Source organism: Ostrinia nubilalis, chromosome 14, assembly GCF_963855985.1.
Source record: "Ostrinia nubilalis chromosome 14, ilOstNubi1.1, whole genome shotgun sequence".
Taxonomy (NCBI): domain Eukaryota; kingdom Metazoa; phylum Arthropoda; class Insecta; order Lepidoptera; family Crambidae; genus Ostrinia; species Ostrinia nubilalis.
In genome coordinates, this window is record NC_087101.1 from 2787645 (window position 1) to 2859733 (window position 72089).

Genomic DNA, 72089 nt, shown 5'->3' on the forward strand with positions numbered 1-72089 from the left:
AATACGACTGCTTTGCTTAGATTTATTTCAACAAACTTCTAACAAATGAGATGTAAAATATTAATTAAACAGTAATGTTACTCATATCGTTTGTAGAAAATATCAGTTTTACGTATTACTTTAGCTCGGTCTCGATATTTTTAGTCGGAACTCTCTTACAGCTTAATTAAAAGCATTGAATGATTTAAAAATAAAAACCTTTCTATATCAGAGTTATTAATAAGTAGGAAAAGGTGGAAAACAATGGTATCTTGCTCTTCGCGAAAGCGAAAGTTTGGATGTCTGGATGTTTGTTACTCTTTCACGCAAAAACTTCTGAACTGATTTTGACGAAACTTTACAGTATTATTGATTATAACCCAAAATAACATATAGGCTATAATTTATTACGATCTGTGACAAACTAAATTTCAATAAATAAATAAGACGTAAGAAAGATTTACAAAAAAGCGCCATCTATCCGTTGACGTTCGTAAATATTCGAGACGAAACGTCTAGATTGAAAGCACCCTAAACCTAAACTATACATATAAGAGGCTGTTGAATGAATACTCCTGCCCTGGTGATGTACAGTATTGTACAGCTCACATGGATTTCGTGAAATGTTACTAGTAGAAAATTCTCTGTTCCGCTGCACTTTAGTGGTCAGGGAGTTAGCGCGAAACCACACCAGAGTAGCAAGCGAAAATACTAGTAATTTGACTACATTTTGTCTTTGTTGGAAAGAATGGTGGCAGTCTACACTCGCGAGCAAAACTATGGAATCACTTACATGAAGTTGTTTCCACGCGATCTTGTGTACTAACGAATTTGTTAGTAACAAAAAAGTGGCACCATTTTAAAGATTAATTTTTTACCTTTTAATTGATATCAAATTCATTTAAATCACACCACTATTTAAAAAGATATCGCGGCTGATGTGAAGAAGTAAGGAAAAAGACATGTATCAACTGTTTGATACGTCGCGAGTTGCGGCCCATTTACCCCCTATAAAAGCACATGTTTTCGGATTTTTGCTTTCACACGTTGATCCATACACATCTCAGCTTCTTTTGACACTTTACCTGGGATTCTACACCTTCAGAAGCAGCACAAATCCTTGCACTATTGCAAGCAGGGCTCAGCCAGCGGGCTGTCGCATGTCAGCTCCACATAAGCCAGTCCTGAGTTTCGAAAGTTTTAAGACGCTTTCGGGAGACTAGTGGCTTTATCCCGAGACCAAGTTCTGAACAGCGCCAGTGCACATCGCAGAAGGATGACCGTTTTTTCATGTAAACCTCTCTATGAAATCGTCATTTGACTGGTATCGACGTCCATCAAGAGCTCAGAAATGTTCGTAGGATAGCTGTTAGCGTGTGGACAGTTCGTCTAAGATATAAGCAATAGAATTTGACTCCAAAAAGGCCTGCCACAGGCTCGAAACTGACGGCAGGTCACCGATAAGCACGCTTTCAATTTGCTCGTACACATCTCGATGGGAAGTCGAGCAAGCCACCCCCATAAGCCACTGTTTCAGCGAACCAGCACTGCACAAATCGCTGCCTATAGACCCGACCTCTTCATCTGCTGCACTGCAAACACAGTCTGCATTCATCGGAGAACAAAACTCGCCTCCATTACTCGCCTACCCATCAAAATAAGTGCGAGTTAATTGAAAGCGTGCTTGTCGGTGACCTGCCGTCAGTTTCGAGCCTGTGGCAGGCCTTTTTGGAGTCAAATTCTATTGCTTATATCTTAGACGATCTGTCCACACGCTAACAGCTATCCTACGAACATTTCTGAGCTCTTGCTGGACGTCGATACCACTCAAATGATGATTTCATAGAGAGGTTGACATGAAAAAACGGTCATCCCTCTGCGATATGCACCGGCGCTGTTCAGAACTTGGTCTCGGGATAAAGCCACCAGTCTCCTGAAAGCGTCTTAAAACTTTCGAAACCCAGGACTGGCTTATGTGGAGCTAACGTGCGACAGCCCGCTGGCTGAGCCCTTCTTGCAATAGTGCAACGATTTGTGCTGCTTCTTTAGGTGTAGAATCCCAGTTAAAGTGTCAAAAAAAGCGGAGATGTGTATGGATCAACATGTGAAAGCAAAAATCCTAAAACACGTGTTTTTATAGGGGGTAAGTAGGCCGCAACTCGCGACGTATCAAACAGTTGATACATGTCTTTTTCCTTACTTCTTCACATCAGCCGCGATATCTTTTTAAATACTGGTGTGATTTAAATGAATTTGGTATCAATTAAAAGGTAAAAGTTTAATCTTTAAAATGGTGCGACTTTTTTTGTTACTAACAAATTCGTTAGTACACAAGATCGCGTGGAAACAACTTCATGTAAGTGATTCCATAGTTTTGCTCGCGAGTGTAGTTAGAAAATCAGATGTTACTTGGTTTTTGTTTTTTTGTACGATGACGTGTTTATACGAATGTAGAAGTTAACTTATTCGTGATTTAGTTAGGGGCTGTCAACCTGAAGATTCTGGATCAGATCCTTAGATGGTAGGTATACACAAAAAATTGATGATTTTCGCCATGGAATGGTGACGCATCCGTTGGCTTTCGCAGAAGAATGATTTCGAAACTGATTTACAACTATTTACAGAAAAATTCTGTCCCACTCCAATCCTAAAGAGGTTGATTCTGATTTTAACTCTTACCTATTGAAGATGAAAGTAGAGTCCGGATTGGATGAAGTTTACACGCTTATTACCTGTAATAAAAATCATCATCTTATTTTTAAGTAGTTAAACATTACTAATGTGAATACACCTTTACCCGTCAATGAGATCGAGTACCGCGACCATTACTCGTGCAATCGGACGTAAGTTACCGTTGCAGTTAGCCGATAACTCTTTGATTTATATTAGAATTGCCTGAAACTTGTGACTGAGCTTTGGACGTAACTACGAGTACAATGGAAGCTTTAATCCATTATTAAGCATATGAGACATTTAAGGAACCCCTTCGTTTCAACTGAATGATACGTCCACTGCTAGACAAAGGCCTCCCCCAAGGATTTCCACAAAGACCGGTCCTGCGCCGCTCGCATCCAGGCACCTCCCGCGACCTTCACCAGATCGTCGGTCCACCTAGTGGGGGGCCTGCCTACGCTACGTCTTCCGGCTCGTGGTCGCCACTCAAGAACTTTCCTGCCCCAGTGGCTATCAGCTCTACGAGCTATATGCATCGCCCACTGCCACTTGATTTTAGCGATTAACTCGATTCTGCGGAACCCCTACTTTAAAAAAATCACAAGTGCAAAATCTTGGTCAAAATAATGAATCTCACCCAAACCAAGAAAATTAACAATAAATTATCTATTTACAATGGAATAAAATTTCTGTTTATAATAGGGATGGGTTGGGTACTGTGGGTAAATAAATACCTTACAAAAATAAGGTTAGGTAGGGAAGTAGGTAGGTATTCATATTTTTTTCATAGGAACGATAACACACTTCAGTAACAAGTTTTGTTTGATTTAGGACAAAATGATGCTATACAAAATCACGTAAAATATTTTTTTGTTTCATTTTACAAACTAGAATTATTTGTTACCTCTACAAACCCTAAAGTCAGCGAACGAAAAAGCACTGAACTTTCAACGATTCGTACGATCGCTTCCGGCAAGCTTTCACCTGAGCTTTAAACTATAGACGTGATATTTCAAACGCTTTGTTTCTCTTTGACTTCTCAAATCCCACAATATAGTGCAAAATGTTTTGTGAAACTGAAATATAGAAAATATATTTTGCTACCTTACAAAGACTTTGTAGAGCTCAGCTTACATTGAAGGTGATTGGTGATAGATATTAGCTTATTGTTATAAACGAGTGTGAATGTTCTATCTTTGTTTTTTTAAATCAAATGTTTTTATATTTTCGTCATACCTACCTACTCTAGGTAGGTACCTACGTCATTCTTTCATGTTAATTATCCTGTCACCATGCTCAGATACGAGTAGATGGAAGCCCATTTTCACCATCAATCTCCAATTTTAAAGTGACCTCTATGGTAACAAATAACAGGAATTTTGTTGTCGTAGGGTCACTTAAAAATTAGGCATTGGTGGTGAAAACGGGCAGGAATCTCTTACCACCAGTACTTATTAAGTTCAGTGATTCTCTCCTAATAATGTGAATCGGATTACAAATTAGGTACTAGATAAATATTAGCAGTAGTTTCTAAGAATCTATCTTCTAAATTAGATTGTCTTTTTTTTCCTCTACTCTGTTTTGTTTCTTAAATCTAATACGCATTTAATCTCATTAATTCCTTAGCTTATGTAGCCCTTTATAATAATACTAAAGCAAGTTAAAGCACTGTTCTTGTAGCGCTGACACATAACTTAGGTCTGATTGGTTGTTATGAGAGAATTTAATTAAGCTCTAGATACTGCAGTAGGTACTTAGTCAAGGGTAACTTAGGTGAGGGCTTAGTCCCAAAACTGAATTATTGTAATGTAGGCTACGCCAAGCTTATTACTATAATTAATAAAATAATATCTTCATATACTTTACTAGCGGCCGCCCGCGACTTCGTACGCGTGGATTCTGTTTTACCCCCTCGTAAAATCCTTTCTTAGCGGATGCCTACGTCCTAACATCTACCTGCATGCCAAATTTCAACTCGATCCGTCCAGTGGTTTGGACTGTGTGTTGATAGATCACTATGTCAGTCAGTCAGTCATTCAGTCAGTCAGTCAGTCACCTTTGAGTTATATATATTTAGATTAAGCTTCAATACTACACCTTTTGTGATACGACACAACAATGGTATTGATTATTGATAAAACGCTCGAAATAAGTAAAGAAAGAAAAATATTTAATTTCGTTATGATGTGGATTGAAATATAACTTGATTGGTTTGAATAGGTCATCATCACATTTGGTTTCAAACTCAAAGACTTTTGATACAACTTTCAATATTAAAATACTCAATAATTTATAGCATCCATAATGTTACAAAAGGTTTATCCCTTAAACTTGACAAAGGTATACCCCTCAATTATCGTAAAACTGTCACTTCTAATCATACATTACACATTCCGATTTATCAATTAATTACACCAAACGATCGACGATTACAGATGTCATCTGCTCATCACTTACAGAGAGCTGACCCGGTAGCCAATTACTGTCAATTCACTGCTTTAGGTCAAATATTAATCAGGTATCGGATGGCCGTCAATATTTTCATCAGTACATCAAACGAAATGTGTTTTTGGTAAGTACAATATAAGTACATTTATTCTGTCAAGTTTTAGCTAATCTGATTCTTCATCATCATCATCATCTCAGCCATAGGCCTCCCCAATGCTTTCCATGTTGCCCGACCGATGACGACATCATAAAAGTAGCAGGAAAGCGCTGGATGCAGGCCGCTACCAAACTGGTTCTTCCATAACAACAATATGAAAAATAGCACAGATGAATAGAATTAAATGCGGCAAGCAAATGCAGTTCATAGCTCATAGAACTGATGGTTCGTTAGGGCAAAAGTCTCCCAAGGTGACCACGGACCGGAAGATGTAGTGTAGGCAGTATCTTGATGGATCGACGATCCAGTAAAGGCTTTACTAGAAGGATCTGGGATGCAGACGGCGCAGGACTGGTCTTTATAGAAATCTTTGGGAGAGACTGAAAGTAACAAACGTAGCAAAAATCTATCAAACTCAACTCTCTACGTGATCCATAATGCATCGTGTGGCTCAACACTAGTGGTGGGAAATATATTCCCACCCAGACCCAGTGACAACACTAACAGTCCGTTGGCACGGTAATTAGTGCGTTCAATCTACCGTTACGTTTCGGGCGTGCGGGTGATGTGAATCGGAATATTAATATTGCTGTGAAATTGTGGATTTGGTCTGTTTACAAAAAATATTCAATTAGGGCATAATCGGGAAATTATTTATTCAGTCCAAAAATGCAAACTTGTGCTTTTATGCAGCCTTCTCTTTCTCTGTCTTTCAACCGAATTCTGTCCACTGCAGGACAAAGTATTCACTTCGATCTTGAGTTTGAATTGGAGAAGATAATAAGGTATTTTTTGATTGAAAGCGTTAATAGGTTTGAAGGCAATAATTACATTTTTATTTATTTTATTAATACCTACATATTACTTCATATTAGTATGTACCTAAGTAGTTAAAATTGAGTACGACATACTTATCTGGAATCCTATTCCTATTTTAATCGTATTAGCTACATTATCAAAAAATCCTCATCTGGATAATGCAGTTCAATTCACAAAAGATACGCGCGTATGAGACTGTCTATTTAACACCATGCAAATAATTCTATTTTATTCTAACAAAAAAGTAACCCTTAAAATTAAATCGCTCCCTTAATTTTTCAACCAGTTTTATCTCAAACTTTGCTGAGAACTTAAGTACTTATTTAGATTTAAACGTACCTTTTAAATATGAATACATTTTACTCAAGACACTTTGAAGTCGGTAAAAAAACCAATCTCGAAAGTTTCCAACATGGCGGCGAAGTTTAGCAATTATTGGTCAGGATTTGCATCGTTTAACTAGCAACGAAGTGCGAAGTCAGCGTATTAAATTGAATTAATTTTTGCATCGGGGCTTATCAAGGGATTTGGTGTGCTAAATTAAAACATTTAGGTTCCAATTCGTTTGAAACTTTGAGCTGCAGTGTGGAAAATGGTAGAATTATCTTACCTGTGCAGACTTCAGATTTTAAAAGTACTAGATCTGCTATCTAATTGTTCATTATCAGTTTAAGTATAAAAATGACACTGACTTAAATACCGTTTCTACTAAATAAAATATAGTCGTAGGAGTAGATAAGAGTAGGTACAATAAAAGCTTAATTTTATGTACCTCCTCGTGTTTATTTCTTTCTAAACAAGTATCGATATTAATGTGACATTACCTAACACACAAAATACTTAATACCATAACTTAATCAATTTATTTACGAATACTAATCTAAGTTCATTAAGCTATCCCCTGGATAGATATAGCACTTACTTAGAAATTAAAAATCTACACCCACAGCTCTGAAACTGGATATAAGTACTCACTTTACTCCATAACTAAAGTAATTAAGTAGGTATTTACCAAAGCATTATACTGGCCCAAGTTCTAAACTAGACGTTCCCAACATTTTATGTACTACCCCATTTACACGAAAGATACTTATTTATCCTACTTTTGATGTCATTAAAATGTCTGAACATTGAGGTATTTCACAATTTGTTTCGGTTTCAATATTAACTAAACTTATCTTTTCAGCCGATTTAAATGTAGAAAGTTAGTTATAATGACTTCTTTACTTTATTAGTCAGGAATGGCGAAGCACACAAATAAAAATCATAACGCCCCCTATTTGGCTTTGGACGCACTACCTCCTCTGAAAAGCGCCGTCGCCCACTCGGGGGCTGTCTTTTGGAAACCAATGTTCTAAAACTATTTGATCTACCACCTGTATCGAAATAACACGTACAAACAAACGACAGCACATTAGACTACCCATTACTGTTGAATAATCGCTCCTAATACAACTACACAAGATCCTACAGTGTTAAGCTTTATGTGCCTTTGTCAGTACCTCAGGTCAGTACATAGAGTTCACACCTGAACGCTCGTGCGACCTTTGAATACGCGGAATGTACGCGAGCCGACTTCAGTCAGACGAGAAATCAGTAAGAGATTAAATAGAACGGGCTTACTTGTAGAAGTCTTGCATTTATAAGGCAGTTCTGTGAAAAATAGATGTAGGTTCAGTTCATATAAAAAAGTCATTTATTTCCAAAAATACGTACTTTATACAAAGTTATTACCGAGTCTTCCCGGTAAGTTGTACTTTTGTATTGGGCATAATTCGCTGCTTCCCTGTTCAGCCCCTGCTGATGTGGGGTTAAAATATAACCTTGTACAGGGAACAATTGCCAAAGTCTACCCATACTTCAGTAAATGAGTAGTTCATTATCGCCATTATCATTTTAGTTTTAGTCAAAAGCAGGAGTAGAGGCCACGTTCCGGAAAGCGTAGCGTAGGACGTCCACCCACAAGGTGGACCGACGACCTTATAATGGTAGCGGGAAGGCGCTGGATGCAGGCCGCCACCAATTGGCCATTGTGGAAATCATTGGGGGAGGCCTATGTTCAGCAGTGGACGTCCTATGGCTGAAATGCTGATGATAATGATTCACAAACGATACTTGCTTAAGTGTAGCAGAAAATCGAACGCACAGCGTTAAATAGAGCTCTCTGATTGGTTCATGTGTCACCCTGTGCGTCCACGCGCTCTGTGAGACCTCATATTAATGTTTGTGAATATGGGCGTTAGACGGGTACTGAAATCCACGAAGATAGCCGAGCAATATCTTGTCAAATATTTAAGTGTTAATACACTCGACATCAAATAAATCGCACCTCCCGCGGCAAGCATTTTCAAACGTATGCATCCCCACTTCCCACCAATATTGGCACCATTGAAAAGCCTAGTTCTAAACTTCATTTCATTAAAGGAAAGGTTTTTACCCCAAAAATGTGTCTTTAGAAGGATCCAGAGTCACTTCTTCAAAAAAAAGGTAGTTACGCTTAAGCCAACTTTTATGGCTATAAAACTGTTAAGTTGGGATTAATCGCTATCTATCTGTTAAAGAGGACACGTGTGATCAATATTTGGTTTTATAACCATAAAAATTGGTCTAATTGATCCCAAAGGTGAGCCCAAAGTGAGGTCTTTTTTCAAGTCACATTTATGGTATATGTTAACCCATTAGAGGTCAAACACAAAGTACTAATATATTTTAAATTTTTTCTTTATTTTCATATTGAAATCAGAGCAAAAAAAAAAACAAAATACAAGAAAATCCTGAAAAAAAGTTGTTTTCATGAAATTACAGGGGTGTACTCAATTGGGTACAATGACCTCCTAGGTATGCAAATTTTCAAAATGCGCCTTTTCGTCAAAAATTGTTTTAAGGGACTTCTTACACTGCCAACGCACTGTTAAATGACAAAGAACATACCCCAGCTCTTTTTCAGTTTTGATGGTATATTTTCCAACTCCATTTTGAAGAAAAGCCATCAACCATTGGTACAGCCGGACGCATTTTCGTTGTTTATTTAGCATATCTCTTCATCTAGTGACCAGTAAAGTATAGTACATAGTCTCTCGAGGTAGCTTGTGGTACTCAGATAGTACCAAAATATATAGGGCTTTATAGGAATCCCAAGTATATTGTGTTGATTGGATACTGATATGATTATAGTCAATAGAAATATCATAATGATAATGAGAAGCATCGTAGTTATCTATTGGATATAATAATATTGTTATAATCAGCTTTTTTCAAATACTGTGCAAGTTTCAGGCCCTGCAGCTCTTCACAAAATATAGCAAACTTATCACCACAGACTTTGGAAGTATCTACAGCGATTGAAGAATTATGACTTTTGATTGGGTGCGGATTTGTGGGAACCTATCGGCTTATTTTTCACGCCAGTGGTTCATTATCACTGTCGTCCTATAAACTGCCTTTGCTGCCACTATCCCTTCTGTTCATAAATACCCTTACGGTATGAAAAACGTCGCCATATCCTCTTTTTCAGTCAACGCACTTGTATCAGGTGGTATAATTATTAGCCAAAATACGTTCATCGTCATAACTATCCTGTAAAACGGCTCCAATAACATCCTCAAGTCCCTTTTAGCTCTTTTGAGCTGTAAAATGTTACGAAAGAGCAAAAAATAAATATAGTTTTTTTACTTACGCATGTTGTCATTGTACCCAACCGAGTACAGTAACTTTTACATGACCCTAATTTCATTTGAGATGTAAATATTATATTATATTGTGCTTTATAACTTACTCTGGTATGTATTCAAAAGTAATTAAACAAAAAAATCGACTTATGAGCAGTAATTGTTATAAAAAAAATAAAAATTAAACACCTACCTCCACTACGTTTCAGTGACACAACTTCAACTGTTACTTTTTATCAAAAAAAGTCCCACTACCCGCGTAATTTTTGTCAATATACTTTAATAGTGTCATAATGACGTAAAATAACAAGTCAACCCATGTTAATTTTGTGAGATTTGCAATTGAAACGTAAAAATATAGCTGTACCCATTTGAGTACAGTGACCTCTAATGGGTTAATCATTTATTGAGCAATTAAATGTGTTTTTCTTAAAGGATATTTACTGGTCTTTCAAATAACACCAATATTGTCGGGGCACTATGATTGTGTCAGAAGAAAATCTTTAAAGTTCGCGTCGCGGAAGGTGCGGTTTATTTGATGTTGAGTGTAGTACCAGGAAATCTTAATATACCTCAAACATGCGATATTCAAAGCCCTCTTCGGAACTCCCACTTTGCCACAGTTCTTAGAACCAACTCACTCTGCCATTCTATACTCTGAAGATTCCAAAATCAACATGAGGAAGTATCTCTTGATATCAAGATTCCATGAATGGAACTACGTGGAGTTGTACAAGTTAAACACGTTAAGTATGTAAGCAGGACTCACTTGAGTAATCAATGAAGCTTAGCTACAAACTGGTAGTAAATTATTCATAGTGGTAATAATATTACGGCCATTTTAATAGTAATGTGAGGTTTTTACGGAATGAAGATGAAAAATTGACTTAGATTTGTGTAAAAAAAAAATGGTTTTAAAGAAAATAAGGTTAATAAAAACCTATGCAAATTATTTTTGTGTGAGTATTCAAATTCATATCAAATCAAATCATATCCTAACAGTTTTATTCCCGAATAATTTTTTCTTCTTTTAATACAAATACATTATTTCCCTGCAGTTCATGCATTACCTGTTGGGTCTTCAACGACTTAATAACCTACATAATATTTTGTATACCTACTACCAAGTAAAATGAAATTAATGCTGATAAGTTCTTCTCCTTGCCGCTCCAGGAGTTCCGAACAACTTTGATACTAGTTGCATTTCCTGGAACCGTTTACCTTGTTAATCGAGTCACTTGATACTCAAGAACGCGTACATTGTGCGGGGAACGGGATAACTTGCGAGAAATTAACATTTGGTGAGAATCTGTATCAAATTAATTCTCATTAAGTAACACGTTGTAGATTATAATGGTATTTTAAACAATTACGATTTGCTGTTATGCAGGAGAACCGGGATCAAACCACGTCATAGATTTTTCGGGTTACTTAATGCCAGGACTTTTTCCAAATTAGTGATTTATTTGCTCAGTGGGCCTTAGCTTATAATATAAGGCTCGTTTACACCAAGGCTGAGCGGAGCGGAGAAGAGAAGTGGAAATAATGAAATCTGATTGGTTATGAATAACCGCGGCGGTTGGGGCTACCACCTTTTGGAAACCTATTCGCTTTATCACCACCTTAATCGAAATTACCTACAAACGACAGCACATCAGACAACACATTATTGTTGCTTTGCTCTTAATACAAATACACAAAATCCCACAGTGTTAAGCTTGATATGCCTTTGTCTGATTGGTTATGAATAACCGCGCAACTCCACTCAGCGCCGTCTTGCCGCGACAGTCAAATTCTATAAAAAAAATCCGCCGACGCTTCTCCGCTCCACCTTGGTGGAAACCGAGCCTAAACTAAAAGCAAAGTGAAGCAAAAGTTCAAATAACAATCATAACCTTATTTCAAAACCAGAGAGTACAAATAACTTTTTTTAACACAATCGAAACGTCACCTTATGTCAGTCAAAATTTTGTCACTGCCTACAAATAAACAAACACAAAAGCTGAATGATAAAATTGCAAGTTTTTAATGTATTTTGATCTAGCAAGATGATGGTAGACACGGTTGTATGCACCAGGCCGTTGAGTGAGGAGGAATTAAATTTGAGAAAGAAGGCATTGAGGCATGCTGTGCTATGTATAGGATGGGTGAAAGTTGTAAGTATGTTTGTTACTGCTATAAAAAAACATTGTTACCAATTTAGATTAGTGTGTTAGTTAAAAGTAAGCAGAGCTGCTGAAAGCTATAGATAGCATAATCATCACAAAAAATGTCCCTGTTGAGGTTACAATCCACAACTATTGAAAGCATCAACATTATCATCTTGTGATGATATCTGGTAACACATATTTACCAAGGCTTTGTTCTAAATAAAGTGATGCACCTACAGGGTAGTTATTTTTTGAAAAATACGTCTCAAATATACCTTGCCCTACCCACCACTTCAGGACAACATAACGTCTTTTAAGTTGTTTTTGCCAACCAACCAGTGTTTTCATTGAGCAATTCATAATGATTTCAAGTTCATCTAATTTGTCTATGGGACATTAATAGCCTACTTATTTTCAGACCTCAGTAATATGCTACGCGATACTATATTTTCTCGTCCATGTCAACAGCAAAGGGCATATGTCAACCGTGCTGAAAATAATGCTACTGGTCATGATACCCGCTCAAGTTTTTCATGGACTCATTCTGTTCCTTGGCGCTGTTGATGTAAGTACGACATAATGTAAGTACTATTAGTAGGGAGTTACTGTAGTGTAAAGCCTGGTCCGTGAGCACGTAGAATCCCGTCCAATGACCCCAAGCTGCCCATCCTTGTCGCTCGCACGTAATTATGTTGCTGTCGCGCTCGCACACTCACTGCGGGCGTGCGTCGCACAGTCGCGACAGCAATATAATTACGCGCGAGCGATAAGGATGGGTAGCTTGGGGTCATTGGACGGGATTCTGCGTGCTCACGGACCAGGCTTTAGTAAATGAAGTGAAAATGTGCTACAGTGTCCATGCTGCATAGGCTATATGTAATGACTTTCGAATGAGATTGTAAACACTTCTGCACTGCTAAGTTTGCCAGTCAATGCTGACTGAATAGATGTTTCGGGAATGCGAACTAAGATCTTATTAGTAGTAACGTATTGACGTTGAATCCCAGGAGAACGCCAATACGAATTGGATTCTTTGATAATCACTAAACACTCCCGTATCTGGTGGCTAAGGTTCATTAGGAAAAATTAGATATGTCTAGAGGTCGTTTATTGCATCACTGCATCAGGCGCCAAATGTAACCTCTAGCCCACTCTTGGTCGCTACTCTCTAACAGAATTTTAGCACACCTGCCCATGCTTCATCGCTACTGGCCAAGAACGACTGTCAATAATATCATGCATGATCTTATACTGCTAGAAATTCTGTAACTGCAAATACGCATCTTAAACATGTTTTGTACAAACATAGGGTATTAATTTCACATAGGAAATACTAATGAAAGTGTTATTAACCATGTTGACCTATTTACCCGTTCATTGCAATAACTGTGCAATTGAATGTGTTATGTACGAATCATTAGCTTAGAAAATGCTATCGTTATTGCAGCCATTTAGCTGGAATCAACTTAATTGTCCAATGTAATTATGTATAAATTATAATAAATCTGTAGAGAGGTCAATTCTGTACATGAAATATATTTTCAAAATAACTATCAGGGGGTGATTAGTGATCGATACTGATGCCAAAAATGCAATCAGTAAAATTTTTGTCTGTCTGTCTGTCTGTCCGTCTGTATGTTCCTTATAGAAACAAAAACTACTCGACGGATTTTAACGAAAATTGGTACAATTATTCTTCATACTCCTGGGCAGGTTATAGTATACTTAGGAATTCCCACGGGAACAGGAGTTAGCGGGAAAATCCTTTTGTATGAAAAATCTAAACCGCTTAAGTTAGACGCTTGAAATTTGGCATGCATACTAAGGTACCTAGTAAACATAAAGCATAGTTACAACAGGATATTGCAAAATTCCCACGGGAAGTGGAGTTAGCGGGAAAAAAGATTTATATGAAAAAATCTAAACCGCGTAAGATAGATGAAGGGGGTAAAACGGGATCCACGCGTACGAAGTCGCGGGCGGCCGCTAGTTATGTATAAATTGGTCAAAAACTACTATTAGTTACCAAAATTAAGTCAAAATACTTGAATATTGTATCATGTTCAAGTTTAACCCTTCTAAGGCTGAACGTGGCCTGACTGTATGACATGAGGAATATAGTAAACACAGACAAGGTAGGCTCGCTTCTCACAAAACGTAATTATTTAGTACTGTACCAAGAAGAATTACTAACATTTGGGTAGAATTTGATTTATGTTATGGTCAATAAAAGAACCTTCTTTTGATATATAAAACTTGACGTCACATAGAAACCACAATTTTGACGTTTTGATACGGTGTTTAGAGTTAGAAGCTTGGCTCTACATGAGATATGATGACCTTTTGATAGTGCGAGCCATATGCTCTCGTCTTAGCAACAATGAAAATATTTTTGGTCAAATCATTCTTCCGCTTTTGAAGTAATATCAAATATCATCTCTTGTTCAGCCATCGTTATTAAACTGCCTACTGAACCAATCTCTATTGGGCTCCTAACATGCCAGAGGGCAAGGAGGACTTTCAAAGTAAAACATGCGCATACACTCCTTTGACTGGGCGCGCCTCCAGCTAGGATCTTGTTAGGGCAATCCAGCAATCGCTGCCATACCGGCAAAAATTTCAACTTTAAATCTGTATTTGTTTGGAAACGTCAGGATCTTTAGAGAAGTTATTTTACTGGAGTTCTGCGGTGCTCGTTTATTAAGTCGAGGTATGTAGTTTGTAAAGTGGAACGAAATATGCGCATTGTATTAATTTGACTTGTCCTTTGTTTCTGGCTTTACCCTTAAAGGAGGAGGGTAGCCCTCGTCAAAAATAGACGTGTATTAGAGTCTCCGTGATTTATTATTGCAAAATGTAGTAAAAAGTCTGAGTTACGCTTTAAATTATACACCATTAGAAACAGGAATAATCGTGCCTGCGAACTGTGAAATCGGCTCCAAGCTGTAGTGTGAATTGTGTGTAAAAATTGCAATCAAAACTTCCAACTCGTCGATTCAACGGACAGTGACTCATCTTGTAGTGACAGTGCAAAGCGAACTTGTTTACAAAAACTATACGGATAGCCTTCACTACTCGATAAGGTACAGACAATTCGTCACTCAAGTTACACGGCGCGTGGCTGATTGGATTTTTTGCCCGCACTATACGCAACGATTGCCGGTTCGAGCCTTGATGAACTTTATTTTTGTTTTTGCTTTTTTTTTTTTGATTATGTTTTTTAATTTTTTGTGATAATTAATAAGTACCTAAGGGAAACCAAACTAGTACCTACGTGAAGAAAGAAAAAAAAAAAATTTTTTTTTTTTTTTTCTTTGACAAGGAGGAAACGCCTGCAGCAGGATCCCACACAGTCACACGTCGAACCATTGCTCACGTTGTGGGTACAGAGAGATAAGATCAATACTTCTATCAATCTTTTTGTATTTTCACTGATTCATCATGAGTACTGCACAGAAAATATGTGGTGGGTGCAAGAACACGTTGCCCAGGAGAAACGTTATACAGTGCATGAGCTGCAGGTTGACGTACGACTTGGAGTGTGCTAATATCAGTCAGAAACTATTTGACCTAATGGAACGCAAGGATAGATGGAAGTGTCCTCTATGTATGAGTAAACAACCAAAGACTGGAAACACAAACACACCAATTCGAAACACAGAAAAGGAACAACAGGCATCTTCTTCCGCGATACCCTCCGGGAACACAAGGGGTCACATAACTCACATAGACAGTGATGCTAATAATGTGACTTTCCGTTCAAAAACAGCGCGCCTGCCTGCGGACCCTACAGAAGATCATCTGTATACAGATAATACTGAAACCCCAGTCGGTGACAACGCAATGCTTGAAGAACTGAAACGTTACATGAGCGAACTAATTTGTAGCCAGACAAAAAGCCTGCGCGAAGCTATCACTTCTCTAACAGACACCATCAAAGCACAAAACTCACGTATTGAACAGCTTGAAGGAAAGGTACTGGAGTTGGAGGGCAGGCCAGATGTAGGCATTCTGGAGGAAAAGATAGTTCACTTGCAAACCGAAATATCAATCCGCGACCAAGCTTTGCTATCAAATGATGTCGAGATAGCCGGCTGCCCAGAAACGGGTAACGAGAATTGTCTCGGTTTGGTATTGGCTATCGCGAAGAAAATAGGCGTAGGCCTCGATGAGAGAGACGTTGTAAGCGTAGAACGAGCTGGACCAATAAGATTAATGACTGACAGTTCACGACCTCGACCTTTGGCTGTTCGGCTGGTACACCGTGCAACGCGGGATTCCCTGCTGCATGCGGCCCGTGTGCGCCGTGATCTCAACACCGAAGGTCTGCAGCTGCCAAGTCCTGTGACACCTATTTATATTAATGAGCGACTAACTAAACACAATAGGGCACTATTTCAACGGACTCGTTCATTGGCGCGAGATGCAAATTTTAAATTTACTTGGACAAGAGATGGAAAGATATTTACTAGACAAGACCAAGGTAAAGCACGACATCTATTGCGCTCGGAATCGGATTTGTTAAAGGTTTTTGGTAAAGTTCATGTTTGATCTAGAAATATGCTATTTTTCAATGTATACATTTGGAACGCTTCTTTATCTGTACTTTGTAAAGAAATTTGATTACGGTACTCCTGCAGAAACACATATTACTGTATGTACGTTGACTTTCAAGCAAACTATACAACACATAACCAAACTTACACAAAACACACACATATACACACTACACAATTTTTACAATAAACTTCATTTTAATTCGAATGAAAATGTCTAACACTAAGCAACACAGTTTGCGACTTGGGTTGTGGAATGTTAGATCTCTAAATACAGGACAAGATAATTTTATGGTGGCTATTTTGAACCATCAACCTGATGTTCTAGCTCTCAACGAGACTTGGCTGAAGGAGGGAGATGAGTGTCTGGCACCATCACTACCGGGTTACAAATTTATGCACAGAGCGCGTCAGGGTAGGTCTGGTGGCGGTGTCGGTTTCTATGTTAAAAAAAATATTCATAGCAAAATGCGACAGCACCCACCCTCACTGCTTGAACAGATGTGGCTCGAAATCAGGTTGCCTGGAGCTTCTCTTGCAATTGGGACAGCCTACAGGCCAGAAAGTGTTCGAGTAGCTGATGCTCTCGACTCCCTTAGTGAATCCACTACAGCTATGGCACGATGTGACTACACATGTGTCTTGGGAGATCTGAATATTGACCTTAGCAATAGCTCCTCGCAAGCTAATGACCTCTCCGCTTTTTGCCGTCAGCATAATCTTACCCAACTAGTTAAAGAGCCCACAAGAGTAACAGAGTCTACGGAAACCATCTTAGATTTAGTTATGACCGATACTCCAGAACGATGTAAAGCTACTCAAGTAGTACACAGTACTGGGACTAGTGATCATGCAATGGTTTTAATAGATTTTAATATCAAAAAACCGAAACCTTTGAAGTTGGTAAGCAAAAGGAGATTGATCAGCAGTATAAACTGGGATCGATTCGAAGCGGATCTGCGAGTAGTCCCATGGGAGTCTATTCAAGATCTTGGCAATGTGGACGAAATGGTAAGTGCTTTCAATCACTATATACTAGCCTTATTTGATTTGCATGCGCCTAAAAAGAATATAATACTTAAAGAGAATCCAAAGCCGTGGATTACGGACACGGTCAAATTTATTATGAAGTTGAGGGATGCGGCTCTAGAAAAGGCTCTGAAAAATAAAACAGAATCGTCTAAGAACTACTATCGCGACCTTAGAAACTTCGCAACGGCAACCATTAAACGAGAAAAGAAAGCATACTTTAATCAGTTTATAAATAAAAATTCTAAAAAGCCGGAAATTCTATTTAGACACTTAAAAAAACACTGTCTTACAGGTAACGAGTGTTCTAAATTACTGCCTAGCCATTTAAATAATCCCGAAAAAATTAATGCCCACTTCTTGAACCTTCCTTCTTGTGGTAGTGCAGATACAGATCAGGAGAACTTGGAGGGCCGCCGATATCAAGGTCCTTTGTTTGAGCTGAAACCAACAACTGAGGCAGAAGTGCTAAAAATAATACACAAAATTAAAACAAAAGCCACTGGTTATGATGATCTAAATATAGAAATGATCAAGTCGACGTTACCGTGTACACTACCTATTATTACAGCAATAATTAATAGATCAATTGAAACAAGCACATTCCCATCTGATTGGAAAAGAGCCTTAGTAAGACCCATACCCAAAAAAAACTCTATTGAGGATCTGAAAGACTTGAGGCCAATTTCGATATTACCGGTTCTATCCAAGGTCGTGGAAGAGGTAGTTTTGAAGCAAGTGGTGAGCTTTATAGAAGGAAATAATATAATACCAAAATTCCAGTCCGGGTTCCGCAAGGGACATGGCACGGAAACAGCACTTCTGCATGTGACTGATGACATAACAGAAGCTTCCGATCTCGGACTGAGTACGATTATGGTTTTGCTCGACTACTCTCGAGCCTTCGACTGCTTGCACCCAGAACTCCTACTAAGGAAATTGGAGCTATATGGTTTTTCTAGAAATGCTTGCCAGTGGTTTAAAACTTTTCTGGTCGAGAGAGAACAGATTGTAATCACTGAATCAGATAACGGTGAGGAAAGACTATCATCACCTGGGAAGCTACAGCGTGGAGTCCCTCAGGGATCACGATTAAGCCCTTTTCTCTTTTCTTTGTTCACCTCAGATCTACCTGATAATATAAGAACCTGTAAATACCATCTTTACGCGGATGACACGCAGTTATATTACTCTTTCAAAGGCAGTGATGCCGCAGTTGCTATAGCTCGAATTAATGAAGATCTTCTCAACATTTACAACTGGTCACAAAAGAACTCACTAGTACTCAACGCAAGCAAATCGCAAGTGCTGGTCCTAGGTACTAAAAGACAGATGCAAACAGTACTTGACTGCAAAGATAAGGTTAAAATAAACGGTGTACCTCTGGAACGGGTTGATGCTGCAAGAAACCTGGGATTAATACTGGATGGCGAGCAAAAGTTTACAGAACATATAAATATAAAAATAAGAAATGCCTTTTACAAACTAAAGATACTATATAAAATTAGACCTTTTATTAAAGAAGAATTACGGATACTTCTCACAGACCTGTTGGTACTCTCCCCCTTTAACTACTGTAGTAATGTTTATGGTCCAAGACTGTGTAGTAGCCAGGAAAGAGCAATACAGCGAGTTCAAAACGCTTGTGTCAGATTCAGCCTTAACGTTCCAAGAAGGCAGTATATTACTCCATATATGAACCGACATAACATCCTCAACATGAAGGGCAGGAGAGAACTCCATTATGCATGTACCGTCCACAGAATAATATGGAATAAAAAACCAGAATACCTGTATGAGAAAATAAATTGGCGTACGAATGAAGCCTTCAAGCTGCTCCGTTCTACGGCGCAAAATCTACTCAGGGTTCCTAAACACAGGACTTCCCGATACAGGGGAAGTTTCAGGTTTTCCGCAACAAAAATATGGAACGACCTTCCTCCACCCCTGAGAAAAAAAACTAGCGGTCAATATTTTAAAAATATGTACAAAAAGGCTTTATCCCAGAAACAAAATGTCGCGGAAGACTTGAAGCACGCCTACTGGAAACATTTGTCTTTGAGGCAGTTTTTTTTTTTCCACTCATCCCAACCTAAATTCCTTTTATACGCAAATACACTAACAAACATACACCAACACACACAACACTCACGTCTCACATGTACACACACAATCAACTGACACTAACGAGTACCGTACATACATATTGTCTTTGTATTTATAGGGTTTTTGTTTTTGTATTTTAATTACCCCTGTTTAATCTTACCCTCCTCCCCTTTTTACTGGTTGTTTCCCACCTTCCAACTAAGGGAAAAGGAGGAGGCTGAAAATCAGCGCGGGGTAGGGTATGCTTGACCTCGCATATGCTGAGCCTCATCCTTTTGCCTCTTATGTTTTTTAATGTAATTTTTTTTGTTTATATTTCTATGTTTGTAAAGCATGTAAAAACGAGGCAATAAAGTATTATCTTATCTTATCTTATCTTATCTTTCTCTGAACAAATACTAATAATCTTTTGGATCCCCTTTTTGGATTGGTAAAGCGCACATTCCTACAATTCCTGTATTCATTTACATTCGTTTATTCTCTTAGTAGTTAAATAATAATATGTTTTCTCATTACGAGGGTATGGTCACTTCATTGAATGATAAACACACAACAACTTTCGCGGAAATTTTAATTCTGACTGTGAAATTGTAAACGGATTAATTTACTTTATAATCATTACTTAGTAATTCCAACTGCGAATCAACATTATCAAGAGAGGGTATTTTCGTCTGTATCGAATATAATATTATCAACCACCTCTGTGGTCTAATGGTAAGACCGCCTGCTTCAGACGCAGAGGTCCCGGGTTCGATTACCAATGGGGGCAGATTTTTCTGTTCGGTTTGGTTGGTAGTAGGGCTTGTTCTAAGTCCGCCTGGCTAGCTACTACCATCTTACCTAAGTCTGTCGCCATAACAACAATGTTAACAGCATTATTGTGTTCCCATAGATAGAGGTAAGACAGCCATGGTTGAGGATTCCGGGTGAAGCTCGTTCCACCTTCGACCTGATCACACTTACCATCAGGTGAGATACAGGCCATGAGCTTCCTCGTCGTGGATAATAAAAATAATTTGGAGAGTAATCTTTGATCGCCGCATTAAGTCGGATTTATATTCTATCAGAAAGGTTCTGATGCGCCACGACACAACATGTCAGGCAAATATAAATCCGAGTTTTAGACAGAGTACTCACTTAAGAGTCCTCCTACCTCCTTCGTTTTCAGTTTTAATAATAAATTAAGTAAGGAGACTCGTTTAGGCCTTCTCTACACGGGTAATGAAATTACTAAATGGAGTCAATCTTCTGTTCCAGGAAAAGCTATGTGTGCTAGAATTAGGACTATGGCTCTGCCTAATACTGGCTTCATACAACACAGTGCTGGGTGTAATAGGCGGCGTGTACTTCATAAGGAACGGACACATAACCATACACTTCTTCTTGGCAGTCTTCTTTGCGATCATGGCTATTTCTTTAATCAGTAAGTTCAAATAACTGTAATAGTTAATGAAAACTGTAAACATATGATGTAGACAACAGCAACACACCTTAACCTTTTCAGCGCCACGTCAAATACAAAAGCCATCACTCTGACGCCACGCTTGATAAATATGATATCAATATAATCGTGTATTCATCATTATTCAGTTTACATAATACTCAATTAGCCAATTACTGACATCATTTTTAAGACGGATTAATCCGTCGTTGGCGGTCAACCTGATGTAAGCATGTATCCGTCATTGGCGTTGAAAAGGATAATACGGTTCTGAAGTAGATAATAAAATAGATAAAATTATTTAGCTTAAGATTTCCACTTAGTGACGCCGGCATAAGTACCCAGTCCCACATTACCCGCGCTCACCGACTATGTTATAGTACAAGCAAATGCAAGAAGCACCGCCCGCTCTCTGAAGTACCAAACCAAGTTTTTATGCACCCAATATAAAAATTATAAAGAATCTAGAGTATTTAACAGACAGATGAATAAAAAAAACACCTGTAACAGAATCAAACCATATTTTATGTTTTGATAGGTTACATTTTTGATAGTTCGTTTCAGCCAAAAGACGTCCACTGCTTGGACAAAGGCTCCCCCCAAGGTTTTCCACAAAGACCGGTCCTGCGCCGCCCCCATCCAGGCACCTCCCGCGACCTTCACCTGATCGTCGGCACGGTAATAATATCATACAGTATTGTAACTTCATATAAACAGTCGAAACGAGAACTTTCTTTCGAAATTCAAATCTCGGTATGCGCTCGGTATGCAAAAGTCGGGGGTGTCGCGAATGTGCCGAATGGACGTCGGTGGCCAAGTGTTAAAAATGACAAAACTGATTGAATTGGACTGACCGTCATTTACGGTCAAATTGGTCAAAAACTAGTCAAATTGTCATTTTCAGTTAGTTTGCTTTAAAATGAAAATTATATAGTATTAAACCAGCTTTTGCCCACGACTTCGCCCGCCCGAAATTAACGTAACAGATCATTATGATTATTAAAGTTTAAAAATTATTTAAGTAGTTTTTACTAAATTAAATCTACTAATCACAAAACAATAAACATTTTTAACCTATTCCATTCACAAAGTATTTTGTCTGTCTAACTAAATAAAAAAATACAATCACAAAACTAGATAGAAATTCTAAGTAGGCAGCTTAGATTAATAAAGCAGATGTAATTAAACTGGGTACTGGTAGGTGGGCATCCCTATCGCATGTTGTCATACTGTGACGTACCGCGCGACTGTTGACATTTATTTCAAAAATATGGCCGAGTTGGAATACTGTATAGATAGTATTACCGTGTCGTCGGTCCACCTAGTGGGAGGCCTGCCCACACTACATACTACATTTTTTGAAAATGAAAATGAAAATGAAAATGAAATTTATTCGTCATTATCATAGGTACAAAGTTGTTAGGGGTTAGTAGGTTCCACTATGATCTGCCGTATAGGCATACGAATTCTTAATAAATTTGAATAATTATATAATCTAAATCAATTGGTATTACAAAATTATCTATGTCAATGCAGTCAGTCAATCTTTCTAATTATTAAATACATCAAAATAATAGCTAATGTCATAAAGTATACAATTTCAAATTATGTCAAAACTTAACCTAAAGAATCATTACAAAATTCATCAATGGTATAATACATTTTATTTAATAGTAGTAAGATCAGTTCCTTTTTAAACATTTTGTCATCACACTCTAGCAAGGCCTTAGGAAGCTTGTTAAACAGTTTTGGTGCCATATCTAAGAAACTCTTTTTCATTAATGCAGTCTTACACATATTTCTTTCTACCATAGGTTTCCTAGGTCGAAGACGATGAGCTATTGTCGACTCCACTCTTTTAAATTCATCTGGATGATATTTGACAAAAAGGCAGGCTTCTAAAATATACAGACACGGGAAGGTTAACAGTTTTAGCTTTTTAAATATAGGCTTACAACTGTCTGTTGATTTCAACCCATAGATTGCACGAACACATCTTTTTTGTGCTCTGAAAATAATTTCCCTGTAAGAGGAATTGCCCCAAAAAATCACCCCATATCGTAGAGTCGACATTACAAAGCCATGATATGCAGCCAGTACAGTAGGTTGATCAGCTATTTTTGCGAGTTTAGTCAGTGCAAAAGAGAATCTATAAAGTCTTTTGCATACTTCTATAGAATGCGATTCCCATGACATATTGCTATCTATGAGAACACCAAGAAACTTGATCGAATGTACATTTTCGATTGGAATAGAGTTATAATTTATGTTTAAATTAAATTTCGGTTTTCTTTGAGTGAATTGCATTATCTTTGTTTTATCTAAATTAATATTCAAGTTGTTATGATCCATCCAGGCAATTATGTCTTTTATGGTGTCGTTTATAGTGATTTCATATTGATCAGGTTGATTGGTTTCAATAATCACTGTGCTATCATCAGCAAATAAGACCATAGGGTAGTTAATAGACTTAGGCATGTCATTAATATACACCAAGAACAATAAAGGACCCAACACACTACCCTGGGGGACTCCAAATTTAATCACTCTACCTTCAGATCTATATTTATTACTGTTAGAAGATGATATGCGAGTTATTTCTGTGTATTGGATTCTTTTGTCTAAGTATGATCTTATTAGATTCAAAGCATTTTCTCTAATACCATAGCGATATAGTTTTTTTAAAAGTATAGTATGGTCTACGTGGTCAAAAGCTTTTGACATGTCCATAAAGACAGCACAAGTTGGTTTAGTTTTGTCTAAATTTAATGTTACACGTTTTACCAAGTCATAAATTGCAGAATTAATAGTCATGCCCTTGCGAAAACCTTTTTGTTCTTCTACCAATATTCGATTTTTTTCAAGAAATTTATATAATATATTGTAAATAATTTTTTCTATTACTTTTGAAAATATTGGTAGTAATGCTACTGGTCTGTAGTTGGATATATCCATTTTGTCACCTTTTTTATATAGAGGTGTTACAATAACTGACTTTAATCTATCTGGGTAAATTCCTGTATTAAAAATTAAGTTTATTATGTGGCTAAGCGGTAACGCAATTATTTCTCCAACATATTTCACAGCCAGAGTTGAGACTCCGTCGATACCCACACTACTTGTATTCTTTAAATTTTTTATTACTTTTATATTGTCGTATGCTGTTACTGGAGCTAAATATATGGAATTAGTATGATTTGGGACATTATTTTTTTTGTCTAAAGCTTTATTGTTGATTTTTATTTGATCAATGTAATAATTATTAAATGAAGTAGCTATTTTTAACGGGTCAACAATATTCTCCCCATTTATTTTAATTTTAGTTATGGGCTCGACAGGCATTATTGTCTTCGACTGGTTAATTATGCGCCAGGTGGCTTTAGTTTTATTTTTTGACATTGCAATTGTTCTATCATTTTGTTTTCTTTGAGTTAATTTTATGATATTTTTCAATATTTTGGAGTAGTTTTTGAATTTTGTTTGGTAACATTTATTCCTTTTATTAATTCTAGATAACCACAAAAGTTTTCTTTTATTTTTGCAACATAGTCTTATTCCTTGGGAAATCCATTTCGGCTTATTTTTTATATATCTTTTTATTGTTTTATAAGGGAAACATAAGTCATAAAAACATTTAAAATCATCATGAAAAAAATCAAATGCCTCATTCACCTCGACAGAGTTAAACGTGTCATAGAAACTTAGAGAACTCAAAGATTCCTTAAATTTTTCGAGGTGTTCCAGTGAATAATCCCGACGTTTAATAAACCAAAGGGGCAAGGAACAAGTTTTTTTTACTGGACAGCTCAATATTTGAGCAGTGTGATCCGATAGGGCGAGCTCAATCACTTTCACCTTTGGATCCCTTGAAATTTGTGGCAATGTTATCTAAGCATGTTCCACTCGAAAGTCTAGTTGGTTCACGAAATTGTAGTTTTAAATTGTAGCTAACCAAGTGACATTCAAAATCTCTACTCATTGATGACTTTTTAAGGATATCTATATTGAAGTCTCCGCATAGTAATATTTTTTTATTTTTATTTATACACGTCTTTTGTAAAATCAATTCGAGTTTTTCATAAAAAATATCTAGATTCGATCCAGGGATTCTATATACACAAATTATAATTATATTGTGGTCTAATAGTTCTAGAGCACAACATTCAATCACACATTTTACAGATATATTTTTTATGTCTTCTAGTTCTCTGCATGAAAGTCCAGTTCTAACCAGAATGCACGCTCCTCCTCTTCTTTTATCTCTGCAGAAACTTGTTTTCAAAAGAAAGTTTGGAATAGTGACATAATTTTTATTCTCTTCTGTCATATTGTGTTCACTTATGCATATCACGTCGATAGGTTTGGATTTTTGCAGTTCTATTAAATTTACGGCTAGTTCTTCGCTTTTATTTATGAGTCCTGATATATTCTGATGTAATATGTTTATCTTCTATCTATCTATCTATCTATCTATATTATATAAAGCTCGATTACCACTCACTCACTGACTGACTGACTGATCAGGGGTATTTTTGGGGTATTTAGAGGGGAGAGGGGTAAAATTGTAGGTGTTTATCTCAAACTAGATTTTTCGACTGCCAGCTTTAGTATATTTTTTGAACCAAAAAACAAAATGGCGGCATTTTTTGAGACACAAACTTTTTTGTCTCTGGTCCTGAATTTTTTCTTTTTTGAGTGTTAAGTGGGGTTGCCAAGGTGTGTTCAAAAATGTGAGAAAAAAACGGAAAAACAAAATGGCCGCGCCGCCATCTTGGATTGAAAATGCGATTTCGAGGTGTTTTTAGGGAGGTGTCACTCCGAGATGCGCAATTGTTTTTGAAAAATTCTTTTGAGTGTTTGTGACATGTATAGTCTGCTTCAGAGCCCCATTCACAGATTATCAAAAAACAAGATGGCGGCTGAGCCGTCGGCCATTTTGTTACGAGCATAAAATTCCCAAACTTTGGTAGCAATTTTCCGGCAGATGGCGACACCGGAGTGGGGTACAATGTTTCGGGCGATTGTTGGTCTGTTATTCGAGTGTTGCCATGGATCGGAAAAAACTACCATTTTGGAAGAAAATTTTCCACCACGGCCCCGGATAGTAGAAAATGGAAATTTCCAAAAATTCCAAAAACTTGGTATGCAGTTTGGTGACGTTTGGGGACCCGAATGACATTTCACCATTTTTATGAAAAAAGTCTGGCAACACTGAAAGTTACGGGGAAAACAAATTTTCGCGACATGGGTGTCTTTAAAGTTAGTGACAGACAGAAAGAATTATGAGAGAAAAAAAATAAAAATGACGTTTGGTTGGATATACGACCCAGACTATGGGAAAAATCCGAAATGTCAAAAAATCAAGATGGCGGCGGCGTGGGCGGCCATTTTGTAAAAAGTTGAAAATTTCGAAATTTTGGAATTCATTTTTCGAGTAGTTGGCAACATTTGGGAAAGTCGACTTGTATGAGGCGGTTGTGTGTCTTGTCAAGAGGTTTCGCTTGGGTGAAGAAATTTCTCCAGTGTTGCCATACTTTAGGAGATTTGGTCCAAAAATGTCGTAAGTAGAAATAACGACTTCCGCTCAGAAATTTAGATGACACCTCCTGCAAAGGGGTCGTGCAAATGACATTTGACCATTTCCGTATCGATCACCTGGCAACACTGGGAGCTACGGGGAAAAGTATTTTTTTCGACATGGGTGTCTTTAAAGTTAAGGACGGACAGAAGGAGATATGGCAGAAAAAATCCAAAAATGGAGTTTGGTCGGTTATACGACCCAGACTATGGGAAAAATCCGAAATGTCAGAAATTCAAGATGGCGGATGAGCGGGCGGCCATTTTGTAAAAAGTTTCAGTTTTCTGATTTTTCAAATGCGTTTCTCGGGTAGTTGACAACACCTGAGAAAGTCGGGTTGTATGGGGCGATTACGTAGTTTGTCAAGGAGTATCGTTTGGAAAAATAACAATTTCCAGTGTTGCCATACTTTGAGAGATTTGATCCAAAAATGAAAAAAATTGAAATAACGACTTTCGGTCAAAAATTTGGAAGACGCCTCCTGCAAATAGGTCAAACTAATGACATTTGACCATTTTCATCTCGATCACCTGGCAACACTGGGAGTTACGGAAACTCAAAATTTTGGGACATGGGTGGTTTTAAGGAATTGTTTTACGGGATTGGGTGAAGTTAGAAAAAAAGTTAAAATGGGGTTCGGCGCGGAAAATGGTCCAGATTAAGGCAAAAATGCAAAATTTTGGAAATCCAAGATGGCCGCCAAGCGTTCACCCGTTTTCCTAAAGGGACTAAATTCTCCATACAAATTGTATGCAGGGGGGCTCAGCTAACGTAGAAAAAGGCGAGGCCGAAGGCCGAGCGATAGTTTAAAGCCTGTGAGTCACCATAGATTTATTTTTAATGCGTCAAAAAAGGACTAGAGCCCAGTGACAGACAGAAAGGCGAGGCCGAAGGCCGAGCGATGGTTCGAATCCCGACAGTCGCCATAGATTTACTTGTGTTGCGTCAAAAAAGCACAAGAGCACAGTGACAAACGAGAACGCCCCCTGTAATTTTTGCGAGGCCGAAGGCCGAGCTCCGAATGCGAGGCCGCAGGCCGAGCGCCGCGTAGGGCGAAGCCCGGAGCGGCCAGCATCGCAGATCTAGCTTTTGTAGCCCGCGTAGCGGGCGACCAAAGCTAGTCTATATTATATAAAGCTCGATTACCACTCACTGACTGACTCACTGATCAGGGGTATTTTTAGGGTATTTAGAGGGGAGAGGGGTAAAATTGTTAGTGTTTGTTTTTAACTAGATTTTTTGACTGACAGCTTTACCATATTTTTTGAACCAAAAAACAAAATGGCGGCACTTTTTGAAACTCCAACTTTTTTGTTTTTCATCCTGAATTTTTTCCTTTTTGGGAGTTTATTAGGGTTGTCAAGGTGTGCTCAAAAATGTGAGAAAAAAATGAAAAAACAAAATGGCCGCGCCGCCATCTTGGAATGAAAATTCGATTTCGGGGTGTTTTTAGGGAGGTGTCATTCCGAGATGCGCAATTGTTTTTTTAAACTTCTTTTGAGTATTTGTGACTTGTATAGTCTTCTTTAGAGCCACATGCACAGATTATCAAAAAACAAGATGGCGGCTGAGCTGTCGGCCATTTTGTTGCGATCAAAAAATTCCCAAAGTTTGACACGAATTTTCCGGTAGATGGCGACATCGGAGTGGGGTACAATGTTCCGGGCGATTGTTGGTCTGTTATTCGAGTGTTGCCATGAATCGGAAAAAACTACCATTTTGGAAGAAAATTTTCCACCACGGCCCCGGATAGTAGAAAATGGAAAATTCCAGAAATTCCAAAAACTTGGTATGCAGTCTGGTGACATTTGGGGACCCGAATGACATTTCACCATTTTTATCAAAAAAGTCTGGCAACACTGAAAGTTATGGGGAAAAGTTTTTTTTACGACATGGGTGACTTTAAAGTTAGTGACAGACAGAAGGAGTCGTGGCAGAAAAAAAATAAAAATGACGTTTGGTTGGATATACGACCCAGATTATGGGAAAAATCCGAAATGTCAAAAAATCAAGATGGCGGAGGCGTGGGCGGCCATTTTGTAAAAAGTTGAAAATTTCGAAATTTTGGAATCCATTTTTCGAGAACTTGGCAACATTTTGGAAAGTCGAGTTGTATGAGGCGGTTGTGTGTCTTGTCAAGAGGTTTCGCTTGGGTGGAGAAATTTCTTCAGTGTTGCCATACTTTGGGAGATTTGGTCCAAAAATGTCGAAAGTAGAAATAACGACTTCCGGTCAAAAATTTGGATGACGCCTCCTGCAAAGGGCTCGTGCAAATGACATTTGACCATTTTCATCTCAATCACCTGGCAACACTGGGAGCTACGGGGAAAAGTATTTTTTTCGACATGGGTGACTTTAAAGTTAAGGACGGACAGAAGGAGATATGGCAGAAAAATCCAAAAATGGGGTTTGGTCGGTTATACGATCCAGACTATGGGAAAAATCCGAAATGTCAGAAAATCAAGATGGCGACCGAGTGAGCGGCCATTTTGTAAAAAGTTTCAGATTTCTGATTTTTCAAATGCATTTTTCGGGTAGTTGGCAACATTTGGGAAAGTCAGGTTGTATGGGGCGATTACGTGATTTGTCAAGGAGTATCGTTTGGGAAAACAAAAATTTCCAGTGTTGCCATACTTTGAGAGTTTTGGTCCAAAAATGTAAAAAATGGAAATACCGACTTCCGGTCAGAAATTTGGATGACGCCTCCTGCAAATAGGTCAAACTAATGACATTTGACTATTTTTATCTCGATCACCTGGCAACACTGGGAGTTAGGGGAACTCAAAGTTTTGCGACATCGGAGGAATAAGGAATTGTAGAAACAAATGAATTCGGGATAGGGTGAAGTTAGAAAAAAAGTAAAAATGGGGTTCGGCGCGGAAAATGGTCCAGATTAAGGCAAAAATGCAAAATTTTGGAAATCCAAGATGGCCGCCAAGCGTTCACCCGTTTTCCTAAAGGGACTAAATTCTCCATACAAATTGTATGCAGGGGGGCTTAGCTAACGTAGAAAAAGGCGAGGCCGAAGGCCGAGCGATAGTTTAAAGCCTGTGAGTCGCCATGGATTTATTTTTAATGCGTCAAAAAAGGACTAGAGCCCAGTGACAGACAGAAAGGCGAGGCCGAAGGCCGAGCGATGGTTCAAATCCCCACAGTCGCCATAGATTAACTTGTGTTGCGTCAAAAAAGCACAAGAGCACCGTGACAAACAAAGACTAGCTCCGTGTAATTTTTGCGAGGCCGAAGGCCGAGCTCCGAATGCGAGGCCGCAGGCCGAGCGCCGCGTAGGGCGAAGCCCGGAGCGGCCAGCATCGCAGATCTAGCTTTTGTAGCCCGCGTAGCGGGCGACCAAAGCTAGTCTATATTATATAAAGCTCGATTACCACTCACTGACTCACTGACTGATCAGGGGTATTTTTGGGGTATTTAAAGGGGAGATGGGTAAAATTTTTGGTGTTTGTTTTAAACTAGATTTTTCGACTGCCAGCTTTACTAGATTTTTTGAACCAAAAAACAAAATGGCGGCACTTTTTGAAACACCAACTTTTTTGTTTTCAGTCCTGAATTTTTTCTTTTTTGGGAGTTTGTTGGGGTTGCCAAGGTGTGTTAAAAAATTTGAGAAAAAAACGGAAAAACAAAATGGCCGCGCCGCCATCTTGGATTGAAAATGCGATTTCGAGGTGTTTTTAGGGAGGTGTCACTCCGAGATGCGCAATTGTTTTTGAAAATTTCTTTTGAGTATTTGTGACATGTATAGTCTTCTTAAGAGATACATTCACAGATTATCAAAAAACAAGATGGCGGCTGAGCCGTCGGCCATTTTGTTGCGATCAAAAAAATCCCAAACTTTGGTAGCAATTTTCCGGCAGATGGCGACCCCGGAGTGGGGTACAATGTTCCGGGCGATTGTTGGTCTGTTATTCGAGTGTTGCCATAAATCGGAAAAAACTACCATTTTGGAAGAAAATTTTCCACCACGGCCCCGGATAGTAGAAAATGGAAATTTCCAGAAATTCCAAAAACTTGGTATGCAGTTTGGTGACGTTTGGGGACCCGAATGACATTTCACCATTTTTATCAAAAAAGTCTGGCAACACTGAAAGTTATGGGGAAAAGTTTTTTTTGCGACATGGGTGTCTTTAAAGTTAGTGACAGACAGAAAGAATAATGGCAGAAAAAAAATAAAAATGAGGTTTGGTCGGATATACGACCCAGATTATGGGAAAAATCCGAAATGTCAGAAAATCAAGATGGCGGCGGCGTGGGCGGCCATTTTGTGAAAAGTTGAAAATTTCGAATTTTTGGAATTCATTTTTCGAGTAGTTGGCAACATTTTGGAAAATTGAGTTGTATGAGGCGGTTGTGTCTCTTGTCGAGAGGTTTCGCTTGGGTGAAGAATTTTTTCCAGTGTTGCCACACTTTGGGAGATTTGGTCCAAAAATGTCGAAAGTAGAAATAACGACTTCCGGTCAAAAATTTGGATGACGCCTCCTGCATAGGGGTCGTGCAAATGACATTTGACCATTTTCATCTCAATCACCTGGCAACACTGGGAGCTACGGGGAAAAGTATTTTTTTCGACATGGGTGTCTTTAAAGTTAAGGACGGACAGAAGGAGTTATGGCAGAAAAAATCCAAAAATGTGGTTTGGTCGGTTATACGACCCAGATTATGGGAAAAATCCGAAATGTCAGAAAATCAAGATGGCTACCGAGTGAGCGGCCATTTTGTAAAAAGTTTCAGATTTCTGATTTTTCAAATGCATTTTTCGAGCAGTTGGCAACATTTGGGAAAGTCGAGTTGTATGGGGCGATTACGTAGTTTGTCAAGGAATATCGTTTGGGAAAACAAAAATTTCCAGTGTTGCCATACTTTGGAAGATTTGGTCAAAAAATGTAAAAAATGGAAATAACGACTTCCGGTCAGAAATTTGGATGACGCCTCCTGCAAATAAGTCAAACTAATGACATTTGACCATTTTTAGCTCGATGACCTGGCAACACTGGGAGTTACGGAAACTCAAAATTTTGGGACATGGGTGGTTTTAAGGAATTGTTTTACGGGATTGGGTTAAGTTAGAAAAAAAGTTAAAATGGGGTTCGGCGCGGAAAATGGTCCAGATTAAGGGAAAAATGCAAAATTTTGGAAATCCAAGATGGCCGCCAAGCGTTCACCCGTTTTCCTAAAGGGACTAAATTCTCCATACAAATTGTATGCAGGGGGGCTTAGCTAACGTAGAAAAAGGCGATTAAAGCCTGTGAGTCGCCATAGATTTATTTTTAATGCATCAAAAAAGGACTAGAGCCCAGTGACAGACAGAAAGGCGAGGCCGAAGGCCGAGCGATGGTTCAAATCCCGACAGTCGCCATAGATTTACTTGTGTTGCGTCAAAAAAGCACAAGAGCACCGCGACAAACAAAAACTAGCCCCGTGTAATTTTTGCGAGGCCGAAGGCCGAGCTCCGAATGCGAGGCCGCAGGCCGAGCGCCGCGTAGGGCGAAGCCCGGAGCGGCCAGCATCGCAGATCTAGCTTTTGTAGCCCGCGTAGCGGGCGACCAAAGCTAGTCTATAATATATAAAGCTCGATTACCACTCACTCACTCACTGACTGATCAGGGGTGTTTTTGGGGTATTTAGAGGGGAGACGGGTAAAATTTTTGGTGTTTGTTTTAAACTAGATTTTTCGACTGCCAGCTTTATTACATTTTTTGAACCAAAAAACAAAATGGCGGCACTTTTTGAAATACCAACTTTTTTGTTTTCGGTCCTGAATTTTTTCTTTTTTGGGAGTTTGTTGGGGTTGCCAAGGTGTGTTAAAAAAATTGAGAAAAAATTAGAAAAACAAAATGGCCGCGCCGCCATCTTGGATTGAAAATGCGATTTCGGGGTGTTTTTGGGGAGGTGTCACTCCGAGATGCGCAATTGTTTTTGAAATTTTCTTTTGAGTGTTTGTGACATGTATAGTCTTCTTAAGAGCCCCATTCACAGATTATCGAAAAACAAGATGGCGGCTGAGCCGTCGGCCATTTTGTTGCGAGCATTAAATTCCTAAACTTTGACACGAATTTTCCGGTAGATGGCGACACCGGAGTAGGGTACAATGTTCCGGGCGATTGTTGGTCTGTTATTCGAGTGTTGCCATGAATTGGAAAAAACTACCATTTTGGTAGAAAATTTTCCACCACGGCCCCGGATAGTAGAAAATGGAAATTTCCAAAAATTCCAAAAACTTGGTATGCAGTCTGGTGACGTTTGGGGACCCGAATGACATTTCACCATTTTTATGAAAAAAGTCTGGCAACACTGAAAGTTATGGGGAAAAGTTTTTTTTGCGACATGGGTGACTTTAAAGTTAGTGACAGACAGAAAGAATTATGGCAGAAAAAAAATAAAAATGACGTTTGGTCGGACATACGACCCAGATTATGGGAAAAATCCGAAATGTCAGAAAATCAAGATGGCGGCGGCGTGAGCGGCCATTTTGTAAAAAGTTGAAAATTTCGAAATTTTGGAATTTATTTTTCGAGTAGTTGGCAACACTTTGGAAAGTCGAGTTGTATGAGGCGGTTGTGTGTTCTGTCGAGAGGTTTCGTTTGGGTGAAGAAATTTCTCCAGTGTTGCCATACTTTGGGAGATTTGGTCCAAAAATGTCGAAAGTAGAAATAACGACTTCCGGTCAAAAATTTGGATGACGCCTCCTGCAAAGGAGTCGTGCAAATGACATTTGACCATTTTCATCTCGATCACCTGGCAACACTGGGAGCTACGGGGAAAAGTATTTTTTTCGACATGGGTGTCTTTAAAGTTAAGGACGGACAGAAGGAGATATGGGAGGAAAAGTCTAAAAATGGCGTTTGGTCGGTTATACGATTCAGACTATGGGAAAAATCCGAAATGTCAGAAAATCAAGATGGCGGCTGAGCGGGCGGCCATTTTGTAAAAAGTTTCAGATTTCTGATTTTTCAAATGCATTTTTCGGGTAGTTGGCAACATTTGGGAAAGTCGAGTTGTATGGGGCGATTACGTAGTTTGTCAAAGAGTATCGTTTGGAAAAACAACAATTTTCAGTGTTGCCATACTTTGAGAGATTTGATCCAAAAATGAAAAAAATGGAAATAACGACTTCCGGTCAAAACTTTGGATGACGCCTCCTGCAAATAGGTCAAACTAATGACATTTGACCATTTTCATCTCTATCACCTGGCAACACTGGGAATTACGGAAACACAAAATTTTGTGACATGGGTGGTTTTAAGGAATTGTTTTACGGGATTGGGTGAAGTTAGAAAAAAAGTAAAAATGGGGTTCGGCGCGGAAAATGGTCCAGATTAAGGCAAAAATGCAAAATTTTGGAAATCCAAGATGGCCGCCAAGCGTTCACCCGTTTTCCTAAAGGGACTAAATTCTCCATACAAATTGTATGCAGGGGGGCTTAGCTAACGTAGAAAAAGGCGAGGCCGAAGGCCGAGCGATAGTTTAAAGCCTGTGAGTCGCCATAGATTTATTTTTTATGCGTCAAAAAAAGACTAGAGCCCGGTGACAGACTGAAAAGCGAGGCCGAAGGCCGAGCGATGGTTCAAATCCCGACAGTCGCCATTGATTTACTTGTGTTGCGTCAAAAAAGCAAAAGAGCCTTGCGACAAACGATAAACGCCCCGTGTAATTTTTGCGAGGCCGAAGGCCGAGCTCCGAATGCGAGGCCGCAGGCCGAGCGCCGCGTAGGGCGAAGCCCGGAGCGGCCAGCATCGCAGATCTAGCTTTTGTAGCCCGCGTAGCGGGCGACCAAAGCTAGTCTATATATATATATATTATATAAAGCTCGATTACCACTCACTGACTGACTCACTGATCAGGGGTATTTTTAGGGTATTTAGAGGGGAGAGGGGTAAAATTGTTAGTGTTTGTTTTTAACTAGATTTTTTGACTGACAGCTTTACCATATTTTTTGAACCAAAAAACAAAATGGCGGCACTTTTTGAAACTCCAACTTTTTTGTTTTTCATCCTGAATTTTTTCCTTTTTGGGAGTTTATTAGGGTTGTCAAGGTGTGCTCAAAAATGTGAGAAAAAAATGAAAAAACAAAATGGCCGCGCCGCCATCTTGGAATGAAAATTCGATTTCGGGGTGTTTTTAGGGAGGTGTCATTCCGAGATGCGCAATTGTTTTTTTAAACTTCTTTTGAGTATTTGTGACTTGTATAGTCTTCTTTAGAGCCACATGCACAGATTATCAAAAAACAAGATGGCGGCTGAGCTGTCGGCCATTTTGTTGCGATCAAAAAATTCCCAAAGTTTGACACGAATTTTCCGGTAGATGGCGACATCGGAGTGGGGTACAATGTTCCGGGCGATTGTTGGTCTGTTATTCGAGTGTTGCCATGAATCGGAAAAAACTACCATTTTGGAAGAAAATTTTCCACCACGGCCCCGGATAGTAGAAAATGGAAAATTCCAGAAATTCCAAAAACTTGGTATGCAGTCTGGTGACATTTGGGGACCCGAATGACATTTCACCATTTTTATCAAAAAAGTCTGGCAACACTGAAAGTTATGGGGAAAAGTTTTTTTTACGACATGGGTGACTTTAAAGTTAGTGACAGACAGAAGGAGTCGTGGCAGAAAAAAAATAAAAATGACGTTTGGTTGGATATACGACCCAGATTATGGGAAAAATCCGAAATGTCAAAAAATCAAGATGGCGGAGGCGTGGGCGGCCATTTTGTAAAAAGTTGAAAATTTCGAAATTTTGGAATCCATTTTTCGAGAACTTGGCAACATTTTGGAAAGTCGAGTTGTATGAGGCGGTTGTGTGTCTTGTCAAGAGGTTTCGCTTGGGTGGAGAAATTTCTTCAGTGTTGCCATACTTTGGGAGATTTGGTCCAAAAATGTCGAAAGTAGAAATAACGACTTCCGGTCAAAAATTTGGATGACGCCTCCTGCAAAGGGCTCGTGCAAATGACATTTGACCATTTTCATCTCAATCACCTGGCAACACTGGGAGCTACGGGGAAAAGTATTTTTTTCGACATGGGTGACTTTAAAGTTAAGGACGGACAGAAGGAGATATGGCAGAAAAATCCAAAAATGGGGTTTGGTCGGTTATACGATCCAGACTATGGGAAAAATCCGAAATGTCAGAAAATCAAGATGGCGACCGAGTGAGCGGCCATTTTGTAAAAAGTTTCAGATTTCTGATTTTTCAAATGCATTTTTCGGGTAGTTGGCAACATTTGGGAAAGTCAGGTTGTATGGGGCGATTACGTGATTTGTCAAGGAGTATCGTTTGGGAAAACAAAAATTTCCAGTGTTGCCATACTTTGAGAGTTTTGGTCCAAAAATGTAAAAAATGGAAATACCGACTTCCGGTCAGAAATTTGGATGACGCCTCCTGCAAATAGGTCAAACTAATGACATTTGACTATTTTTATCTCGATCACCTGGCAACACTGGGAGTTAGGGGAACTCAAAGTTTTGCGACATCGGAGGAATAAGGAATTGTAGAAACAAATGAATTCGGGATAGGGTGAAGTTAGAAAAAAAGTAAAAATGGGGTTCGGCGCGGAAAATGGTCCAGATTAAGGCAAAAATGCAAAATTTTGGAAATCCAAGATGGCCGCCAAGCGTTCACCCGTTTTCCTAAAGGGACTAAATTCTCCATACAAATTGTATGCAGGGGGGCTTAGCTAACGTAGAAAAAGGCGAGGCCGAAGGCCGAGCGATAGTTTAAAGCCTGTGAGTCGCCATGGATTTATTTTTAATGCGTCAAAAAAGGACTAGAGCCCAGTGACAGACAGAAAGGCGAGGCCGAAGGCCGAGCGATGGTTCAAATCCCCACAGTCGCCATAGATTAACTTGTGTTGCGTCAAAAAAGCACAAGAGCACCGTGACAAACAAAGACTAGCTCCGTGTAATTTTTGCGAGGCCGAAGGCCGAGCTCCGAATGCGAGGCCGCAGGCCGAGCGCCGCGTAGGGCGAAGCCCGGAGCGGCCAGCATCGCAGATCTAGCTTTTGTAGCCCGCGTAGCGGGCGACCAAAGCTAGTCTATAATATATAAAGCTCGATTACCACTCACTCACTCACTGACTGATCAGGGGTGTTTTTGGGGTATTTAGAGGGGAGACGGGTAAAATTTTTGGTGTTTGTTTTAAACTAGATTTTTCGACTGCCAGCTTTATTACATTTTTTGAACCAAAAAACAAAATGGCGGCACTTTTTGAAATACCAACTTTTTTGTTTTCGGTCCTGAATTTTTTCTTTTTTGGGAGTTTGTTGGGGTTGCCAAGGTGTGTTAAAAAAATTGAGAAAAAATTAGAAAAACAAAATGGCCGCGCCGCCATCTTGGATTGAAAATGCGATTTCGGGGTGTTTTTGGGGAGGTGTCACTCCGAGATGCGCAATTGTTTTTGAAATTTTCTTTTGAGTGTTTGTGACATGTATAGTCTTCTTAAGAGCCCCATTCACAGATTATCGAAAAACAAGATGGCGGCTGAGCCGTCGGCCATTTTGTTGCGAGCATTAAATTCCTAAACTTTGACACGAATTTTCCGGTAGATGGCGACACCGGAGTAGGGTACAATGTTCCGGGCGATTGTTGGTCTGTTATTCGAGTGTTGCCATGAATTGGAAAAAACTACCATTTTGGTAGAAAATTTTCCACCACGGCCCCGGATAGTAGAAAATGGAAATTTCCAAAAATTCCAAAAACTTGGTATGCAGTCTGGTGACGTTTGGGGACCCGAATGACATTTCACCATTTTTATGAAAAAAGTCTGGCAACACTGAAAGTTATGGGGAAAAGTTTTTTTTGCGACATGGGTGACTTTAAAGTTAGTGACAGACAGAAAGAATTATGGCAGAAAAAAAATAAAAATGACGTTTGGTCGGACATACGACCCAGATTATGGGAAAAATCCGAAATGTCAGAAAATCAAGATGGCGGCGGCGTGAGCGGCCATTTTGTAAAAAGTTGAAAATTTCGAAATTTTGGAATTTATTTTTCGAGTAGTTGGCAACACTTTGGAAAGTCGAGTTGTATGAGGCGGTTGTGTGTTCTGTCGAGAGGTTTCGTTTGGGTGAAGAAATTTCTCCAGTGTTGCCATACTTTGGGAGATTTGGTCCAAAAATGTCGAAAGTAGAAATAACGACTTCCGGTCAAAAATTTGGATGACGCCTCCTGCAAAGGAGTCGTGCAAATGACATTTGACCATTTTCATCTCGATCACCTGGCAACACTGGGAGCTACGGGGAAAAGTATTTTTTTCGACATGGGTGTCTTTAAAGTTAAGGACGGACAGAAGGAGATATGGGAGGAAAAGTCTAAAAATGGCGTTTGGTCGGTTATACGATTCAGACTATGGGAAAAATCCGAAATGTCAGAAAATCAAGATGGCGGCTGAGCGGGCGGCCATTTTGTAAAAAGTTTCAGATTTCTGATTTTTCAAATGCATTTTTCGGGTAGTTGGCAACATTTGGGAAAGTCGAGTTGTATGGGGCGATTACGTAGTTTGTCAAAGAGTATCGTTTGGAAAAACAACAATTTTCAGTGTTGCCATACTTTGAGAGATTTGATCCAAAAATGAAAAAAATGGAAATAACGACTTCCGGTCAAAACTTTGGATGACGCCTCCTGCAAATAGGTCAAACTAATGACATTTGACCATTTTCATCTCTATCACCTGGCAACACTGGGAATTACGGAAACACAAAATTTTGTGACATGGGTGGTTTTAAGGAATTGTTTTACGGGATTGGGTGAAGTTAGAAAAAAAGTAAAAATGGGGTTCGGCGCGGAAAATGGTCCAGATTAAGGCAAAAATGCAAAATTTTGGAAATCCAAGATGGCCGCCAAGCGTTCACCCGTTTTCCTAAAGGGACTAAATTCTCCATACAAATTGTATGCAGGGGGGCTTAGCTAACGTAGAAAAAGGCGAGGCCGAAGGCCGAGCGATAGTTTAAAGCCTGTGAGTCGCCATAGATTTATTTTTTATGCGTCAAAAAAAGACTAGAGCCCGGTGACAGACTGAAAAGCGAGGCCGAAGGCCGAGCGATGGTTCAAATCCCGACAGTCGCCATTGATTTACTTGTGTTGCGTCAAAAAAGCAAAAGAGCCTTGCGACAAACGATAAACGCCCCGTGTAATTTTTGCGAGGCCGAAGGCCGAGCTCCGAATGCGAGGCCGCAGGCCGAGCGCCGCGTAGGGCGAAGCCCGGAGCGGCCAGCATCGCAGATCTAGCTTTTGTAGCCCGCGTAGCGGGCGACCAAAGCTAGTCTATAATATATAAAGCTCGATTACCACTGACTGACTCACTCACTGATCAGGGGTATTTTTGGGGTATTTAGAGGGGAGAGGGGTAAAATTGTTGGTGTTTATTTTAAACTAGATTTTTTGACACCCAGGTTTTTTAGATTTTTTGAACCAAAAAACAAAATGGCGGCATTTTTTGAGACAACAACTTTTTTGTTTTTCATCCTGAATTTTTTCCTTTTTGGGAGTTTATTTTGGTTGCCAAGATGTGTTAAAAAAATTGAGAAAAAATTAAAAAAACAAAATGGCCGCGCCGCCATCTTGGATTGAAAACGCGTTTTCAGGGGTGTGTTTGGAGAGGTGTCATTCCGAGATGCGCAATTGTTTTTGAAAAATTCTTTTGAGTGTTTGTGACTTATATAGTCTGCTTCAGAGCCCCATGCACAGATTATCAAAAAACAAGATGGCGGCTGAGCCGTCGGCCATTTTGTTGCGATCAAAAAATTCCCAAACTTTGACACGAATTTTCCGGTAGATGGCGACATCGGAGTAGGGTACAATGTTCCGGGCGATTGTTGGTCTGTTATTCGAGTGTTGCCTGGAATTGAAAAAAACTACCATTTTGGTAGAAAATTTTCCACCACGGCCCCGGATAGTAGAAAATGGAAATTTCCAAAAATTCCAAAAACTTGGTATGCAGTTTGGTGACGTTTGGGGACCCGAATGACATTTCACCATTTTTATGAAAAAAGTCTGGCAACACTGAAAGTTACGGGGAAAACAAATTTTCGCGACATGGGTGACTTTAAAGTTAAGGACAGACAGAAAGAGTAGTGGCAGAAAAAAAATAAAAATGACGTTTGGTTGGATATACGACCCAGACTATGGGAAAAATCCGAAATGTCAGAAAATCAAGATGGCGGCGGCGTGAGCGGCCATTTTGTAAAAAGTTGAAAATTTCGAAATTTTGGAATTCATTTTTCGAGTAGTTGGCAACATTTTGGAAAGTCGAGTTGTATGAGGCGGTTGTGTCTCTTGTCGAGAGGTTTCGCTTGGGTGAAGAAATTTCTCCAGTGTTGCCATGCTTTGAGAGATTTGGTCCAAAAATGTCGAAAGTAGAAATAACGACTTCCGGTCAAAAATTTGGATGACGCCTCCTGCAAAGGGGTCGTGCAAATGACATTTGACCATTTTCATCTCGATCACCTGGCAACACTGGGAGCTACGGGGAAAAGTATTTTTTTCGACATGGGTGTCTTTAAAGTTAAGGACGGATAGAAGGAGTTCTGGCAGAGAAAATCCAAAAATGAGGTTTAGTCGGTTATACGACCCAGATTATGGGAAAAATCCGAAATGTCAGAAAATCAAGATGGCGGCTGAGTTGGCGGCCATTTTGTAAAAAGTTTCAGTTTTTCGATTTTTCAAATGCGTTTTTCGGGTAATTGGCAACATTTGGGAAAGTCGGGTTGTATGTGGCGGTTGTGTGTCCTGTCAAGAGGTTTCGCTTGGGTGAAGAAATTTCTCCAGTGTTGCCATACCTTAGGAGATTTGGTCCAAAAATGTCGAAAGTAGAAATAACGACTTCCGGTCGAAAATTTGGATGACGCCTCCTGCAAAAGGGTCGTGCAAATGACATTTGACCATTTTCGTCTCGATCACCTGGCAACACTGGGAGCTACGGGGAAAAGTATTTTTTTCGACATGGGTGTCTTTAAAGTTAAGGACGGACAGAAGGAGATATGGGGGAAAAAATCCAAAAATGGGGTTTGGTCGGTTATACGACCCAGATTATGGGAAAAATCCGAAATGTCAGAAAATCAAAATGGCGACCGAGTGAGCGGCCATTTTGTAAAAAGTTTCAGATTTCTGATTTTTCAAATGCATTTTTCGGGCAGTTGGCTACATTTGGGAAAGTCGAGTTGTATGGGGCGATTACGTAGTTTATCAAGGAGTATCGTTTGGGAAAACAAAAATTTCCAGTGTTGCCATACATTGAGAGATTTGGTCCAAAAATGTAAAAAATGGAAATAACGACTTCCGGTCAGAAATTTGGATGACGCCTCCTGCAAATAGGTCAAACTAATGACATTTGACCATTTTCAACTCGATCACCTGGCAACACTGGGAGTTACGGGAACTCAAAATTTTGGGACATGGGTGGTTTTAAGGAATTGTTTTACGGGATTGGGTGAAGTTAGAAAAAAAGTAAAAATGGGGTTCGGCGCGAAAAATGGTCCAGATTAAGGAAAAAATGCAAAATTTTGGAAATCCAAGATGGCCGCCAAGCGTTCACCCGTTTTCCTAAAGGGACTAAATTCTCCATACAAATTGTATGCAGGGGGGCTTAGCTAACGTAGAATAAGGCGAGGCCGAAGGCCGAGCGATAGTTTAAAGACCAAGAGTCGCCATAGATTTATTTTTAATGCGTCAAAAAAGGACTAGAGTCCAGTGACAGACAGAAAGGCGAGGCCGAAGGCCGAGCGATGGTTCAAATCCCCACAGTCGCCATAGATTAACTTGTGTTGCGTCAAAAAAGCACAAGAGCACAGTGACAAACGGGAACAGCCCCGTGTAATTTTTGCGAGGCCGAAGGCCGAGCTCCGAATGCGAGGCCGCAGGCCGAGCGCCGCGTAGGGCGAAGCCCGGAGCGGCCAGCATCGCAGATCTAGCTTTTGTAGCCCGCGTAGCGGGCGACCAAAGCTAGTCTATAATATATAAAGCTCGATTACCACTGACTGACTCACTCACTGATCAGGGGTATTTTTGGGGTATTTAGAGGGGAGAGGGGTAAAATTGTTGGTGTTTATTTTAAACTAGATTTTTTGACACCCAGGTTTTTTAGATTTTTTGAACCAAAAAACAAAATGGCGGCATTTTTTGAGACAACAACTTTTTTGTTTTTCATCCTGAATTTTTTCCTTTTTGGGAGTTTATTTTGGTTGCCAAGATGTGTTAAAAAAATTGAGAAAAAATTAAAAAAACAAAATGGCCGCGCCGCCATCTTGGATTGAAAATGCGATTTCGAGGTGTTTTTAGGGAGGTGTCACTCCGAGATGCGCAATTGTTTTTGAAAATTTCTTTTGAGTATTTGTGACATGTATAGTCTTCTTAAGAGATACATTCACAGATTATCAAAAAACAAGATGGCGGCTGAGCCGTCGGCCATTTTGTTGCGATCAAAAAATTCCCAAACTTTGGTAGCAATTTTCCGGTAGATGGCGACACCGGAGTGGGGTACAATGTTCCGGGCGATTGTTGGTCTGTTATTCGAGTGTTGCCATGAATCGGAAAAAACTACCATTTTGGAAAAAAAATTTCCACCACGGCCCCGGATAGTAGAAAATGGAAATTTCCAGAAATTCCAAAAACTTGGTATGCAGTCTGGTGACATTTGGGGACCCGAATGACATTTCATTATTTTTATCAAAAAAGTCTGGCAACACTGAAAGTTATGGGGAAAAGTTTTTTTTGCGACATGGGTGTCTTTAAAGTTAGTGACAGACAGAAAGAATTATGGCAGAAAAAAAATAAAAATGACGTTTGGTTGGATATACGACCCAGATTATGGGAAAAATCCGAAATGTCAGAAAATCAAGATGGCGGCGGCGTGGGCGGCCATTTTGTAAAAAGTTGAAAATTTCGAAATTTTGGAATTCATTTTTCGAGTAGTTGGCAACATTTGGGAAAGTCGACTTGTATGAGGCGGTTGTGTGTCTTGTCGAGAGGTTTCACTTGGGTGAAGAAATTTCTCCAGTGTTGCCATACTTTAGGAGATTTGGTCCAAAAATGTCGAAAGTAGAAATAACGACTTCCGCTCAGAAATTTAGATGACACCTCCTGCAAAGGGGTCGTGCAAATGACATTTGACCATTTCCGTATCGATCACCTGGCAACACTGGGAGCTACGGGGAAAAGTATTTTTTTCGACATGGGTGTCTTTAAAGTTAAGGACGGATAGAAGGATATATGGGAGAAAAAATCCAAAAATGAGGTTTAGTCGGTTATACGACCCAGATTATGGGAAAAATCCGAAATGTCAGAAAATCAAGATGGCGACCGAGTGAGTGGCCATTTTGTAAAAAGTTTCAGATTTCTGATTTTTCAAATGAATTTTTCGGGCAGTTGGCAACATTTGGGAGAGTCGAGTTGTATGGGGCGATTACGTAGTTTATCAAGGAGTATTGTTTGGAAAAACAGTGATTCCCAGTGTTGCCATACTTTGAGAGTTTTGGTCCAAAAATGTAAAAAATGGAAATAACGACTTCCGGTCAGAAATTTGGATGACACCTCCTGCAAATAGGTCAAACTAATGACATTTGACTATTTTAATCTCAATCACCTGGCAACACTGGGAGTTAGGGGAACTCAAAATTTTTTGACTTGGGTGGATTTAAGGAATTGTTTCACGGGACTGGGTGAGGATAGAAAAAAATGAAAAATAGGGTTCGGCGCGGAAAATTGTCCAGATTAAGGGAAAAATGCAAAATTTTGGAAATCCAAGATGGCCGCCAAGCAGTAACCCATTTTCCAAATGAAACTGAGTTTTCCATACAAATTGTATGCAGGAGGGCTTGGTTAACGTAGAAAAAGGCGAGGCCGAAGGCCGAGCGATAGTTTAAAGCCTGTGAGTCGCCATAGATTTATTTTAATGCGTCAAAAAAGGACTAGAGCCCAGTGACAGACAGAAAGGCGAGGCCGAAGGCCGAGCGATGGTTCAAATCCTGACAGTCGCCATAGATTCACTTGTGTTGCGTCAAAAAAGCAAAAGAGCCTTGCGACAAACGATAAACGCCCCGTGTAATTTTTGCGAGGCCGAAGGCCGAGCTCCGAATGCGAGGCCGCAGGCCGAGCGCCGCGTAGGGCGAAGCCCGGAGCGGCCAGCATCGCAGATCTAGCTTTTGTAGCCCGCGTAGCGGGCGACCAAAGCTAGTTTTATTATAAAAGAAAAAACTGCGATTTTTCATTTTTGTCTTGTTCTTCAGTATATGTAATGTTTTCGTTGCTATCAATAATATTTCTGCAGTCAATCCGTTGATATGAAATGAAATCTACCAAGCTTCTCAGGATGCATCTCATGCCCTTGTTGGTAAGTTTACCGCTATACGGTGAAAACATATCCAATGTAAGTCTCTTATTAGTATCAAATACATGTATATTATCATTATTCTGTTCTGACAAGCAGCGATAGATTTCATTATTGAAGATTTCATTATTGAAGATTTCAATTCTATTATTGAACAATAGCCTTCCACATATGTAAGTTGGAACAGCTATGATTATATTTGTGTTTGCGATTCCCTTTATTCTGTCTTTCAGCAGCTGTACCAGCCCCTCATGGTCTTGGGATCGATAAAAATCAGACTCACCTATCAAAACAATGCAATAGTCATCCAATGTTAGAGATCCAGTTTTTGATTGGATGTCTTTAGTTAGGGTATCTATCGTACTATTGGTCTTTATATAGTGACAAATATCAAATCCGCTATACAGATCATCGGAATGTATCATTTTAGTTATTTTTAGTTTGTTTGTAGTAGATATAATACACAGCTTTCTCTTCTTATTAGAGGTTTCACTAGTATTACGTGTTCTTATTTGATCCGAAGCATTTCCTAATGAGCTTTCCTTTGCAATTTTTTTCTGTTCATGTGTATTGTTTTGATATTCAGTGATGATATCGTTCAGCTTTGCGATTTCCTCTTGAGCTCTTAGTAGTTCATTCTGAAGTTTGGATACATTTACTTCCAGTGCCATAATTTGACTTAAATATTCAGATTTTTTTAATGGGCTCTCCTTTTTCCTTTCGCGGTTTGAAGGTGAGGGAGTTGTGTATACCTTTTTTAGGAGGATTATTTCTTGAGATAATGATTTTACTTTTTGTTGTAGTTCGCAGTTTTCAGATAGTATATTTTCCATTTCATTTTCGGCTACAACAAGTTTTTCTTGAAGATTACTTATTTCTTGTTTCATTTCATTCAAAATATCAAGATCACGTATCGATTCAGTGCTTCTAGATATTGTGTTGTTTATGATTGAAGTGTCATCATGCAAAGTATCGAAAGATTTCGATTTAATAAGTGGACGTTGAGGCTCAGCCACTCTCTCCGACTCTATTATTTCATCGTCAAACAGAGTTACCTCCTCAGGCGAAGTTCTTAGTTTGGCTTTACTCCTTGTAGTAACATTTCCTACTGTTGAAGTTTGTTCAGTTGGTGTGCATTTTATCGTTATCGGGACCAAATTATTTTGTGGTGCATTCTTCCGTACTTCTTTGAAGTTGGTTGGGGTTACGTTGCCTTTACTATCTTTCTTTTTTAAATTTTGCTTACATTGCAAACATGTCCAGCTAAGTTTCTTTTCATTGTTCATCAATTGAAATAGGTTATAGGATATATTTAAACATTCTATATCAAATGTCAATTTGCAACTAAGGCATGTTAAGTATTCTTTTCTGGGAACTGTTTTCTTACATCTTGCACATTTTTTTGGATCCATCTTTCTGTAGTCCAGTAGAATTAGTTTTATAACGATGAAATTAATAATATTGTATTGAAAACAAAAAATTCTCAGAAGTGTAGGCTCGAACCCGCGTTCTCTGCGTAATGAGTCGATGTCTTAACTGACTCCGCCATGTATCGCTTTAGCTCAGTGGGCGAAATTTGTGTACAGGTATTGATCCCAGCGAAATGTTAACGAGGTAGTTTTGTTTTGTCAGCTGATTTATAACCAGTATTGTTTTTGTTACATACCCCACATTCCATTATTCACTTGACCAACTTCAAGGTATTTTGATCAATTTCACTTCACTAAACTGTATTTTTGCTAGGTTTTTATTGACAATCAGATAGATAGTCAACTCAGCTACACTTTTATGTATAATTCGACTAGTAATTCGCACTTTAACTACTTTTATCAACGATTTTTTATGTTCCTATCTATTAAGAGTTTATCTTACTCGTATATAACTTCATATTACTCGTAGAGTCTGTTTTATGTATTTCCCTCTTTCCTCTTTTTGTTTGGTGTATTTAGTTACATTTTGTTCCGATCGAGTTACGCGCATATGTAAATAATAAATATGCAATTCCCTATTCAAGATGTTGCGTAATACGCAAATATTTTCTCATAAATATTAAACTAGCCGAAAGTGGGCTTTACAGGTTTATCTTGAGAATTACAGCGCCCTCGGGAACTGTCTCGGACTGATTGAATAACAAATCGGGAAACCCAGTGATTTCGGAATATTTTAAAAGTTTATCTTCCCACTATGGGCAGGATAGATGGAATGAAACAAAACAAGATTGTTTTGCTTTTGTTAATGTTATTATTGGCTGGAAATGCACTATTTGACTATTTGCACAATACGTAATTATTGTCATTTAATATCGACTATTATTGTTTTTGTTAACTCAGCAACATCCACCCACATGGTGGACCGACAACATCATAAAGGTAGCAGGAAGGCGATGGATGCAGGCCGCTACCAACCTGGCGATATAGAAGTCATTGGGGGAGGCCTATGTTCAGCAGTAGACGTCCTGTGGCTGAAATGATGTGATGATAATGATGATTTAGGGCCGTGTTTTTAGATAATGTTTTTTGTTGCAGCTGTTATGTGCCATGACATTTTAATAATATTCGCGTACAAGAAAAGTGTTCAATCAACCCCGCCGCCAGAGGTCCCGAACAATAGAATGATCACGTGGAGTAAAGTATGACGTCACAACTACCCCTATGGTGTCCGTCCATGTGTGATGTTCGTGTGTCGTGGAATAAAGTATTGACAATTTAACTTATTTTATTTTTACATAAGAACTACATAGCCCGTGTGTTCGCAACGCGACGTGACTGACATAGCTCGCAAAATTGCTAAAATCAAGTGGCAGTGGGCGGGGCACATAGCTCGGAGAGCTGATGGCCGCTGGGGCAGAAAAGTTCTTAAGTGTGGGCAGGCCCCTCACTAGGTGGACCTACGATCTGGTGAAGGTAAAGGAAGGATAAGCACCTGGATGCTAGCAGCACAGGACCGGTCGATCCTTGGGGGTGGCCTTTGTCCAGCAGTGAACGTCATTTGGCGAAAACAGACGAAGAACTACAGGTATAGCGCAAAATTGAGTATGTTCCTGTGGTAGTGGACCGGTACGAGATTTACACTAAGCTCTAAGTTTTCATTTTTCCATAGTGTATTTGCCTTTAGGGATAAGCGCGCTTCTTGATATGGTGGCAGAACTGGAACTAGGGGCAGGAACAGCTTGCAATGTATCACATGGCTGAGCTGTAGTGCTGCTATCAGCCTCAAAGTACGGCGGCAAGATGTTCTTGTCCTCTGGCTCCAGTACTTCTGGTTCCTCATCAGAGTTCTCTGTTCATTAGGTTCCAATGTGTACGATGGAACAGCTACATCATCGTTGTCTGAGAAATCTGAGCCATCATCACTATTTTCCCATTGGTCCAGAATATTCTCCAAGTCCTCAGTCGTCCAAGATTGGGTCCTGGTACCTGGATGTGGAAGCCTCGAAGTCATAATGGGTCTAGAAGAAAAGAGATAGATATTAGACACATAGTAAAAATGATAAATTTAAAGCGCAATGATGCATAACTGCATCATAAGAAAATTGTCCTCTAATTCTGTAAATACAATAAAAATCATTTCAAATATATCAAATTATTGAAAACCAATAACTTACCCTCACTCCACACCAATTTCAGATCAATATTTTCACTAACACCAGAAAAACAAAGAATCAAAATCACCACCGAACAAAACAAACCGGATTTTACAAGTTTCTCACTTTAGGTGATCACAAAAATAAAATAGCGCCATCTAGCACAAACAGAGTTAACTAACTCGTAAGGGTGCTTTGCTGCAGATATGCCGCACTACGTTATAAGGTATTTTTGTTACTGTTTGAAAGATTCTATGAGTTCAAGTGGTATGATGCAGAACTGCAATTGAGCGCCGTAAAGGGTTAACTGCGGTTGCTGCACCTCTTCCTGACACTCTCCTGAACGACTCTGTGTTACCTAATGTGGCTGCCTCTTTTCCTTGTACCCTCCTGTACGATTGCATTGCTTAGCTATATGCCTGGTCCAAGGTTCGACGCCACAAAATCAACTTTGTACGCGTGAAAATAGTTTAAATACTATTTTCCGTGCTTGCAACATTTTTCTTTACTGCTTCGCCTCTATTAGTCGTAGAGTGATTGTATATATCCTATAGCCTTCCTCAATGTATGAGCTATTCAACACAAAAATAATGATTTCAATCAAACTAGTAATTCTTAAGATTAGCGCGTTCAAACAAACAAACAAAAAACTCTTCAGCGTTTTAATATGAACTTGTTGTTGTTGATTTTTGGCGTCGAACCTTAGACCAGGCATACGGCTAGGCAACGTAGTCATGCAGGAGGATACAAGGAAGAGGGGCAGCTACAGTAGATAACACAGAGTCGTTCAGGTGAGTGCCAGGAAGAGGTGCAGCAACCGCAGTTAAGGAACGGCTGGGACGAACAAGGATAGGCGCATCAAGCTCGTAAGCCTTGATAGGGTTACACTGGTTGAGGTGGCCCTTTTCAAGACTTGGAAGCCTGTGGGTAACAAACCATTGGACGTGGAGAGGGTCATTAATTATACGTATATTTTCTACTTTGCCGAACATTAGCTCGAGAACGGTTTGTCCAAAACATATGAATTTGGTCTTATTCAATGCAGGATTAAGTGCCCTTCAACCGTCATGAAGACCACTTTTTGATAGGGTAAGTCCTTTACGCGGTATAACCGGAAAACCGAAAAAATGCCTCTTTCGGGAGCCCCCACCACTTAAGCACAACTCCGTCGAAGTCGAAAACTTAGGAGAGTCTTAATAGGCAATCAATGAAACCATTAAAACAATAAAATCTTTTGTAGGAATTATTTCCGATTTAAAAGCTAATTCTACTGGACTATAAGTCGGATTTATATTCTATCAGAACGGTTCTGATGCGCCACGACACAACATGTCAGACAAATATAAATCCGGGTTTTAGACAGAGTACTCACTTAAGAGTCCTCCTACCTCCTCGCTTTCAGTTTTAATAATAAAGTAAGTAAGGAGACTCGTTTAGGCCTTCTCTACACGAGTAATGAAATTACTAAATTGAGTCAATCTTCTGTTCCAGGAAAAGCTATGTGTGCTAGAATTAGGACTATGGCTCTGCCTAATACTGGCTTCATACAACACAGTGCTGGGTGTAATGGGCGGCGTGTACTTCATAAGGAACGGACACATAACCATACACTTCTTCTTGGCAGTCTTCTTTGCGATCATGGCAATTTCTTTAATCAGTAAGTTCAAATAGCTGTAATAAGTCATCTACGAAGACGCGCCCTACTATTCTTCCGCTAATGTTTGAGTGTTATAGGTACACGCTAAATTATCCATGAGTGCACACGCACATTACAATAATGACGCTCGGATTGCTCGGATCATCAGCATCCCGCGCTTCCCTCGACCACATATTGGTGGGGCGCGTCTTCGTGGATGAAACGATCTATAATGAAAACTGTAAAAATATGATGTAGACACACCGTAATACGGTTCTGAAGTAGATATTATAATAGATAAAATTACTTAGCTTAAGATTTCCGCTTAGTGACGCCGGCATAAGTACCCAGTCCCACATTACCCGCGCTCACCGACTATGTTATAGTACAAGCAAATGCAAGAAGCACCGCCCGCGCTCTGAAGTAACCAAGTTTTGTTCACCTAATATAAATAATAAAAAATCTAGAGTATTTAACAGACAGATGTTTAAAAAACACTCCTGTCTCAAAATAAAACCATATGTTTTGATAGGTTACATTTTTGATCGTTCATTTCAGCCGAAAGACGTCCACTGCTTGGACAAAGGCTCCCCCCAAGGACCGGTCCTGCGCCGCTCGCATCCAGGTATCTCCCGCGACCTTCACCTGATCGTCGGTCCACCTAGTGGGAGGCCTGCCCACACTACATACTAACATTTTTGATCAATGATTTTTTATTTTCCTATCTAGTAAGAGTTTATCTTACTCGTATATTGCTTCATATTTAACTCGTAGTCTGTTTTATGTATTTCCCTCTTTTTGTTTGGTGTATTTAGTTACATTTTGTTCCGATCGAGTTACGCGCATATGTAAATAATAAATATGCAATTCCCTATTCAAGATGTTGCGTAATACGCAAATATTTTCTCATAAATATTAAACTAGCCGAAAGTGGGCTTTACAGGTTTATCTTGAGAATTACAGCGCCCTTGGGAACTGTCTCGGACTGATTGAATAACAAATCGGGAAACCCAGTGATTTCGGAATATTTTAAAAGTTTATCCTCCCACTATGGGCAGGATAGATGTAATCAAACAAAACAAGATTGTTTTGCTTTTGTTAATGTTATTATTGGCTGGAAATGCACTATTTGACTATTTGCACAATACGTAATTATTGTCATTTAATATCGACTATTATTGTTTTTGTTAACTCAGCAACATCCACCCACATGGTGGACCGACAACCTCATAAAGGTAGCAGGAAGGCGATGGATGCAGGCCGCTAACCTGGCGATGTAGAAGTCATTGGGGGAGGCCTATGTTCAGCAGTAGACGTCCTGTGGCTGAAATGATGTGATGATGATGATGATTTAGGGCCGTGTTTTTAGATAATGTTTTTTGTTGCAGCTGTTATGTGCCACGACATTTTAATAATATTCGCGTACAAGAAAAGTGTCCAATCAACCCCGCCGCCAGAGGTCCCGAACAATAGAATGATCACGTGGAGTAAAGTATGACGTCATAACTACCCCTATGGTGTCCGTCCATGTGTGATGTTCGTGTGTCGTGGAATAAAGTATTGACAATTTAACTTATTTTATTTTTACGTCGTGTCGTCGCAACGTGACTGACATAGCCCGCAAATTGCTCAAATCAAGTAGCAGTGGGCGGGGCACATAGCTCGGTGAGCTGATGGCCGCTGGGGCAGAAAAGTTCTTAAGTGTGGGCACTAGGTGGACGATCTGGTGAAGGTAAAGGAAGGATAAGCACCTGGATGCTAGCCGAACAGGACCGGTCGATCCTTGGGGATGGCCTTTGTCCAGCAATGAACGTCATTTGGCGAAAACAAACGAAGAACTACAGGTACAGCGCATAATTGAGTATGTTCCTGTGGTAGTGGACCGGTACGAGATTTGAAGTAACAGATCTCTCAAAATGTCTGAAGCACACCTGAAGTTTACCTAAGGGTTTAGTGTGAGTTTACATCAAAAGTCCTCACTAGTGAGCGCGTTAACAAAAATTAAAAAGTTAGTTCTTGAAAGTTTTCGCTAGAGAAAATAAAAAAAAGGGAAAACAAAAAAAAAGGAAAGTCATATCTTTATTCGTTATTCGATGATTAAAGACAATCTTTTCCTACCATCTTATTAGGTAGACAATTATTCTCTAACGGTTGAAAAATATTCGTTCATCTCCAAAACTGACAAAAGAATAGTAATAAAGAACCTACTACAAAATACCATAGCGATTCAATATTATCGATGGCGCCTTCCTGAAATATTGCCTAGAATTTATATTCCCATTTTTTCATTAGCCATTAGAGACTTTATCGGTTTCTCTGATAAATTTGAGTTCCACCAAATTGCCCCCAGATGTCGTCTCGGGTGTTAGGTATGCATATTTTAAAATACATTCAATTTGGTTCTTCCCCTTATCAAATTAGATGGAATATCCAATCTTGTAGAGGTAATTTTGCTCTTACATATTTTATCTGGAATTCGATATTGTGAGAATCTAAGATAGGTATTGTAATACCTAACTTCTTGGAAGTATGTCTAGGAAAACAAGCCGGTATTTTTCCAATTAAAAATGTTTGGACCAACATTTTAATCATCGTTAGCTACAATAGAGGTGGGTTTTCTTTAGCTGGAAAAAATGCGTTTATGTGAACCATAAGGACCTAAGGCCCAGAACCCACACATGACGCGACCACACATGACGCGACCACACATGAAGCGACCACACATGACGCGACCAGTTTGAAACCGATTTGAACTGGTCTAACTGGTTGCGTCATGTGTGGTCTCTCAACGGAATCTATGGCAGAAACTTAGATGCAACTCAAAAGTAACTAGAAGTTGCAGTTTCGTTGCAGTTGCGTTTCACCGTATGTTCTGGGCCTAATTATACCTCTATCCATATTAAATTATAAAGAGAAAAGTTTTGATTGTTTGGTTACATTAAATAGACTACGAAACTACTGGACCGAATTGAAAAAATCTTTATCACCATTATAGTTAATTCAACATATTACTGATGAACCTATGTTCATAGGCTAGTGTAAAGAAACATAGGCTATAGTCTATACTATAGCCTATAGTCTATACTATAGCCTATAGTCTATACTATAGGCTAGTGTAAAGAAACATAAGTAGGCCATAGTCTATACTATAGCCTATGTTTCTTTACACTTTCGCCCGTATTCACAAACATTACTATGAGGTCTCACAGTTTGCATGGACGCACAGGGTGACACACGAACCAATCACAGAGCTCTTCAACGCTGTGCGTTCGATTTGCTGCTTCACTTAAGCAAGCATCGTTTGTGAATACGGGCGTTTGTGACATACTGAAATTAACGTGGGTGAAGCCGCGGGAAAAAGCTAGTGCCTAGTTTATAAAGTACCCAATACCTATTCAACTTTAACGTCTGAATTAAATAAAGGTAGTCAGTGTAATATCCATTAGCCTTTCTATTAACGGGATTATTAACTGGTTTCCAATCTAATGATTATACTATTGAACGGCTTTGACGGTGTTCCATTGTTCCCTTAGCTGGAACATGGACACTTGTATCACATTTTAAGCTTTTAATTATGTTGAAATGAAAGTTCTAAATGGGTTGTTCTTTTACAAAACGAATTATGATATTAAAGGTTTTTGTATGAGACTACGGCAATCATAAACAAGACAGCCCACCTGCTCGATACACTGACGATCTCATGAAGGTCAGTAGTGGTTGGTTGAAAAAGGCTAGAAATTATGCTTTATAGCATTCATTTGGAGTGAAACTTACATTATACAGGGTGTAAAATAGTGAGCATCTCAATATAGTATAAAGTATCTCAATACTTTATCATGTGTGTGTATTATAAGTATTTTAACATGTAAAGAATCCTACCTAATAGTTAAAATTAACACACACAATATTTTAATTTTGTTTGGAAACAAAATTTGCGTTTTCAACAAATATTATTTTGAAACTCGCTTATTTAGAACCGTAAAGCATTACTTTTTTTATGCTAGACAAGGCAGGTATTTGACCGTAATCGCACCTGGTGTTCTGGTGTTAAGTGAGATGCAGTCTAGGATTATACTATTCACTTTTTACCCCCTGTAAATTATCGGATGACATAGTGACGTCATCTGACCCAACTACACCGTAACTTGTGCTTAGTAATAATGCATTGTGCCAAGATCAACATAGTGGTTACTGGTTATCCGTACCAAAGTTCTCGCACAATATTTGAGGTAGGCTCGAGTTCTGGACTGGCGGCCTGTTCAATCGACGCTGGAAACACATGTGCTTGTTGACAATAGGCAACTTGGAGATGTTAGTTGATACGTTGACGTGTGGTGGATAGCTATTGGCAAGTACGGACACACGTCTTGAAGAAAAAAGACATTAGAAGTATAATTAAAATGTTATCAAAAAAGCAGTGTTAATGTATTTGATGAAATGAAAGGAAGAACCAAAGGATTATTTTCAATCCATTTGAGGCCAAAACTATAGAGAAACAATCAGAAAATGACAGGAAAAATAATGAAAAATATAACAAGATATTTTTAGGGAAACAGATCCTCCAAAAAAAATGTTTGAGTTTATCTTATAACCGTTTTGAATCATGTTTGTTGTTCAAAGTGTATCAAAACTTTTATATTTGGCACATATCGGCGAAGAATGTTCGTTTCAGCAAATGACAGCAAATAGCCTCCTCATGGATTTCCACTGCGACCGCAGCCCGCCTGAATGTCTGGTATTTATAGAATGGAATAATTTCTTCAAAAATACTATTTCTGACCTACTAAGCCTGTTGGCATGAAAACATGGGAATTGCCTATTACACGCAATTTGCTAACGTAGTTTCAAGGACTCCTCGGTTTTCATGAACACCCATAAATGATTTATTACGTTCGATGAATAGGCAGTCTTTTGCTATCTCTACCTCGCTTTACCTCAAGTCAAGGTCAACTTTATGCCTATCAGAATAAGTACGAATTTCACTTACATTCTTATCGCCTAGTTTTGTTATAATTCTGTCTTAAGATAGCTCCAACGGATATTAGATTTGACATAATGTTGTGTGTCTGCGAAAATGATATTACGCTAGTCAGCTTTGTAAGGCCACTTTTTAATTTCATAAGAACTAGTGTAATAGTGTGAAAGGACCGCACTCTATCTCATTAGCTTATTGTTTCATGAGACAATGCATAATATGTATACGATTTAATAATATAATAATCAAAAAGTACATAAACATCCACAAATTGCCTTAATAAATTTTTTACATTAAAATTTCTTCTATTTCAGCTTAGGTGAAATTTATGTGACGTAGCGTGGGCAGGCCTCCTACTAGGTGGACAGACGATCTGGTAAAGGTCGCGGGAAGAGCCTGGATGCGGGCAGCGCAGGACCGTGGATTGTGGACAAAATTGGGGGAGGCCTTTGTCCAGCAGTGGACGTCATTTGGCTGAAACGAACGAACGAACGAAACTTACGTTACAGAGTATTTATCATCTCTTTTTAAAAATTGATATTTTAAGATTGATTCTCTAATAAACAAAGTTCAAAGTCGGAAAACCACATATTCCTAACTTCAAGATGGAGTTATAAAAAGGAGATAAGTAGGTAATTATCATTGATTACAAACACACTGTAAAGGTTTATCAAAATCCATGTTCACTAACTTTATTAGAATGGGACTCCACATACTTAACCTTATTAAGCTTTACATCATTCAAACGAATGAATACCCAATTGAGCCTTCTCTATCTATCTGCTTAGTAGCGAAAGAGACGTAAAAAGCGCTTTCATCTCAGCTAAAGCGATTAATGGAGGACAACAAAAAACTATGGACCTAAGTGCTATTAAATCCCCACCTCACGAGTTCCGTATAAAAATACGTAAATCTCGCTGCAGCTCTGGGACTTTGCTCAAGCGACCGAGGCGGGTGAAGAGCAAGCTCTACTAAAATCGAGGGTTCCGTAATTAAATGGTAAAAGGATTGTCCATTTTGCAGCTTTTATGTGAAACCAAAATGAGACCATTCTCAAAATTCTATGTGCTTACAAGAACATCGGTTTATTGGTTAAATGAAGAATTTTAAAGAGCGGAATATTTATAACATTTCCGAGGCGAAGAGCAAGCTCTTCTAAAATCGAGAGTTCCGTAGTTAAATGGTAAAAGAGTTGTCCATTTTGCAGCTTTTATGTGAAACCAAAATAAGATCGTTCTCAAAATTCTATGTGCTTACAAGAACATCGGTTTATTGGTTAAATGAAGAATTTTAAAGAGCGGAATATTTATAACATTTCCAAACGTATTTGTCCAACAGTATTAAATACCTAACTGTGGCTCTTCAACTAGAAAATCGAGACACAATAGAAATAAATTTTGTTACCGTGGTTTCATGCCACCAATGGTTCCACGAAATAAACTTTTTGTAGATATCTATGTCTATGTAAATTAGTTCTAAGGCGGGTTTTAGAATCGCGCTGACCGTTCGCTGATCGTCGACGCTGACAGATCAATATGTAACGTTCCTGAGTGACGCTGATCGCTCGGCGCCGACGCTTCATACATTTTGGCTGTCAGCGCTGACGGTCAGCGTGCGTCAGCGTGACTCTAAAACCAGCCTTAGATTACCCGTTTTTAAATTTAACGAGGAACCCTAAAAACAAATAAAAAGTGTATTAGGTGGCGGATCGTTGGCGACGAAATGAGAGATTTATTACAAGGCACGAAAATGCAAAAATCTTCATAGAATGGAACGAGCGTAGCGGCAAACTGTTTCGACCCGTGTACCTTTTATTTAAGGCTTAAAAATCATATTTTACAATGTAAAAGTTAATAATTGTGCAAAAAAAAGTACTAATTATTTGGTTTTGATATACTCAGTTAGCTTAATTTCTCAATAATTAAGTATTATTAGAGTGAAAAGTGATAGCATTTAAAATTAAGATAATAAACACTTATCGTAGCTTCCAGGTAATTTATTTACCATACATTGTGTATGAAGATTGTTTTGAGTTTTTTTTACAAAGCTCTAGTTACCTATTGTTTTTTTATGACTCTCGATAGTATTTTAAACTCATAATTATGTATTATTATCGCACCCTGATACTGTAATATTGAATGTAGGCTTGCAAAATTTTGGATCGAAGTAGAAAAAGTCGAATTGACGTCTTTGGAAGCTGAAAACAATGAATTTTCTGATAGATCCTGTTTTATGCTGTAACCTATTATTGGTATTATCAGGAACCAGTTTTTGGATATCTTGTATAGTTATTAATAATCGAGTGAGACCACTTATCGTTTCCGCCCTGTATACAAATGCTCCAGTAACAGAAACATTTTACTTCTTTTTCACAATGATGTTAACCTCACAACCAAACAAAGTGAAAAACACGCGTTAAAAGAAGTTAAGACACAAACCCTCGTTTCGGATCGTTGCGCTTCGATTTGTATTAATTTAAACGGGGCAGGGCATCGTAATGAAAAACCTGCTTAAAAGGGCAGCCTTTCCCTGTAATAAAGTAGACCGCACGAAGTTACTTAGGGCGCCCTAAACACGTCGGTCTAGAGACCCGTTGTTCAATGTACACTTTGAACAAACTGGTAGAGAAGAACAGCCAGTTTTTTTTAAAAAAGGTGCTTCATTATGTTTAAAAAAACTTTTGTATCCACTTACAAAGTTTAACTTGCATATTTATGTAATTTCAGCTAAATTGAACTAGAAAATAAGGGGTTTTGCCGCGAAGATCAGCTACGTAACCCATCTTCGGGCGCACCAGATTGCGGCCAAGACACTTAGGAGTCGAAGTGGACGCCATGGCCGAAATCGCTCGTATGAATCATCGTCATCATCATCATCATCATCAGTATTCTTTAGAGTGTGGGTTAAGCTGTTCTAATAAGTTAAAGGCGCTTCTTCTCAGCAGTTGCCAAATGTTGGTCTCAAAGCGCTGGTAGGGTAAAAAGATTGAGACATGTAGAGGCTCCTTAAGAGCAAAATATTTGACAATTTGTAATTACTATTTAAATAGTCTACACAAATAAAGAAATTTTGACTTTGACTTTGTGTGCTTCCTACTTAATAAAATTATCTTGTCCTGTCGCTAGAATTTAAATTGCATTCGGAACCGTTAAAAGAACTGGAAAAATTCACACCACCTTTTCAAATTCCGGGTAGCAGGATAAACAAAACGCAACCCCTAAAGGTTGGTTATTCCCTAGGTAAATTGAAACGTCTGTGGATCTGTAACGAACTAATTTCTGCGCTAGTTGGTCCGAAACTAGATGGACGGCTCTAAACGATAAGAAAAGTTAGAAACTGGGTTAAAATGGGATACGAAACTCAGCTGCCTGTGTCATTTGTTAATTAATTTAACAGTTCACTACACACAAAAAATCTAAATACATAAAAGGAAAAACTGACTGACTGACTGACTGACTTGAAATTTGGAAGGGACGTAGCTTAGGTACCGTAGAGGTGCACTAAGAAAGGAATTCCCTAAATTCCCACGGGAACGGGAATTAGCGGGAAAATCCTTTTGTATGAAAAATCTTAACCGCTTAAGTTAGACGCTTGAAATTTGGCATGCATCTCACTTGATGGAAAGTAATGATCAGGCCAAAGGTGGAAGCGAATTTCACCCGGAATCCTCTACCGCAGATTCGTTATCTTACCTTTATCTGCCGGAACTCAATACTGTTAGCATTTTTAATAAGGCGACAGATTTAGGTAAGATTTTACGGTAATCTCGTATTTTTTAAATTTGATAGGGCTGTTCTATATTTTCTGTAGGTTTAATTTGCATAAAGACATTAATTCCCCGAAACCTATCAACTTTTGGCTACCGGCCCGAGAAGTTGCTTGCGATTCTAATGATTTGTGCTGAGGTTTACTCGTATTGTCGTTAACTATTGACCTGCCTATGCTTGTTTTAATAAAAACTTACATCATTTATGTTTGTACAAGATTGAAGAAGATTGTATTACTGACTAAACCCAACCAAGCCTCTATAAATATTAAAAACATTTTCTTTTTTTCGTGTACTGGCTAGACATCTACTAAGTATACAAAAATATCCAAAAGAAGTATTATATTACTTTTGATCTAATAGGTATCAGATTTCCCTAGTGGTGAAACAATAGCTTTAAAATAAATAAATTGATAACATGTAATTGTTCCAAAAGAAACCAAATCTATGAAAGAAAATATTTGAGATAATCGTTCGTTCGTTCGTTTCAGCCAAATGACGTCCACTGCTGGACAAAGGCCTCCTCCAAGGCTTTCCACAATGCACGGTCCTGCGCTGCCCGCATCCAGGCTCTTCCCGCGACCTTTACGAGATCGTCGGTCCACCTAGTAGGAGGCCTGCCCACGCTACGTCTTCCAGCTCGTGGTCGCCACTCGAGAACTTTTCTGCCCCATCGGCCATCGTCTCTACGAGCTATGTGCCCCGCCCACTGCCACTTGGTTTTAGCAATTCTGCGAGCTATGTCAGTCACTTTGGTTCTCCTGCGGATCTCCTCATTTCTGATTCGATCACGCAGGGAAACTCCAAGCATGGCCCGCTCCATCGCCCTTTGGGTGACCTTGAGCCTTCTTATGAGGCCCATAGTAAGCTCAAAATGGTGCCCATAGTAAGCGAAAAATTTGAGATAATATTGAAAGGTAAATAGAGTTATTCGAGTATAAAATTACTTCAAAACCCATTTCCATTTCATTTAGAGTTAGAATAGATCTAGCCTGCTTAAAGAGGTCACATTTTTTCCTCTTAAACTTGATGATGATTTTGATGAAACTTGTATCATTCTTGTTTAAACGTAATGTTTAATTTTTGTAGGCAATATGTACACGTGCCCATCTAACTAACTTCCTTTTTTGAGAAATCCCTGTTTTGCGAACTTCACATTTTGAGATGTCCCCATTTTGAGAAGTCCACTTTTTAAGAAATCCCCATAATGCTCCAAAAAGTTATAAGTAATGGTAGTAAAATCTCCCTGCACAGCCTTCAAATATGATTTTATCTAGTGAGGAATTTAATCAACTAAACGGGCAGCATAGTCAATGTTAGTTTAGAAACTTTGTATGTCCTAGCTTATTTAACAACTAACAATAGTAGTTCCTAACTGAAGCCATAAATACTGGCTAAGTCTGTTCTGGTTTTCATTACATAATTACTGTACCTGGTAATGGCCACGGGTATATTACGGATTATTACTTTGCTTACAAAGTTGGTTGTATCATGGTTATTAGTTCTACGCCATCTTTTCTGAGTTATAAGTGTGGAAAATGATACGCAAATGTACTAAAAAAGAGAAAAAGTGTGTGGTGAGATGAGAGATTTGGAGAAAAAGGTAGATGGTGGATTAATGCAAAAAGTATGCGTGTAAGGTAAAAAAAAAATTGTAGTCATATAGATTAGATATATCCGAGATTAGATTAAAATTTCTCAATTTTCCTTGCTCAGTACTGACACTCACTAAGAAGTTGATCTAAAAATATTCTGAAATTTTCATTATGTGGCAGCAGACAGCTGATTTGATTCATATTTTATGACCTTTACTGAATATTATGATACAAACTCACCTAAGAGGAACAAAACAAATATTATTTGTCTTGAATAAAACAAGCTCCATACGATTTAAAGTATGATTTATTACAATACACGTAAAAATAACAATAAATTAACAAAATCTCTTAATAGATCTCACTTCTAAAGCTGTTAACTGTAATAATGATATAACCCCAGAAGAACGTATAGACCATTGCTATAATTATGCTAGTCACGACCATCCCAATGCCAGAGCCTTGAAAACAGCTGATATTGACAAAACCACAGTAGATGAAGATTGAAAGGGTCATCAATAAGTTTATGAAAATATGAACTAAAGTACTCCACAAGAACGATACCACAAGACATTCGATGCCTGCAATAGAACCCCACATGAGAAGAATGCTGGTGAAGAAGAAGCTTCCAACGATCCCAGTTAAGACTATGAGAAAGATAAGTAGGTCTTTCTTATTACTATAAACCTTTTGGTATTCGGAGAAGTTGATGAGCAAAGACAAGAAGAAACTGACTCCCATAAGACCATAGAGGATGCCGAAAGTGGCAATCATGATGGTAGCAGCCTTCAGTGGGATGCAGAGGAGAAACTCTTCGATGGTTTCAAAATCATCCCATAGGTTCTTCAAATAATCACAAAATCTACTGTCTCTGCACATATTAAAATTTCTTGATAGCGTCACATTTTAGGCGTCAGTTGTATTTTTTAAGTCTTGGTTAAAAATTATAATAAAATGTGTTATTCGTGGGTTGTGATTTTCTCAGTTTTGCTCTCTCAGTCTTTGACGTTGAGATTGACATGGCCTTTCAGTTTGACTTGAAAAGTTTTAATCTTATTGACATATTTATTATAGGCACTAGCTTTGCGATGTTTCATCCAAGATAGTCAAAGATAATGTAGATTTTAAAAGCAGTAATTCAATTCGATTTAAAAAAAAGTAAAGTATAGCCTGACCAGGAACATAAAAACCCTGGCATAGAGGCGCGTCAATTGCATTTGATAGTGCAACACTGAGTACAGTCGTACCTGTGTTAAATTAATAGGCTAACTGTATGTATCAGGATTCAGGATTACGGGCTAATTTGATATTTTCCTAAATTAACGAAAAAATATTATTATAGGTAACCTGGTTTAAATAAATTAAATGAAACCATCAATCGAGCTAGTAGGTTTTATTTTATTATTCATCAATAATCAAATTCAGAACTTGAATATTCAACTGCAATGTTTGCTCATGAACGCTTCAAACTCGGTACTTCTTTCCCAATTCCATAAAATTCAACACTTAGAAAGTGACAATTTTTTTTAAATTAGGTAGTTGAAACAAACCACAGCTAATTTTCATAGTGGACTGTACTATGCGATAAACATGTCAGTCAATTTGACAACCTTTGTCGGAAACATTATTCAATGAAAATATTATCCGAACCCTTACTATTTCTCTTCGACAAATACTTTAACACATTGTGAACCACTTTTCTTTCACGACTATAAAAAGATTATAGCAATTTAATTCACAAAATCAATTGCGCACATTTAAAATAAAGTTTGTTTACACTTTGACAGCAATAGACTGACATGCAAGGTGACATGTCAATGAAGTTTTCAGTTACTGTTGCCATTAAAAGAAATTAGTACCATTAGTTTTCCGCAACATGGTGAGGGTTTTTATGTTCCTGGTCGGGCTATATCAGTATGAATTTGTTTCAAAGGGGTCTAGACTTTTTGATCGAATCGAAAATCGAATCCGTCAAAACTCCATACAAAAAAGGGGCTTTTCGACCACTTTTCGACTGGTTTGCGATTATAATTTGCACTTTGTCTAGACCCACTGTTTCAAAAGTCTGTGATAGAAAAGCAATGGAAAACATGTCGCACCCTTAATAATGAATGGGCACAACTCCAAAATTCCGTTTTTTGGGAAAAGCCAAAAAACCAATCGGCGGATCGCGGTTTTTTACATAATTGGCTCTAAAATCTTTATTTTATCAGCTACAACTTTCAAATTAAGCATACTTCATCACTGGTATCTGTTATATAATTTGACATAAGACATTTTTGAAAATATTGATTATGAGTATTTAAAAAAAATTTTTAAAAAAATATTTCAAAGTTAGGCCTTTATTTTACTATTTCTGTTGTTGTGATTTTGGGTATTACTTGTACTTGTGCCCATCTAATCCTTAGGCTGAATTGTTTTATATGACATATTCCCTAATATTGCTCTCTAATATTTAAAAATAAGTGTATTATTCGATTTTTATATTGATTTACGCCCAATAACATTGGGGACAGTTATTGTGCGGTATAGTAGCTTAAAGCCAATTCAGTATAAGAGTAGGGTGCTGAATACTAGAAAATTATTAGATGTGTCGAATTAGATTAAAATAAATACTATTAGCTATTTCTCTGAGAAAACCGACATGAAAATACTAATTTAATGCATTCAAAATATTTTTAATGAGATAGATAGGGACTCTTACCCTATAAAAATATGCTTTTCATCAAATAAAGAAAAAACCTACAAAAACTTTTTCTGTAAGGTTTTCTGTTCTGGATTTGTTTAGGATAATCACTTATTAAAGTCCAACAGCCAGTACCTTGGTATCTTTTTTCCACTATCCTGCTGTCCTGGTGGAAGGAACCGTTCTCCTTGTCCCTTACTATAATCACCCACATTATGTGGGAATCAGTTCAAATAGCTATTGTAAAAAATACAATTTAATACTCAGATTGGCGTGTGTAATTTTTTAAGGATTTTAGCAACCAATTTTGAACACCAGAATATCCATTCTGGTGTTCTAACATTCCCCAAAAAATATTTTACTACTAAACACCTTAGCCATGCTTCAGATTCAATTTGTGTTATATGGTTTACAAATACAGTCTTTTATAAGAGCACGGATTTGCAGTCCATGGAAGATAGCTGCTTTAAATTTTTCCGTACTCATTATCATTTCGCTTTTGATCATTTTATTTATTTATTTATATTAGGGAAACAAACAATTTTGATATACAGACAAATAATCACACAAAAAAATAGGACAGAAATCAGCAAAGTTTCCACAGTCTCAGTCAGTCAGTCACAGTCAGTCACAATCAGTTTAGTGATTAGAAAGCTCAATACATATCTTTGGCCCTCCAAATTGAAGGGCTTTACGTCCTGCTTGACTTCAGTATTGCAAAGAGTCTAGGTACTCAAGGTTTACGACGATATTGGACACTCAATATTTATTATTTTGTACAATTTTTTATCCCAAAGTATGCTTGGTTTGCTATCACAAACTCCGTGATCTTTTTTCTTTGCTTTTGTGTACAATATTTGCCACATATTAATAAAAACTGTTAGTGGTGTTAACACAAGATTTCATTACGAACTCATATTTTTTAAGACAAAAAGCACTTTAGAACTTAAATTTAGACAAACTGAAAATTTCAAGGTCTAATAGCTGATCAGTAAAATTGTAGTAACTTAATACGTGAAAATATAATTTTAAAATAAATTTGATGTATCCTCAGTCCTCAGAATCTGAGTGATTAATTAGCATCAATTTATGTGACCGTAATAAATTAATGAATAATATAATTATAAAATTATAACACTATCATATTAAAGTAATTCACCTTTTGGCTGACTAGTGCGTTTATTCATAGAATAAACTAAGAAAAAAGCCAACCCGAGCCCCGAGCCACCCCGAGCGAACGTTAATAGCCTTAACACGTAGGTATGTCTCTCATTTTATTAATCATTAGTTTATTTGTCGGGAAGTATTTCATAACCACCGCTTTATTTCTTAGCATCGCGATAAAACATTCTATAGGCTCCTAATCAACCAATAGGTATGAAAATTAATACCAAGAAGCAAATTACTTTTATAGGAGAGTTATAAATTTAACTACAAACACCCATCCATGGTACGCCTGACTAAAGTTAAAGTTTTATTTTATAATTTTCTATGATTTACGGGACTTTATCAATGTAATAAAAATAAAAATGTAACATATTATTAGAAATATATGGCATTAATTAGTCTTAGCTCACTAACACTTACTTAAAAGTTTGTCACAGAAAGGCACAACTCCAAATTGGACCACAGTCGCGCGGGCCGGATTCGACAAATATCGGCATGTCTCTGATTCAGCCCTTCTAGCGGGAAGATAGACGAAAGTATGGAAGGGGCACAAAATGTAGAACTCTTTTATCTGATCATTGTTTTCGATTTCTGTGAAAGCCATCTTGTAGAACTGACGAAAATGTGCCTCTCTAGTACAAAAAGTAAAAAACCAAAAATTTTGAGTTGTGCCCCTATATTATTAAGGGTGCGATGTGGAAAACGATCGCTTATTACACTAGACTCTAGAATAAAATACAAATAAGTAGGTACATGAAAACGTTAAATAATTTTTAAAACCATTGTCTACAAAAATAGTAAGTAGAAATGAAATAGTAAAAAGGTGTTTTCAAAATATAACCTGACACGAAATACGTACATTTCTCTAAATAATTAATATTGCTCATCGTTAGTCAAAATAAAAAGAAAATAAAATGGCGACTCCCCCGATTCCTTATTAACTTTCTAAACACCTGCCACATTAAACTTAAGACAAAAACGTAAACTTCCACGTGATGGATCCCTCAACTTTACTGCCGAATTCAAATAAAATTTATCACGGGAACTTCGGAACTCACTAATTCAGCGAAGTTTTATGTGAGACGTAAACTTTCTTTACTTTTAATGTCAATGGATTCGTAATAACCTAGAACTTAGATTAAGTCGGGTTTATAAAGCGATTGGAGTTAGGTTAATGTAGAAACACAAAGTTTGTTGCGAAGTTGTTAAACGAATTCTTATTACCTTAATCCTTTGTCTTTTGTCTGTTTAATTATTCGGTAGCTATCTGGGTTGTGCCTTTAGAGAAACAACTTTTAATGCAGAGCAGATTCAGGGACAGAGTTACAGAGCTGCTGTAATAAAGTTAGTTTAGTATCTAAGGAATAATGCTACTGTGAACACTCAAAAGAACTCAATGGGTTGAATCAAGAATACAAGAAGAAGAATCAATCACTTCTATGACTGTGGTTCCCTCTATTTTTCAGTGACTGATAATGGCGCCTAGGCTTTACGCCTGTCGAGGGGACCTTAGATCTTTCCAAACTCCATTCTATGCATCCTCATTTTAGAGACTAGTCCACAAAGGTGCTGTATTTGGTGATAACTTATATTCTACGAGCTCCGCTTGCAACAGCTTGCGCAACAATAAATTAAAGCGCTGCTGAAAATTTTCCAAATACTCATCATGTTACCTAACCAAAACTTCAAATTGAATTTCCTATTCGTACATGGCGATCAAATTCCTTTGCCTAATTAGTACACTGGCATCGGTACAGTTCATAGTTTGTCAGATCCGCTTGAAATGCATTTTATAGCCATCAGTCGCGTATCAAAGCCGGACAAATGAAATGCGGCAATTAGTTTCCGCGTAATTTCGGATGCCTCATTGTTCGAAACGCTGCGAGATATCAGCATCGTCTCACTCGGCTGCTGGGTGATGTAGAATTAATTAGGTATTGACTTACAACTCTATTGGGTTTAGGGTTAGGGTCAGGAACCAGGATTTGTATCATCCTTTCATATAGGTACAGAAATAGCTAGTCTAGCTAGTCTAGAGGTTTATTTATAGAGTTTGGAATATTTTCATTACAATCTGTGTTAATGTAGGTTAATGTAGGTCATTGTAGGTAGGTACTACTTAATCCTACTAATATTATAAATGCGAAAGTTTGGATGTCTGGATGTTTGTTACTCTTTCACGCAAAAACTACTGAACGAATTTTGACAAAACTTTACAGCATTAATGTTTATAACCCAGAATAACATATAGGCTATAATTTATGACGATCTGTGACAAACTAGATTTCACGCGGGTGAAGCCGCGGGCAAAAGCTAGTTATAGCATAATGTTTTGTTTTTTAATTCATTTTATTTAGTTACATTGGTATCAATTGCCAAACAGCTTAGCAGTTTGTTGGCTGACCTATATGAAGGCCTCTGTTTACAGTGGACGTCCTGTAGCTGAAATGATGAGCACTTGATATACATTCTTAGATACAAAAGGTGGGATAAGGGAACAGAACCCAAATTTCCATACAAGATCATTACTCACCTTACTGCAGAGACAATAACCTCCTCCTTTTTTGAAGTCGGTTAAAAATGAGTATTCTCAATAATTCATTATCTTAATATAAGACCTGTAAATTATCGTAAGATACGAGGGTAGGCAGTGTAGTGAGACCTGGCTCCTCTAGCATACGAATCTGTAGCATTCGAATGAGGTTTAATTAGCGACCAGGGCGTGGTATGCTGTCCGTATCGGGCATAGACAGCATTATTATGGGCATCACCTCTGAAATATTAGTGCAGCTCGCGCTACTCCATCATACAGGGTGTAAGCCTTTGGAAAATGTTCAACGGTGAATTCAAAGCAATGCATTCTGAAATTTGCGTAAGTTGTCTATTCATTAATATTAAGTGTAGCTTCCTACATATATTTTTCCAACAGGAATTGTTTCAATAATAACTTTTCCGACTAATTGACACTTTAAACGAAGCGCTTGTATGGAGAATATCATCTAGGTGTACGTACTTTTCATTGTATAAATTATTTTGTGTTTTATTAAAATGTCCTAAGGATCAAAACTGCAACCTGGTGCCATCCCTAAGGATATTTGGAAATTCCGCCATCAAAAACAAAAAACATATGGATACAAAAAAAAAGTATGTTTATATCGTCTAGTACCCATAGAACAAGCTTTGCTTAATTTGGGACTAGAAGCGTAGAGTATGTCCAGAGATATTTTAAAAAAATACTCCTAGATATCCAGATACTGTTCTTAGTGTTTTTGATACGAGAAGCTAGTAAAACAATTGTGGTACTCGTATTAGCCAAACTTGTTCGAAATCTGGCAAAAGCATTTTATGAATATGTTCCATTTAATGCATGAACAACTTTAGGTGATTAGTGATGTTTATTGACTGGAGTATCGATACTACCACGATTATTTTGCAAGCGTTCTCTAACCTTTGTTGTCCCTTCTTTCTTTCTTTGATAAATAATACCCAGGTAGCAATATTACCATCTCAAGGCCTGACCTTGTACAACTTTGGCTCTCTGGTGGTTTGTTTATTTCTTAGTCATTGGATAGTTATTAGATGCCGAAAATAGAAGTTATTATAGTCTAAGTTTAGGTAAATTATATTATTCAGAGAAAATGGCCAAGTTGGACCTACCCTTCAAGTCTGTCAGCAAACTATGGATAAGTCGATACCGGTGATCTCGTTGAAGACTACTTACACTATAAATTTAGCTGAGCCGGCGAAATTCGTCTACCGCCTATGTTTATCTATTATTTAGGATTCTAATGGTGAAATATTTTTTAAATCAGAGCCCCGATTACGGTAATAATTAACGTCTACAATCCAGACACGCTTCTTCGATTCTGCGATACGATTGGTCAAAACAGCTGACGTTGACTGACAGCTGACTGTTTTGACCAATCGCATCGCAGAATCGAAGAAGCGTGTCTGGATTGTAGACGTTAAATATTACCGTAATCGGGGCTCTGTCCACTAGTTTCGGAGCCTATACAACACAAACATCGAAACGATCAAATCTTTATTCTTTAAAAGTCTTTAAAAATAGTTTCTCCATTTTTCATCCATCTCATATCGATATTATTTAAGTAGGTACATCACTAACAAAGAAAATTTCATCACCCGAAATGTGCGCGGTTAGAACGTTGTTTTTTATTATGATATTTTTACTGGCAAATAAATACTTTACGGTCCTTTTACTGGATGTGGATTGAAATTCAGGATAGATCCCGGAAAATTGGGATATCAGTTTGCTTAAAGCTAAAAGGGAAAATGAAATGTATTGTAATACATTTACGTTTTATTATTGTACTTTTCGTGTTACTTTTTTTGGAAAGTAAAAAAATATCATAAAATATATTTTTGTTAACAGTTTTTATATTACTAAAAACGTCAGAGGTGTTAAAAGCTTAACACCAAATCTATTTATAATACCACAAACTAACACGAACCTTATAATTAAATCGGAAAGCTGTTAAAATATTCACTGTATTCGACCTAATATGTGTGAATAAATTTATGTTTTTCTCCCGTTTTAAATTTTATTAAAATCTATTAGAAAACCAAAAATCAAAGCCTGATCTTTTTAAACTAGCATATTATACTCAACCGTAACTCAAAGATTGGCATAATGTACTAATTAAAGCTTGTGTATCGTTTTATAACCTGTTATAAATTAAGCAAATTGATTTGACCTATTTCTCAATGTATCGCCGTTAAAAATGCTAATCAGCAGAAACAAAATGAATTACAATGCTATGTATATTCCATTTTTATCTCCCTACCCTGTACCTTTACGGTGGCCTAAATAAGTTCACAATTTGAATAAATGGAAATGTTTCCCTTTTTTACCCGGAGTCGCAGAGAAGGGTCCGTAACTATGTCTATATCCCTGAACTTGACCCACGTTCGATGGAACTTCATACATGTCATATTCTAGCATGAAAATTAGAATTTGATGAGATATCGACATTCACACTTCCCACGTAGAATGACGCAAGTGAAAGATGTCCATTTTTGTACGTGAAAGTATGTTTTTTCATGTTTATCTGATGTTTTTCGCGTCTTAATGTATTTTATGTCTGCAGACTGAATAGACATTTAGAGAATTGCAAAGCACAAAAGTAGTTATACTGCTGAATTCGAGTATTCATTGTCTTTACAAAACATGATCGGTTCGTCTATCCATTAGGAAGGCTTCACACAACATTTTCCAGTTCTGTTATTCAAACACTCGTATTTGTAACCCTAAAATGTTTCCAGCGTAAATCCGAGCCAAATATAAAAACGGTAAATTATTACAAATAGCAGCGAGTTCCGCACTGATCTACGAAAAGGTAAGTTTTCGCGCCACCACTATTTTACGTTTTGCCCGTCGGGATAATCCTTTTGCCCAAACCCCGTTTGACCCGGATCAATCGATGCGAGCGTTCAAATTTCGGTACCCACATCACGTGTGCCAACATAATAAGTAGCTCAAACGTCGAGATTTTCATTAGAACCTTGGAATACCTAATGTCATAATTCTGAAAGGCCCCGATTTAGGCCTTTGTGAAATCGAGTCGTGTTCAACGAACGCCGCCAGATTTATACGCTGTAATTCTTTCAGTCGTGCAATAATTCCTGAAACAAGTTAGGTTTGTCAGGTTTCTATTGTGAGAAAGCTAATATTGAGACGTGAGACCTATTTATTTCATGTTGTATTGTTCAAACACTATTAAGGTCACCTTTTGTACGTTTGGACCAAATCTACCGAAAAAAATATATTTGTTACTTACGTTGTTGTGCAATCCACAGTAACAAATAGATTTTCTCGGTAAAGGCATTTTTGGTATAAGCATTCTGTCAATCAATCTTTACGTAAAAACCAAATCTAACCTAGATATAGAGAAGACAAAAAGAGTAAGAAAGACCTACTTTCGTTTATTTTTATGAGCGAATCCTGAAAACTGTGTAACCATTACCTATAAGTGTACAGTTTTCAGTACCTATATCTAACAAATATTGTCTCTCATTTTTTACCCTGACCTATGACCTGACCTTATTAAATGAAATTCAAGTATAATTTTACTAGGTTGGTGCTAAAATACAAGAAGGTAGATTAAAACGTGACATCTACGCCGTTTTATGGGCTTTTACGCGGGGATCTTGTTACCCCAAATGTTATGTTAATATAACGCTCTTCACCCTCTCTACTAAATAGGCTAGCGGCGACAGTTCTCGACTGATACAAATGGGGCCTTAATCCAACGATTGAGCGTGAACTATCGCTGTCGTTATGCCGAGCCAGCCCTTCTAATAGAGCTTCTTTGTCGCTAATGTGTCGTGAAGGGACACTCGATAGGGTTTAAGTCAACTGTATTTTATTCATTCATTTGTACGAATGAGCTTTACTGCGAAATACACTTACGCTAAGTGCAATGTCGTGGGCTAAGTGTTTTGTAAAGTAACAACTTGGAATAGTCAGCTCTCGTCGTTTCAGCCAAATGACGTCCACTGCTGGACAAAGGCCTCCCCCAAGGTTACAGTCTATTGCTGCACCAAGGAATCACGAAGAACTGTGACAGTTCTCCCACTTTTTCATCCAGATTTTCTTGATGTTGTCAATCCATCGAGCAGGTAATCTACACTAGCTTTGCTGAAACGAGGCCTTTATTCGAGAGCTACACTGCCATAGACGTGAAGAAAATTGTCGGAAAATCGTAAAGAAACATCACATCAAATCAAATCAGATCACATCACCCTTATTTACAGACCTTTTGTTTAGTGTACTTTGAAATAGAAGTGGGCATGACGTGACTATCTACCTCTTCCTATTGCCTGCCGTAGCATTTCCAAGGAGTTTTTTCTAATAAGACTCTGTTATCAAAAAATTAATGAGCTGGTACCAGTATTAGTAGTCTGGTTGAAGTCAACTATAATTCATTTATTCATTATGAGCTCTTGTGTATGTTATAAAGTACCTACCAAGATAGGGCTGGAATAGATTTTTTTTTGTTTATTTAATAAACTTCGTTCTTTCTTTCTTCGTTCGTTCTATATTATTGACAGTCGTAGTTCCTACCCGAGTTTATTGACACCAAATCGTATAAAATGTCAGTCAGTCCTAACAGACCTTTTTGTCGTGAATGACACTCGATTGGGATAAAGTCGTGAGTGTTTTATTTAATCGTTTAAAATCGAGGAAAGCAAGTTGATCATGGTGGACAGAAAAAAATAAAATTGAGGAAGGCAAATCAATCATGGTGGACAGAAAGAACTTAGGTAAAATTATTTTGAATTAAAAATAACCGAAAAACTAAACAACCGAAAGAGGTGATGGAGAACCAATCATAGAGTAAACAAAAAATCAAATTTAAGAATCCTATATTTCCTTACAATTTCAAAAGTACTTGGTAGTTAATTAATTTCCAATTTCGCCAAACGAAATGTTTTTCTTATTAACTTTTTTCCAAATTATTTTTTCCAATGAAATCCAATTTATTAACAACAGATTCAGAATCCCCACTCCATATTCCCGTTACCAATTCCATTATTTCCACAGTCATCAATGCAAATGAATTGCAGGTATTCTTTTACCAGACTTGCCAAATTACAAAACAATGGGGCTTGGGATGGTGTGTGGAAACAGTGCCATTCGTTGGCGGTGAATTTTAAACGTGCCACTCTACCGGGCAATTTATCCCGGAAAAACGAGAAAATATCGCAACGAACAACCGCACATCCGATTCGGGTGCATAAATTTGCACGGGATCCTTTAGTAAACGCGAATCCGAGATTCCAACGTGTAAAGTGCCTGTAGATGGGGTAAAAGCGTTTTGTGCAATGCGTTTGGTGTATGGTTTATGTTAAAATAATATATTAAATACGTGGGGGTCAACGGTGAGCCCCAGATAATAGAATTTATATTGAGTTTCGGCAGTTAAAGACTCATTAAATAAATGGCTAATAGGTAATGTAATGTCATCTACGAAAGTTGTCTAGATAAAATTAGCCTTTCTGGGAGACTGTATACGACAGAATAGCTCCCGCCCGTGACTTTGATTAATAGAAAATATCACTCATAATTTCAACAATTCCTAAGCTTTTCCATACAGCATGTAAGAGTAACGGCATAATATAATATTTCTTCAATAAAAAGTTAAATATTTAGCTCTGGCAATAAAAAAATAAAAAAACAAAAGATAAAAAGTGTAAAGCTTGAAATTGTTATAGTATTTTCATTCGCATCTCTTTGCGAGCGTTCAATTTGTGTTGTGTATCGGGCAGATTGGGTCGTGGCGTCGAATGTAGAGGTGCACTCACACTTACAAGTTTTTATTGGAAATGCAAATACACTGGCTGTCTTCTCAAAAGTTTAATATTTTGATATTCGATTGCAAAATAATAATAATAATGGAATATTTTATTTTAATTTATTTATTTAAATAGATCACCAACTAAACTAGATATGAACAAACAATAACATCTGATTTCATGCCTTAGCATGAAACACTTATGTAAGCTGAATTATTTTTGACTCTTGTTCGCGACAGCTGTAAGGTAGCTGACAGAACTACTGCAGCATCTCGTATTTTATGGTCCTATAAAAATTCAAATTCAAATTCAAAAAGTGTATTTTGAAGTACTGGTTCATATCAATTCAGTGTTGTAGTTGTTTCTGTTGTTTTTCAGAAGTGTTTTGAATGAGCACCAACATACAAATTGAATGAGCAAGTAATATTATTGGAT

At 38.2% G+C, this 72089-nt stretch overlaps 1 protein-coding gene across 1 annotated transcript; it reads left to right on the forward strand.

Annotated features, from left to right (window-relative positions):
- The first annotated feature begins 11717 nt into the window (after positions 1–11717).
- On the forward strand, positions 11718–46612 carry LOC135077803 (uncharacterized). Its single transcript, XM_063972347.1, has 4 exons — positions 11718–11900; positions 12313–12459; positions 20843–21008; positions 46456–46612. Exons 1-4 carry the CDS (start codon positions 11793–11795, stop codon positions 46563–46565), a joined length of 531 nt encoding a protein of 176 aa, XP_063828417.1. The 5' UTR covers positions 11718–11792; the 3' UTR covers positions 46566–46612.
- Positions 46613–72089: the final 25477 nt, after the last annotated feature.

Excerpts from the sequence above, each read along its gene's own strand:
- LOC135077803 (XM_063972347.1), top strand. The coding sequence starts at position 11,793 with ATGATGGTAGACACGGTTGTATGCACCAGGCCGTTGAGTGAGGAGGAA. Across the intron at positions 11,901-12,312 it reads GTATAGGATGGGTGAAAGTT|ACCTCAGTAATATGCTACGC; the intron begins GTAAGTATGTTT and ends ACTTATTTTCAG. Across the intron at positions 12,460-20,842 it reads TGTTCCTTGGCGCTGTTGAT|GAAAAGCTATGTGTGCTAGA; the intron begins GTAAGTACGACA and ends CTTCTGTTCCAG.